The 72089-nt window shown below is 38.2% G+C and overlaps 3 protein-coding genes, 3 long non-coding RNA genes and 1 pseudogene across 6 annotated transcripts in view; 6 read left to right on the top strand and 1 right to left on the bottom strand.

Annotated features, from left to right (window-relative positions):
* The first annotated feature begins 15464 nt into the window (after positions 1-15464).
* On the top strand, positions 15465-18331 carry LOC148740585 (uncharacterized). The gene is made up of 3 exons (XR_015996084.1): positions 15465-15536; positions 16627-16698; positions 18181-18331. It is a non-coding gene; the product is annotated as an uncharacterized LOC148740585 (long non-coding RNA).
* A 3972-nt stretch (positions 18332-22303) lies between these two features.
* Positions 22304-26464, top strand: LOC148740586 (G protein-coupled receptor GRL101-like). Its single transcript, XM_088750127.1, has 7 exons — positions 22304-23249; positions 23633-23717; positions 23885-23932; positions 24274-24333; positions 24651-24719; positions 25053-25121; positions 25243-26464. Exons 1-7 carry the CDS (start codon positions 22308-22310, stop codon positions 25308-25310), a joined length of 1341 nt encoding a protein of 446 aa, XP_088606253.1. The 5' UTR covers positions 22304-22307; the 3' UTR covers positions 25311-26464.
* A 5858-nt stretch (positions 26465-32322) lies between these two features.
* LOC148740587 (uncharacterized) lies at positions 32323-40244 on the top strand. The gene is made up of 3 exons (XR_015996405.1): positions 32323-32435; positions 38443-38507; positions 40042-40244. It is a non-coding gene; the product is annotated as an uncharacterized LOC148740587 (long non-coding RNA).
* An 18015-nt stretch (positions 40245-58259) lies between these two features.
* LOC148740588 (uncharacterized) lies at positions 58260-61023 on the bottom strand (annotated as a pseudogene).
* A 3312-nt stretch (positions 61024-64335) lies between these two features.
* On the top strand, positions 64336-64767 carry LOC148740589 (uncharacterized). The gene has a single exon (XM_088749696.1). The coding sequence runs from the start codon at positions 64336-64338 to the stop codon at positions 64765-64767; it is 432 nt and encodes a 143-aa protein (XP_088605822.1).
* Positions 64768-65751: 984 nt separating this feature from the next.
* LOC148740590 (uncharacterized) lies at positions 65752-67984 on the top strand. Its single transcript, XR_015996494.1, has 3 exons — positions 65752-65886; positions 67404-67475; positions 67912-67984. It is a non-coding gene; the product is annotated as an uncharacterized LOC148740590 (long non-coding RNA).
* An 842-nt stretch (positions 67985-68826) lies between these two features.
* The window catches only part of LOC111343670 (uncharacterized), a 22509-nt gene continuing 19246 nt past the window's right edge, over positions 68827-72089 (top strand). Inside the window, exons 1-4 of the mRNA XM_088751276.1 lie at positions 68827-68892; positions 69667-69738; positions 70794-70865; positions 71617-71688. Coding sequence (XP_088607402.1) covers positions 69668-69738; positions 70794-70865; positions 71617-71688 — 215 coding nt within the window. The 5' untranslated portion in view covers positions 68827-68892; position 69667. The remainder of the gene's footprint in view (positions 68893-69666; positions 69739-70793; positions 70866-71616; positions 71689-72089) is intronic.

The following is a 72089-nucleotide window of genomic DNA, read 5'->3' on the forward strand; positions in this document are numbered from 1 at the left end:
GCACAGCTAATGGCCAACAGAGTGCAGCAATCAGCAGGGATTTCAAAATGATGCAGCCCCCCAATTTTCAAAACACAAATTAAATAAATAATGAAAAGGTTATGCAAGTAAATTAAATATTTGAATCAGTTACCCCAGTTAATCAGACACGATTATTGTGGTTTCTCTTTGCAGTACATTGTTGTAATAAACTGAGATGAGATTTTCTACATCATAGGTAAGAAATGGTCACATTACTTATTTGCTGTTTCATTTTAGGCATGTTTACTAACATTGTAGCACGATGGCCGGGCAGCACCCATGACAGCTTCATATTTAGGGATTCAAGAATTGGACAACAACTTAATAACCAACACCAGTCCCTGGAAGATGGTTTACTGTTAGGTGACAGTGGTTACCCTTGTAAGCCTTACCTGATGACCCCTTACCTGAATCCAGTCACAGACAAGCAGCAAGAGTTCAACAGTGCCCACAAAAGAACAAGAGTGGCAATAGAACAAGCCTTTGGCTGGTGGAAGCGAAGGTTCCATCTACTTCATTCTGAGATCAGAATGAAGCCAGAGAAAGTATCTATCATCATTGGAGCATGTGCAGTTTTACATAACATTGCAATTCTAAGAAATGAACCTTTGGATGGCCATGCTGAGGCTGATGATCAGCCTAATCTTGTTTGCTTCCATGGTCCACAGGATGGCAAGGTCATCCGAGACCACATCTGCAACACCTTTTTCTGACAAATTTTAATTTTTGTATTTCTGCCTAATGCAATCAGTTTTGCTTGTAATTTAACTCCCCATAAAATATAAAAATTCACAGATAAATTGAAGGGGTTTCTGGATGAAAAAAAAAAACATTAAAATAATTTTGACTCAAGAATCTGTTTTGTTGCATCAAAATACATTTTAAACACGAAGGTGCGCTATAAAAGGAGCCATACGTCCCACTGGACCATTTGTTAATCAACCGTCGTGTAATGTAGAACTCTTAGGGTCAATTCAGCTTGAGCTACAGCTACTCCAATGCAGTGAACAATGGGCGCATTCCTCAAAATTGTTTTACGTCTTCATCACAATACAGGAATTTTTGAGATTTGTATTTCCTTTCTCCAATGGAAACTGTCTTTATTTGTGGCGGTAAATTTGACATTGAAGTAGGTGGTTTGCACGTTACCTCATGCCACCATGCTGGTGGAAGTAAACAATAGACATCTCATTAGCTCCTTTTGTTCGTCTACCAGCATTTAAATTTGACCCACACACGTCAACGGTGTGTGACAAATGAGCCTAGGTCTTCCCAGGGAAGACTTCCTTATATAGCGCGCCTTCGTGTTTAAGAACAGAATACATTGTTTACTTTTCATTATAAATTATAGAAGAAGAACATTTGCCCAAAATAATTCTTTTGGAGGACTTTTTACAATATTCCTCATTTAAAATGAATCAGTGTCAGCAACTACAAAATTTGCATTTAATGCAGTTCCGAAGGTCTTGTTGGCATTCACCTGTTGCTCCAAAAGATTAATTTGCAATTTTAATTTCTGTTTTTTAAGAATCAAAGTTTCCTTCTGAGTACACAGGCATTCATACTGCTTTTTCAGAACATCGTCATTACTGATTCTTGCAGGCTTCTTCCGTTCATCAGCCTTGGCTAGTGAAGAATGCAAATCTTCACTGATGCTCAAACAGTCTTCTTCAGTCCCAATCTTTGCAGACTCTGATGGTAAATGAGCATCTTCTCCTATGAAATATTTCAAGCACAATTAAGGTTTCACTCAGGCTCAAAGGGTGTGAATTTAGTTTTATGCATCACATAATGAAACAACAGAAGGAGCATCTCTCCCACAAGGAATCTTAAGCTTTAACATGTACAAAAATAAATTATTCAAATTCGTACAATGAATTTGTGTACGTCTAGTAGACTTAACTCAGTGAAATCATTTACGAAAATGCTTACAAAATCTGAAAGTCATGTACCAAAAGTTAGGCTTCATATAGACAGATAAAGTGGAACCAGAGTGAATTGCCAGTGAGAACCGTACCACAGTTTAGTGACCGAAAAAGTAGGACATAATAACAGGAACAGTAACAAATTATTTCATCAATCACAAACCTAAACAAAGTAGCGTCAAGACGAAATGATAAAAACTAGTTATTTATAAATAGCCGTTCGTAAATAATTGAAGAACACTCCTTAGTAAAAGATTAATAAAGAAAAAATAGGAGCACTTTGTCTTTAACAAAACAAATTTTAACCAAATTATAAACTGTATCCAAGACATTCTTCGAAATCAAAGGTTTTTGTCTCACTCCTCAGATCGCTTTGCAAAGTGACGGAGCTATGCAATTTTTGATAAATGAATTAATCAAGAGAATTACTAATAGTCCGTCATGGAACGTTCGTCTAGAGTCAGCTTAAACAGGGTTTAATCGAATGCAACCCTGTAAATACCGCAAAAGCAGCAAACCGGTTTGGAATTCTCCGTGGCAGCCTCCGTTTCGTGAAGTACACTCATGAAATGCGATGGGATAATAAACTAAATGAGGTAAAACTTGATTAATAGAGTTATGGATGTAGGTTAAAAAAAAAAGAACGTGCAAACTTATCTTTTCCTCCTTTGTGTCCGAACATTTTGTACGCTCAAAGACGGGAAGGCGAGTGATGAGCTGAAAACCCCGCCGAAACAACATGGCCGGTTGACCGTCTACAATTTTAAATATTTTTGGTAACCTAGAAACAATTGTTTACAAACCTGTCTCAGAGCCAATCAAACCGCTGAACGCCGGCGTGTCCTCAAGCAACTAAATTATCTCTCTGCTGGCAGCACTCGGCGACTTTGGAGGCCGACCACCCCCAGTTACCTTGATCTCCCTCTTGAATTCTGCAAATTCTTTCTTGGCGATGCTATGGAGATTTTTCCACTTGTCTTTTACCTCCGTAACCGTTCGCTTCGCTGTTCCGACAGCATTTACCGCTTGGGTTATTTCTTCCCAGAGCATTTGCTTCTTTTTGTTGGTCACAGCATTCGTTAACTTGGATTAGATTAAGTCCGGGTTTTTTTTTTTGATATTATCGGTGATGATTTCAATCTCATAAACTGAAAAATTCTGTTTTCTTTCTCTATCTTTCGTTTGGTTTCCATTTCCATGTGCACTCTCACTTTCCGCCATTTTTTCCCTCCAATTTTTTTTTTTGTTCGCGCGTAACCGCGTAGCTCCTAATAACCGGTTTCACTGGTTTAATCTCAGCTTAATCGCGGGATAGTTAATCGAGGGATAAATCTGCTTTCAGGAACGTTATTTTAAACCTAGATTAGCTATCCTTGGGATAAGAAATTTAATCGTCGATTAACCTCTAATCGAGGGATAATTTAATCGGCTTTCGAACAACCGGGGCCAGGACTTTAATAGGGTCTGCCGGTCACGCAATCCTTACTGAGCATTTCGAGACTATGGAGGGCAGTTCACCGCGGCGAATACACAAACAAACATAATCAGTGCTCGAATCAAAGTGTAAATATGGTAAAAATATTTATTTTACAGTTTGTATCCGTCCTCGGCCGCTTCGAACTGTACGAAGTTACATTTTGGCTTGTTTTGTTTCGAAAATAACAGCTAAAAACTTAAATCTCAGCTAGCCTGAGCAGCAGAAACGATAAATGTTGGTAAAAATCAATATTTTACTCAGATTGGTAACGATATTTCGCTCCCAAAGCGGCCTGTTGTCTTTTTTCTAAGTGCGCATTGATGATTTTTCACCTCCAATTGCGTGACAAGGAATGGCGCGTTTTGACCTCTGAGTCACTTTTGTTTGGGGTCCTAAAATCTCGTAGTTTGAGTAGCCCAAAAAGTTTTATCGGCGATATTTGAAGAAGACACCTTGTTCTTTCGCTGGATAAACTTGATATAACCCCATGCCATGTACCGAGGTGCGATTTTACCCTCTCAATTTTGAAATATTGGAAAAAACCAAAAATTCCCTAAAAAATTTAGATTGGAATCGAACAAAGAACACTTCTGACTATTTGTAAACATGCGTTCTTTTCATTAGGAACATATTTGGTTACATTTACTGTTTTGTTTATTTTCAAGCGACGTTCAAAGAATGGTTGTCTAAACCTCGTGAAGCTGACGTGAGAGCCACAAAACCGATTTTGCCGCCGATCGCGAAAAATAAAAATGCAATTTAACTCAAAGTATTTTTTCTAGGAATAGTTCACACAGACCTATATTCTGGCAAAGCTTGGAAATTTTCGATTTTTTCATATTGCACACCTCCGGGCGATGTTTACGGACGGCCGCTCTTTAGAGCGAATGTTTGAATTGACCGAGTGAAAATCGAAAACTGTGGCACCTGATCGAAAAGTTGAAAACCTTCATATATTGCCCGGAGACACCTTATAGTGAACTTAGAAACGTGGTAAGTTTTTTTTCCCAGACTTGTTTGTTTATAATCAGAGAATGTTTAGAAATACATTTGATAATAAAAATTAACGGTAAAAAACTACGACGTTTCGAAGTCTGCATGACCTCATTATCAAGTAAAATGTTAAAACTGATGTAAAATTGTAGCTCAGAGATTATATACAAATAAAATGTGATAACTTCATTAGAATAATGAGCGTTCATTGTTATTGGTGTTTAGCATGTCAGATCGTGCAGTATATGTTTAAATAAATACTTTTGCACGTATTGAGTCAGACTGCGTGTTTAACTTTGGTTTTTGTTCGCGAATGAATAACATTTCGTGAATTAGGCAGTCCATTTTCCCGCGGCATTTCTTGAGAACGGAAAACATTTCCTCTAGGCTAGTGGACGCTACACTGTGGGCTTCTTTCAGATGCTTGCCAATGACAGAGGCTTTATGTTCTTCTATGCGTTGATGAAGATGGCGTGTGGTATAACCGATATAATCCGCATCGCACGAATCACATTTAAAAGTGTAAACAACGCATTGGTGGTTAATTAAAGCGGGCTTCTCTTCTTGTATCTTGAGCTTTCCCTCGATCTTACGACTCGTGAAAACTGGTTGTAGGTCAGTTCCGATTTTCCGGCCAAGATCTTTCAGCTGATGTCTTACTGTGTCGGCCGATTTTTGGTCTTTAAATGGTAAAGTTATTCTGACAGGTTTTTGTGTAGCCGCGTCAAGTTCAGTTGGGGTTTCGTGACGGCTTTGGATCGTAGAACTCGTGTACCAGGCGATAGCTGAGTTGATGAGTTTCACTGGGTACTTAAGCTTAGTAAACATCCGCTTGAGATGCTGGCATTCCTTCGTAAAAGATTCTTTCGTTGATGACAGGCAGTAAGCTCGGTTCAGCATTGTATTCAGCAGAGATCTTTTGTAACGCTGATCGACATGGCTCTGGTAATGTAAGAGCAGTCCTGTATCAGTTGGTTTATGATATACGCTTGTTGTCAGGTGGCAACCGTTTTTCTCAATCATCATACCGAGGAACGGTATGATGATTGAGAAAAACGGTTGCCACCTGACAACAAGCGTATATCATAAACCAACTGATACAGGACTGCTCTTACATTACCAGAGCCATGTCGATCAGCGTTACAAAAGATCTCTGCTGAATACAATGCTGAACCGAGCTTACTGCCTGTCATCAACGAAAGAATCTTTTACGAAGGAATGCCAGCATCTCAAGCGGATGTTTACTAAGCTTAAGTACCCAGTGAAACTCATCAACTCAGCTATCGCCTGGTACACGAGTTCTACGATCCAAAGCCGTCACGAAACCCCAACTGAACTTGACGCGGCTACACAAAAACCTGTCAGAATAACTTTACCATTTAAAGACCAAAAATCGGCCGACACAGTAAGACATCAGCTGAAAGATCTTGGCCGGAAAATCGGAACTGACCTACAACCAGTTTTCACGAGTCGTAAGATCGAGGGAAAGCTCAAGATACAAGAAGAGAAGCCCGCTTTAATTAACCACCAATGCGTTGTTTACACTTTTAAATGTGATTCGTGCGATGCGGATTATATCGGTTATACCACACGCCATCTTCATCAACGCATAGAAGAACATAAAGCCTCTGTCATTGGCAAGCATCTGAAAGAAGCCCACAGTGTAGCGTCCACTAGCCTAGAGGAAATGTTTTCCGTTCTCAAGAAATGCCGCGGGAAAATGGACTGCCTAATTCACGAAATGTTATTCATTCGCGAACAAAAACCAAAGTTAAACACGCAGTCTGACTCAATACGTGCAAAAGTATTTATTTAAACATATACTGCACGATCTGACATGCTAAACACCAATAACAATGAACGCTCATTATTCTAATGAAGTTATCACATTTTATTTGTATATAATCTCTGAGCTACAATTTTACATCAGTTTTAACATTTTACTTGATAATGAGGTCATGCAGACTTCGAAACGTCGTAGTTTTTTACCGTTAATTTTTGTTTGTTTATCCTAGAAAATTCACGAAAACTGATGAAACGAGCGTCGGTAGTCGTAGAACGGCGGATATCAGTGCCCTTAGTAGAGGCAAATGAACTTTGCTCACGAAAAGTGCAAAAGAAAGCAAGCTCGTACCGATTTGACAAATTTTTATAGGAGGGATTGAGGTATGGCTTAGTCTTAAACGGGACCATTTCATTTAATTTCGACCTCAGGGAACGCTTTTAAAAATCGCCAATATTTCAAAATCCAACTATCGCATTTCGTAACAAATTTTCAGTCATTATTTTCCCCCATGCGGTATAACTCAGAATCAGTTCAGGTTAAGCTCATCATAAGTGAAAATAGTGTTGTTTTCGAGGATATAAAAATTAGCTTGGGGCTTTTCATTTCCGCGCGGAAAAACCAGGCTGAACTTTGTGAAAATCGCAACATCGTCATTTACGTCACGACATAGTCTGATTAGGCACCTGTGGTATACTAGGACAGCGGTTACGTATGTAAAAGTATGCATCCGGGAAAGTGTGAGCGCGGGAAGATTACATTGAAACGTGTACTGTGTGTACTGTTGTTGTTCGCCTTTGTGGCTGCCTTTTGTGGCTTACTTTTCGCGGTTAGACACTACTGCACCCCGTGGTTAAATCCGGAATTTCAAGCCCATTCTAGAGGTTAGCACCGTTTTCGATCAGGAAATCAATACAGTAAGCTAGCATTGCATAGCTAACCACGGCAGATGGGTTTTTATCTCTGCTTTCGTTTTAAATACTCTTCCATTTCCCATGGCGGAATTGTTTACAATAACACATTCCGTAATGTAACGGAGGGCATCTGTTTTTCTTTGCTTATTCGACCACCTTCAAGTTTTAAGAAAATCTCAAGGTAAACTTGAGCTTCATTGTGGACTTGATAGAGGACAATTCAATCATCTATAACGGCAGGTCAAATGTTCTTTGCCGAAGATGCTGAAGACGGGAAGCAATTTGATACTACTATAAATTCAACATACTCAAACGTTTGTCACGCGCAAGGTCGAAATATTTTCAATCATAAAAACACACTTTATTGTTCCCTTCTTGCGGATTTTCGGCCACGAGAATAACACTTTTAAAAAACGTGTTCATTAGATAACATAGAATATTTTACCTTTGAAGAATGTCTACTGAAAAGCAGAGAAACAACTGTAAGAGGACTCACCCCAACTCCGTTGAAAACCCCTATGGTAACTATTTTTAACGGAAAATCATTAGATTCAATTGCGAGTAGAAGACGCTGTGGCACAGTTTTTCTCGGCGATTATCAAACAGATAACATCGTTAGGTGGAGGGATACTGAAAGTATTACTCTAGCAGGAAAAAATGTTGCGTCAATCAATTCAAAGCTTCAACGCTGCCTTCCCTCAGGAATTTTAACTTTTGAAGGTTGGTTCCAGCCCCCCCCCCCCCCCCCCCCGAGCCAAAATCATGTTCAAATGCCTGGCCAGGTGCTAGATCTTAGTGGTTCTTAATGAGGTTAACTGCCTCCCGGTTAGCTCAATGGATAGAGCGCTGGACTGTAGTGCGGGAGGTCGAGGGTTCGAGCCCCGGCCGGACCAACACTTAAGGTCTTGAAATAAATGAGAAGAATTTGCTACCTTTCTATAACATCAAGAAATGGTTAGATATTCTAGTCTTCTCGGATAGGGACGAATAAATGGAGGTCCCGTCTCCTGCAGGGTTGGGGCAGGAGACGTTAATTTCCCACACACGAGATTACTGTGTGATGGATGTCCTCCCCTGGGGTGGGATGGGTGGGTTAGGACAGCAGGTCCACATCAGCTATTACAGCTGCCAAATTAATCAACCTGCTAAAACAAATAAATGAACTTCAACTTCAACTTGTTCGTCATAACACGGAAAAAATTAGCCGCTAGGTGTAAAAACTGACAAATTTTAACTGTGAGTCCTCAAAATAATGTAATCGTAAAAAATTTAGCATCAGCTGTATAAAATGGCCAAAAAATGTAACCGTTAGCCGCGAAAGCCATATTTTTATTGAAACCCTCATTTTATTGTCACATCTTTTGTAAAAGACACGATCAGCAATTGATTTGACTATTCAAGCTCCAAAACCTAGACCTTGTAGACCCTATATTCTGAGCCATCCGCTTTAAGTACCTCCATATTAAAATATAAACCACCAATATTTCTCTGGAAAGACTTGATACTTCCGGTTCAAGCTTCCTATCCCACCCGGGTAAGGTTCAAAGGACGACAGCCAAAACCCTGTGGGTTGTCCCGGATGTTGAAGCTGTGACTAATTGGTGTTTAACGTCACTGACACCGATTCAACATTTTTTGAATGTCAAAGTCTAAAAAAGGAATGTCAGCTAGTGCGCTAAGCAAAACTAATTCGACTGAGTTAACGACCACACCTATAGGAAAAAAAAACTTGTGATCATGTGTGGCTCTTTCTCTACAATGAATTTCTAGCAGAAAAACGCAAGCACGAAGTAAAAAAGTTGCAGGGACATGTATTTTCAAACTTAAAAGCTCAGTGAGAAAATCAACTAGGGACGAAAATACCTCGAGCTTGAAGTTTATAACAACTTATTATTAAAAACTGGATCATTGGATAATGCAATTCAAGACTTTTCATTGGCTTAGCTATTATGGTATATGAGCCAATATACCATAAACTACGATATGGTAAGCGTAGGCGTAAGCTTAAATTTAAAAGGGAGCTAAAAATTTAATAAAATTTAATAATTTAATGCAGCGTTTTTAATAAAAAAATTATTCCACTCGCGTTTGTTGGATATGAGATGATTATAGCCAACGAGGCGCGTAGCGCCTCGTTGGCTATCTATCATCTCATATCCAACGCGCGCTCGTGGAATAATTGTTAATTATATGGCAGATCAGTGTAGAGGTAAATCCAAGCGTTCTGATTAGTTCTTACTTGGTCTGGACCTTGCCATACGGACTATTTCCACGGAAGCGGTCATAAGCCGTATATTTTTGTTCGGGAAAGCCGAACAATTAAAATTAAAGAGGTTTTCCCGAACGCCATGATAAAATACTCAGTAACATCGCTTGTTTGAGCTGTATTGGAAAATATTGACCCTCGGTCGTTTTTCTACGAACCTCGGTGCGCTTGCTCCGTACTACCACAATCTTGGGCCAATGATCGTCAGTATGGCCCGCGCAATTGTTTAGTGAGAAATTATGCTCTGCGGCAACTGCTTACTTGTCTTCCTTTGCACAGCCTCTGTAATTAAGAAGGCTGACACATAACATCTCTGTAAGCAAACCACAAATTAAAAAAAAAAAAACCGGAACAACGTACCGCGCCATTTTGGCAGTTTGACTAGACCGGTGCTTTGCAAAATTTTGGAAATCTTCCTCAAAATGTTAATTTTAACCTGCAAAAAGGGTTAGCTGGAAAAATGTTTTTCAAAATGCATTATTAATTATTAATTCTGAGATAAGGCCTTCGGATTTTTCCTTAAGCATGGCGGGATAACTCTTCTAGAATGCACGGCATTTTTGTGACCCTCTCCTTCATCCAACACCTTGAAACAGTAATGCCCTGAACAGGTGATCTAGTCTGATTGCTGGTAGGTATGTTAAGAAATAGTGCTCATCTAAAATTAAATCTATTTCGGCCTCAACATCAGTAATGCTGACAGTCTTTAAGTGTTCAGAAATGACTTACGGCAGGACATAAGCTGAAATAGTATTAGCTTTAGTACCAAAAGAATTACTTTTTTCTCGACTTGGTTGTTTTAATTTTCGAACAGTTTTCAGCCCAACCAACAATTTCCATGAGTTTTGTAACTAAAACTCTCAATTTGGGAAGAACGTTCTTAATTCAGCCAAGATTCTTTGCTTGTAGTTGTGATTTCAAATGGCACGCTGTTTATTATACATTTATCCTCGGGTCTAGTGCACCCAATCTATTTCATCCTGTTTCCAGCGCTGTACCTGGTGTTCTTCTCTTAATTCAATCATTTGTATTTTGCCTCTGTTTCGCCTTTACCCTGACTTTCCCTAATCTTTTTCTATAGCTATTTGTTGTTTTGTGTTCTGCTTATTGGCTCTTTTAGGCAATGTCATTATTACATTCAACTCTGCATGGGATCCACGCTGCGAAGTTAACAAGTTTCGCAGCATTGACTACCTGATAACAAAAATTATCATCTGACAATTTTGTTAAAAAGTGTTATTCATGGATGTTCGTGGCCGTAAAATTACAAGATGGAAACAAGATTGAAATAATTTCAGCCTTGCGTGACAAATGCTTGAGTATGTCACATCTCCACATAGATTGCTTCCCGTCTTCAACGTCCTCGTCAAAGAACATTTGACCTGCCATTATAGATGATTGAGTTGTACTCTTTTAAGTCCCCAATGAATGTCAGGTTTACCCTGGAACTTTCTTAAAACTTAAAGGTGTTCGAATACGCAAAGAAAAACAGACGCCCTACGTTAGCTTACAGAATGTGTTAATGTCAACAATGTCGCCTTAGGAAGTGGATGAGAATTTGAAACGAAAGCAGGGATAAAAACCAATCTGTCGTTGTTAGCTATGCAAGGCTTGCTTACTGTATTAATTTCCTGATCGACTGAACACGGTGCTAACTTCTAAAACGTGCTTGAAATTCCGGATTTAACTACGGGGTGCCTAATCAAATTATGTCGTGACGTAAATGACGATTTTGCGATTTTCACAAAGTTCAGCCTGGTTTTTCCGCGCGGAAATGAAAAGCCCCAAGCTAATTTTTATATCCTCGAAAACAACACTGATTTTACTTATGATGAGCTTAACCTGAACTGATTCTGAGTTATACTGCATGGGGAAAATGATAATTGCAAATTTGCTACGAAATGCGATATTTGGATTTTGAAGTATTGGTGATTTTTAAAAGCGTTCCCTGAGGTCGAAATTGAATGAAATGATCCCGTTTAAGACCTAAGCCATACCTCAATCCCTCTTATACAAATTTGTCAAATTATACGGGCTTGCTTTCTTTTGCGCTTTTCATGAGAAAAGTTCACTTCCTCTACTCGGGGCACTGATTTCCGCCCTTTTCACGGCTACCGACGCTCGTTTTAGTTTTCGTGAATTTTCTAGGATAAAGAAGCAAGTCTAGGGAAAAAAAAACCTTGCCACGTTTCTAAGTTCACTATAAAGCATGACTGACTGAAATATGAGGATAGTAATTTATCGGTCGATGTGCCACCTCTCGCGAGGTCTTGAAAAAAAGTCACTCTTAAGTATCCTCTTAGATAAATAATCATCTTCACCCACCCTTCCTCCCTCTTTCTCTTACCCAAGTGATATTCCCCAGTTTTCGTTATTTGCTGAATATCAGCCAATATGTCTTTATGTTAAATGAGTGTCGTCGACCAAAAGGCAAGTAACATAGGGTCAGATTTGTTTGTAAAGTAGTGTTCTGGAATGATCATATATCGATCATGTCAGAATTATAGCAAAAGCGTTTGTTTTACACGGACATAACAGGAATAAACGGTAAACTCGACAGGAAAAAAGGTTCGCTACACCAACAATACACAAGAGTTAACACTTTTAACTGAATTAAAGGAAATATCTTCTCGTAGGGTGTTGTATAATAACCAGATAAAGGAGCTACCACCCAGAGTATTCAATAACAACGCCAAGTTGGTCAACCTGTAAGTAACTGATATTCATTCCTCTGTTGATAGTGCTAAGCGTTTTATCTCATTATTTACCAGATATGATCAAGAAAGTCCTCAAGCTTTCGCGGGTGTAGTCAGCCATAAAGAAAGGATCGGGTCGTAGATGGACAGTATTAGACAGAAGATAATAACAGACCTTAGTTTATCATTACTTTGTGCGTCAGTATCTCAATCAAATGCGAATAGGATTTATGAATTCCCACGCTTTAGTAGCACTAAGTTTTAAAAATTATATGTATTTATGCGGCAACAAGATCGAGAATTAATCTAGAGTAAAATCCTTTTCCGCTTAGTTTCTTAGTTTCTGTAAGTAATGAAATTTTCTGATTACAAAGATCATGTTTGCATTCTTTTCATTTACTTAAGTCAGTCAAATTTTCTTCAAGCTTAATTCATGGTGACGAAAACATGGAAATTGCGGGTTGAAAATTTACAAATATACGGATGTAACAAAGCAAGGAAATAGCATTAAAGATGGTAACAAAGACCATCCCATGAGAAGGACCACGCACAAACCAAGTCCTCAGCAAAACTTGATATTGCAAAGGACTTATAATTAATCTATAAAATGATTTAAAGAACCTTCAAGCGTTCCCACAGCTTAAGACGGGCCTTGAACTTCTCGTTTCTTTGTACGTCAGTATCTCAATCAAACGTGAACAGGATTTATAAATTTGCACGTATTAATTGAGTAATATCAAGTTGTGAAACTTACAGGAATTTAGGCGGCAACAAGATCGAGAATTTACAAGGCGATGTATTTTCCCAGTTAGTCAAGCTGCAGTGGCTGTAAGTGAAAAGTCGTCTGTACAAATGATTTAAATGAACTTTTCCCAGCATTACCCCCCTCCTCCCTCTTTCCTCTTACCCAAGTGATATTCCCCTGTTTTAGAGCCCTATATCCACTAAGATTAGTCCTCGTTTGCCTTCCATTCAAGAAAACAGAGAATTTAATGGATGTTACAGAAGGCAAATATGATCTGTTTGTTTTCCATAACTTTATCTCAGCCAAATTTTCTTCAGGCTAAGTTCATGGCGAGGAAAACAGGGTCGGGGATGGTTTTTAAAATAACTGTCGTTTGTGATTTTGAGTCAACCTACAGCCTCTCTGATCACAAAACTTCACTTTCGTGACAGCATTGTAAAACTCTTAAATATACGCTTGGTGCTCTGACTGTAACATTGTTTATTGTTAAGACAAGGATAAACATAGCTATTGACAACAGTTAGACTATATCATCACATGCTCCGAGGAGACTCGCAGCAACCTCAAGTGGAAAATAAATATACACTGAAAACTGACTGTTAGCGCAAATCAAACTTGCATAGTGGCAGTAAAGAACTGAAGAGGGTAACTTTCCCACTTTAAATCGTAGTCCAAGTTATACAGAATATTCTAAAGGTTACGTTTATCCTGACTCGCCATCGAGATGTGCTCAAAGTCTCATGATCTACTGAATATGAGTGAATATGTCTTTATGTTGAATGAGTGTCGTCTCACCACAAGGCGAGTAACATAGGGTCACGTTCGTTTGTAAAGTAGCATTGTGGAATGATCATACATGTTCATCGGTCATATCAGAATTATCGCAAAAGCGTTTGTTTCACCTGGACATAACACCAATAAATTGTAAACTCGACAGAAAAAAAGGTTCGCAACAGCAAAAATACACAATAGTTAACGGTTTTAACTAAAATCAAGGAAATATCTTCACGTAGGAGTTTAGGTAACAACCAGATAAAGGAGCTACCACCTGGAGTATTCGATAACAACCCCAAGTTGACCACACTGTAAGTAGTTGATATTCATTCCCTTGTTGATATTGCTAAGAGTTTTTTCTAATTATTTACTAGATATGATCAAGAAGGTCCTCAAGCTTAGTGGGTGTAGTCAGCCATAAAGAAAGTGAAAGGGGGCGGGACGGGTCGTAGATGGACAGTATTAGAAGATAATAACAGACCTTAGTTTATTGAAGTATCCTCTTAATTGAATCAATAATCATCTTCTTATATACGTCGGGGGTCTTCCTTTTGTTAACCCCATTGTCTCTTGCCTTGATAACTTTGCTTTGGTTGTATAAGTGTGGATGGTATGAAAGGAGAGGTGGAGAGAAGCAAAGACACACTTTTTACAAGATAAGAAGAAATAAGTAAGGTAACTGAATGGGAAAAAGTCCAAAGGGAAAGTCGTGAACGGGACACGACGTGAGGCGCCCACCCAGGAGACTTGAGGGTTTAAAATTTATAAATATACGGATATAAAGAAGCAAATAGATAAAATTAAAGATGGTGACATAGACAATCCTATGAGATGGACCACGAACAAACCAAGTCCACAACAACAATTGATATCAAAAAGTACATATAATTAATTTGTAAAATGGTTTTAAGAACCTTCAAGCGTTCCCACAGCTTAAGACGGGCCTTGAACTTCGCGTTTCTTTGTACGTTAGTATCTCAATCAAACGCGAACAGGATTTATGAATTTCCACATATTAGTAATACTAAGTTTTAAAACTGACAGGAATTTATACGGCAACAAGATCGAGAATTTAGAACGCAATGTATTTTCCCAATTAGTCAAGCTGGAGTGGCTGTAAGTGAAAAGTCGTCTGTACAAATGATTTGAATAAACTTTTGCAACACTTACTCCCAGCACTATCCCCCCTCCTTCCTCTTCCATGAGTGATTTTCCCCAATTTTGGAACCTTATATGCGCTAAAATTAGTCTTCGTCTGAATTTCACTCGAGAAAAGAAAGAGTTTTATGGATGTTACAGAAGGCAAATAAAATTTGTTTATTCATAAAGTCACACCAGAGAACACCCAAAAGAAAACATCCCACGCAGCAAATGATTGACACTGGAAAGCTGGTTTACTTACTTAGAACAAACCTTACATCTAGAGTAAAATCCTTTTCCGCTTAGTTTCTTAGTTTCTGTAAGTAATGAAAGTTTCTGATTACAAAGATCATGTTTGCATTCTTTTCATTTACTTAAGTCAGTCAAATTTTCTTCAAGCTTAATTCATGGTGAGAAAAACATGGAAATTGAGGGTTGAAAATTTACAAATATACGGATGTAACAAAGCAAGGAAATAGCATTAAAGATGGTAACAAAGACCATCCCATGAGAAGGACCACGAACAAACCAAGTCCTCAGCAAAACTTGATATTGCAAAGGACTTATAATTAATTTATAAAATGATTTAAAGAACCTTCAAGCGTTCCCACAGCTTAAGACGGGCCTTGAACTTCTCGTTTCTTTGTACGTCAGTATCTCAATCAAACGTGAACAGGATTTATGAATTTGCACGTATTAATTTAGTAATATCAAGTTGTGAAACTTACAGGAATTTATACGGCAATTCGATCGAGAATTTACAAGGCGATGTATTTTCCAAATTAGTCAAGCTGGAGTGGCTGTAAGTGAAAAGTCGTTTGTACAAATTATTTAGATAATCTTTTGCAACACTCTTACTCCCAACGCTTCCCCCCCCCCCCCCTCCCTATTTCACAAGTGATATTCCCTAGTTTTGGAACCTTATATCCACTAAGATTAGTCTTTGTTTGAATTTCATTCAAGAAAAGAGAGAGTTTTATGGATGTCACCGAAGGCAAATATAATTTGTTTATTCAAAAGAAAACACATCACGTAGCAAATGATTGACACCGGAAAGCTAGTTTACTTACTTAGAACAAGTCCAGGGTGAAATAATTTTCCGCTTAGTTTCTTAGTTTCTGTAAGCAATAAAAGTTAAAGATTACAAAGATCATCTTTTCATTCTTTTCATTGACTTAAGTCGGCAAAATTTTTCTCAAGCTTCATTCATGGCGAGGACAACAGGGTCGAGGATGGGTTTTAAGCTAATTGTGGTATATTTGATTTATCGGTCAAGCTACAACCGCTCTTAGTGCAAAACTTCACTTTCGTGGCAACATTTTACAACTCTTCAATATACGCATGGTGCTCTGACAGTGGCATAGTTTTTTACAATACGTGCTCGAAAAAGGATAAAATTCGCTATTGACAAGACTTACATTAAATCATCACGAGCTCCGAGGAGACTCGCAGCAACATCGAGTCAAAAATGAATTTACGCTGAAAACTGACTGTTTGGGTGAATCAAGCTTGCATTAGTGGCAGTGAAGAATTAAAGAGGGCAACTTTTCTTTAAACAGTGGTTGTATAGAATATTTTAAAGGTTACTTTTTTACTGGCTCGTGATCGAGATGTGCTCAAAGTTCCGTTATTTGTTGAATATGAGTGAATATGTCTTCATGTTTGATAAGTATGGTCACCGACACTAAGGCGAGTGACATAGAGTTGGGTTCGCTTGTAAATTAGCATCTTGGAGTGATCACATATCGGTCATATCAATGTTATTGCAAAAGCGGTTCTTTTATTTGGACATGACTCGAATAAACTGTTAATCCAAGAGAAAAAAAAAGGTTTGCGACAATACATAAGAGTTAAAAGTTTCAACTGAAATCAAGGAAATATCTTTTTGGTAGGGAGTTGGGTAACAATGAGATAAAGGAGCTACCACCTGGAGTCTTCAATAGCAACTCTGAGTTGACCAGACTGTAAGTAATTGATGTTCATGTCTCTGTTGATTGTGCTAAGAGTTTTATCTTATTATTTATCAGATGTGATCAAGAAGGTCCTCAAGCTTACAAGGTGTATTTAGCCATAAAGAAAGTGAAAGGGGTGGGACGGTTTGTAAATGGACAGTATTGGACAGAAGAGAGTAACATACCTTCATTAAAGCAAATTAACTTTGTTTTATTTGTATAAGCATAGCCCGTATGAAAAGGAGAGGTGGAGAGAAGCGACAAAGAGATTGATAAATGAAGACCTACTATTTACAGAATAAGAAGAAATAAGTAGATTAACTAAAGGGAAAGAAGCCCATCAGGAAAAGGTCTGAACGGGACACTAACACCTATGGGATGCTCCCGTGGGAATCGTGGTTTTAAAAACTACACTGATTTTCAGATATAAAGAAGCTAAGAAATAAAATTAACGTTGTTGACGTGGACAATCCCATGATATGGGCCACGAACAAACTAGGTCCACATCAAACACTGTTATCAAAAAGGGACTTAGACTTAGACTTAGACAAAAAATGATTTAAAAGAACCCGCAAGACCTCCCTCTTAAGGTGGCTGAACACAGTCTTTGATACCTTTGTTTCTTTCACCATTTTCTCTAAAACCCTTGATCTCTCAGTCGCCAAAACTGGCAGCAAGCAAGTTAACAACACAAACTTGGTTTTTATTTATAGTTAAGCTGAAGTATGTGCCTTTGCCGTGGCGACATGAATAGATATCAACAGGCCTGAATTAAAATCGGTTTTGTTTCTTTGTAGAAAATCTAGTCATTAGATTCTCTTTATAATTTGCATGCAACGAGCTTGTAACGATACTCACAAGTTAACACCATTTTGCTAACAATTTAACAGAGAAATCTTTAATTATCCCTTGTTGAAGGTTCACTCGATTTTCTATAATTTCCTTTGTTTAAATCATTTTTTTTTCAATACTCCAGTTACTTATTTCCTAAAGTATTTTTGTGCCAAATTTCGTGAGATTCTAATGAGTGGTTCTTAAGAAATAGGCATATTTCCGAGAAAGCAATTTTCCATTCAATCGCAATTTTTTACTTACTACGCATGCGCTGTATTTAACTGGGTTCTTTCGGTAAAGACGAAAAAGCTGAAAATTGCTGGGTTCTTTGCACCGCTAACCCTGATTAAGATATCTTTGTAATAAAAGGTTAAAGCCTTCAATACGCTGCGCCAACTATAGAGAAAAATATTACACAGATAGTGCGGGTACATGTTGAGTAAATAAAATGACCGCTCTATAGACGGCATGTTTGTTTTTTGCAATCCCTGTGCGCGCGCTGAATTGTATCAGCAAAAGCGCGCGCACCTTAAGGCCTCGCAATCCGCATTTCTCTTTGCGCCAGTATCTTAGGTAAACGTGAAGAGGATTTATTTATTTACGTGAAGAGGATTTATATATTTCCACGTATTGGGATTACAAAGATTTTAAAACTTACAGGTGGTTATACGGCAACAAGATCAAGAATTTCCGAGGCGATTTATTTTCCCAACCATTCAAGCTAGAGTGGCTGTAAGTGAAATTCGTCTTCTCATATTGTTATTAGTATTGTCAACACAGTTTGTCATCAAGTAGTGCATGTTCCATTTCAACGAGCGGATTTTCAACCCTTACAAACCTGTGTTACACACAGACCCATAAAGGTCTCCTATAATCAATGATTATGAAGGACATAATGGCTACATCTTACAAAATACGAAAAGTGGTCCAAGATTGTGTGCCTCAAAAGGCTAGCCTCTTATGAAAGTGCCTCATGTTGGAAAATTAAAATAAGGGTCGGTTCAATGCCGAATAAATTACTTTCGAACTCAATGCTTGTTAGTTCCTAAATTCTGCGCTAGAGAGAGCCTATCAGTCCGATGAGATTTTCCAGCCAATTCAAAGTGATTAAAGTCAAGTAAGTAAGTTCAAATTGACTAAAGTAATTATAACAATTTTTAACTTCTCAACTCCTACACAGAAAACTTAACAACAACAACCTAAAAGAGATACAAGAGGGTCTGTTCGATGGTTTACGACAATTGACAAACCTGTGAGTTAATTAAAGGAAAACATCAATGTACAAAATGAAAATAGTTAAGATCCTTTGTGGAACAATTCGGATCTATGCAAACTGAAGATGGAAAAATTAATGTGTTTTTTAGAAAAAAGGAAAATGCAAAAATATTGCTGTAAGAGATCATGTACCGTGTAATGTGCTAATTGGATGAATGGGCAAAATAACGCGAAACAAAAATGTCTCCAATTACTAAACAATTAATAACTGCAGTGTGGCACTCTACGAAAAAAGAAAGCTGGTTTGCATTCGAGCTACCGCAGACTTATCAAAAATGATCAGAGATTAACTTCAATAAAGTGTCGGGCGGAATTGAGTATCTGAAATCGAGGTGGAAAACTCGCCATAAATGAACGATGTAACGAAAATTAACTGAGATACTTTAACTTTTAATCAGATGGCTTGAAGAAAACAGTATTGGAACGCTACCCAAAAAAGTGTTCAAAGATTTGACTAATTTGCGTGAGCTGTGAGTACATGCTTAATGAAATACTACGTCTTTACATTGTATTTACTTTTGATCAATTTTCTGCTCCTCCTAAGATAGGAAAAGAAACGTGATCATATCCCATTTAAGCCGTAATCCTATGAAGAGTATGCAGTGAATAAACTGGTCACTGATCGAAATAGAGGAACATTTGGAAGGAAGCGTGACCGCACGATAAGAGTGTTGGACTCGATAGCGCTGGTCCTGCTTGAATCCCGTCCTGACCATTACGTGGAGCTGTTTTTAGGTAGTCCTGGGTTCCACTGCTAGATCTTGATTTCCCTTTCCTTCGATCAATTACAATAAATAACATTTTACGTTGAATAATTTGTTTCAGAATGCTTGAAAAAGCTCGTGAAAACAAACCGGATAGGCTTGGTGTACTTTTTCTATAAAAAAGTGATAGTTACATTGCATACAACAAAGGTCTAATTCAATGTATCGCTAGAGTTTTTAAAAGAAGAGAGAAGAAAACTCTTTTCCCCGTACTGTTTCACTGATTATGCAAATAAAATTCCACTCGACTTTGCTTTGTTTTTAAAAGTTCTAATGCAATTACTTGTTAAACCTTTCAGAGATCTGTCTAATAACAAAATTGAGAATCTGCCACAGGATATCTTTAGCAATCTATCGCAACTCAAAAAACTGTAAGTCGCCAAACAAGATTTCTTTCATCTTACCACTTGTCATCATAGTCTAACTTTTATATCCGCTGTACAACGCAAACTGCGGGTTTTTCCGATACATCACAAGTATCATTTGTCAGCGTCTTGCTAACCTTTCTATTTTTGTAGTATTTTATCCAACAACCAAATTGAAGAATTACCGCCATCGATATTTGCTAACCTAAACCAGCTCAGGACATTGTGAGTAGTGATGGGTAGTTTGAATTATTGATTGATTTTTAATTTTTTTTTTTAGTCGATTGATCGATTAATTGATTTATATTACAAAAATACTTTCGTTCGAATGGAGTCTGATTGCACGTTGAGATTTGGCTTTAACGCTCTTATAAAAGCATTTCGTACACTAAGCAGTGAAATTTGTTTCTGCATTTCTTAAGCACTTCGAAACGCTTTAGCAGGTCCTGAGCCATTGTCCTGTGCATGTTCTTATAGTGTTTGGCACTGACGGAGGATTGTTTTTTATGTCCTTTTACACGATTGTGTAAATGTCTTAAGAAATCTCCTTTGATCCTGATTGATTTATGATTTGAAAAATGAAACACTCGAAGAAAATTTGAAAAAAAGAGTTGCTGCATGTAAATAATGGAAACAAAAATTTGTTCGGCTAGACTTTTCCAGAATTGCTTTCGAATTGGACAATTTTTGAGCTCTGCGAGGTCAAAGATAGAGCAATTTAATCGTCAAGGATTGCTCTCCTTTTGATTTCATTTGTGACCAATTTTAAAACTTGTGCCATTCTCTCAGTCGGTCGGATACAAAAAAAAAACCAACCGCGTCTTCGTCAGTAGCTTTTTCCCGCGCTTGCAATTGAAGTCGTTTGCTTGTCACAGTATTGACATTGACTGTACGATGAATTTGTTGCGATTACTCTGGCAGTGGTTTTCGGGCATTTACTAGAAAGGCACTCAATATTTACCACTCACATAACATTCGACTTTTAAATGATCAAAAAGAAGAAGAAAAAACCTGCCATGAACGGGTATATAATTGGCAATTTAACAGAAAAATGGAGAAGAACAAGTTACAGAAGCTCCATCCCAAACAATTTCGGGGACTGGCGAAGCTGCTTAACGTGTAAGTAGTTCTTGTATGTCTAAGTAGTTTAGGCATTTAGTTTCTAGGTTTTGAATATGTTGTTACGCTGATTTTTATGCCTCAGTCTGAGAGACGGATTTGTTCCTTATCGCAATTGCCTGCAACATACGCTGGGACCGGTCTCGTTTTCCAATTTATGGAAATTTGAGGCCCTGTGTTATGACTTCTCTATGTTTCTCCGGAATTTCTGTAATAAATGCCTGCGGAGGGTCTGTGGAGATAACTGGAGAACCTGCTTGAAGATAACAATGATGATAGTAGGGGATAGGCCGGTTTAGAATTAATAGCCGGGATTTGGAAATTAATTGTAAAGTTAATGCAATGACGATGCTTCACTACAAATGACCAAAAACTGTAAAAAACCAATGTAATTACATTGAAAATTGTTTTAAATTATTTTCCCTCTTATGAAAGAAGTGAAAACATTTTGCATTTTCTCACTAGCTATTTATCGGGAAACAAACTCAGTTATTTGCCGACAGGAATTTTCAAAGATCTGAGAAAGCTTTTGATAATGTAAGTTGACAATGTATATTATGGTATTTTTGCATTCCTAATATTCGCACTTAACTTTTAGTTTTAAATCCACACATCAATGCTGAAAAATGGTATCATTGCTGTTGCGCTGATGGATTGTTTTATCTTTATTTCTGTCAGAGAAATCTTTGATAATAAATTGACCGAAGTTTCCATCGACAATTTCAAAGAAATTAAACAGTTGGAAATTCTGTGAGTGTTAACTTAACAAATTAAAATGACAATCGAGATGTAAAAAGTGGTTCAAGACTATAGACTTCCATCCTATTTATTGAATTCACCTCAATCTCATTTTCAGATATATGCATTACAACCAGATGAGGGAGATTCCAAATGGATTTTTCAGTGAAGTGCTGAAGGATATACTGCGAGTGTAGGGTTTTCATATGATTAAAACTTCAATTTACAGTCTATGAGAAAAGCTAATTGTTATGAGTAGGCAGCGTCTGGGGTACTTTAATTTAAGTGATTGTAAACAGAGCGCTCTGGACAAATGATTTTGTCCTTTCTTTCCTCAACCTTATATAACTTTGGTCGACTTTCTCAACTCTTTTAACTGTTTATTCCAGGAAATAAATTTTGATAGGCCCGTCTCGCACTCTAATTATACCCAGCCTTGCGACATACATTGTTGCTTTAGGCTATAAGCTTATAATTATTACAATGACATGTGTTTTACGACTGCAGGAGTTTTGACTCGAATCTGATGTGCTGTCATATCCGCAAGGAGGACGCTGACTGTGCTTTCATATACAACGATGACTTCGCTAATTGTGAGAGCATGATCAAGAGCCCAACCCCGAGGAAGAGCATCTGGGCAATCGGCTCTCTTTCCCTGGCTGGGTCTGTGTTTGTCATTACATGGCGTTTAATCTTTAAGGATACAAACACGGTGCAGTCAATCATGTTATTGCACTTGGCAGTCTCCGATGGTTTGATGGGAGCTTACTTAATCACACTTGGTGTCAAAGATTTGTCGTGGAGAGGAGAGTATTACTTATATGACTTTCAGTGGCGGTCTGGCTTGGCTTGCCAGATAACTGGGGCTACTTCTTTGCTATCCAGTGAGGTCTCTCTGATGCTGATGGCTTTGATATCTGCAGACCGACTCAAGAACATTGTGTTCCCGTTCAGAGGTGGAACACTTTCTCGTAAGATGACTCACATCCTTTGTGCCATCATATGGCTCCTCGGCTTCCTCCTGGCATTCTTTCCAATGTTTGGCCTGAGATACTTCGAGGATTTAGAAACTTATCACAACTACTACGGAAAAAGCGTTGTTTGCCTTCCCTTGCAGCTCTCTCCTGAAAAAACGGCAGGCTGGGAGTACTCTGTATCTGTTTTTGTTGGCCTCAATTTCTTCCTCTTCTTATTCATTACAGCTGCATACCTCGCCATATTCATAAGCAGAGTGCAGGTCAAAAACCAATCGGCCAACACAAGGAGGGAGACAGGTCTGGCCAAAAGAGTGTCCTTTATCATCTTTACTGATTGTCTCTGCTGGATGCCAATCATCGTGTTTGGTCTGAGGTCGGTCTTGGAAAAGATGTACAAAACCCCAGGAGATCTGGCTGTGTGGATTGCCGTCTTTGCTTTGCCCATCAATTCAGCGATAAACCCGATACTGTACACGTTAGCAACACCAAAGGTATAGGGTAACTTTATTTTTATCATGTTTGAACTCTAAAACAGGGAAGGCCCGGTGGTTTAGCGGTCAACACGCTGCACGGATTCTAAAACACACTGTGTTTCCCCTGCCCATCAATTCAGCGATAAACCCGCTTCTGTACACGTTAGCAGCACTAAAGGTAAAGAATAACATTTCTTTATCATCTTTGACATCTAAATAATTTGAGGGGGAACCCGGTGGTTTAGTGGGTAATACACCGGGCTCTTTAATACGCTGTATATGGGTTTCCTGGGCTAGACGGTTACTTTTCATGTTTAGGTACTTTTCACCTTCTAACAGTTGGTAAGGGGAAATGGTCAGTCGATGAATGTCGTTATAGGCTAGTTTTTTTTCCTCTCCAGGTACAAGAGTATCTGGAAGGCAAAGTATCAAAGCTGAGAAGCTTCTTACGCAGCACTTTTCACTGCAGTGAAATGCAAGATGGTGGTAATGCTTCTTTTTCCATTCTTTGTATTACATAAGTTTATAGAATAAAATCGTGAACTTTTCTCTTATTAGCGAAGCTTTCTTTCTGAGGCTAGCGCCATTTTTTAAATAGATATCATTTTGCAACAGTATTAATCTATTGATTTACACATGCCTTATTTTATAAGGACAACAACAAGATCCACAAGGGATTGAGGACAACGGGCCACAAGAAGGTAACAGCATTTTACTGAGTTCTTTATGCCACTGCATCTTCCTCAAGTAACATTTCCATGTACATTTTTATTTTCATGATGTTGTCCTCCAATTCGCTTTTTATCTTTGTTTCCCAACCACAAAAAGGTGTTTAACCTTTAGTTTGTTCGATTAGTGTCCCAAACGAAGTAGATATTAATCAAAGGTCTCTTGGCTAAAAACACCCGTCTTTTTTCGGTAGGGAAATGCATCAAGGTTCATCAGGACAGAACCTCAGTAGCATTTCGAAATATCTTTTTTAAGTTTTCGTTCGTTTCAATAACTTTTTGCCTGTCTTCCTCCTTTATCTTTGTTTCCTCAGATGAACAACAAGGAGAGGCCGTAGAAATGCAGGTTCTTGGATTGCAACAGCCACAACAAGGTGTTTAACCTTTAACCAACGTGTTTAACCAAACGAAGTAGACGTCAATTGAAGGTCTCTTGACTTAAACGCCTGACTGTTTTTTTTTAAATTTTTTGGAAAAAAAAAAACAACACAAAGAACTTTGGCGGAGAATTGTACCAAAGCTCATCAAGATAGAACTTCAAGAGCATTTTGACATAATTTTTTTAAGTTGTCGTTCGCTACAACTACTTTTGCATCTAATTACCATTATGTACATCACTGGTCTCGAAATCGTCTGTCTTCTCAGTACATGATTTAACTATTTCGCTCTTGTTTTCTGTCCATTGATCAAGACGAACAAGTCAACCAAGAGCAGCATGGCGATTATCAAGTTGGAATTGAAGAACGATTTCACCAGGAAAGTACGTAATGATCTCACTATATCAGTATGAGAGCGATCTTCGCCGCAATAACAAACACTACTTAAGCAGTAGTGAAAATAAGGCCTGAAAAAATTCAGGCCACTACCGCACCCCACATGTATGAATTTCATATATTCACAAACGTTGATCTCATCATAATTATTACAATTATTAATATAATTTTTTTATTTACAATGTTTATATCAATATCAAGATCATTGAATACATTCAAACAATTGTCTTACAGTTTCAAAAATCGTTTCTGTCGTGCTTTGTTCTTACATCAAGAGGCTTATTCACTCATTTATTTTTCTGTGTTTATTTTTCATTTAGTTTTCTGTGTTCAGCAAGGAGCTGAGATGATGGAAATTCAGGCTTTGGCAATGCCACCTCAGGAACAAGGTTCTTCATAACTCCTCTATTTCTCTTAGTTGAACAATAACATAAAGTTAAATATGAACGATTCATTCTGGTAGTGTTATTGTGGTCTCTTCTAATTTTTTTCCCTTTCAACATCTTTTAGAAGAAGATCACGAAGGAGAAGAAGATGATATTGAAGAAGATGAACTGGAATATGATACTTTATTGTAATCATTGGTCGATGAAAGGATATAAAGCTAACAAAAGCCAAATCCTAAACTTTTTAGATCTATTCCTACTTATGTTTCATTGTGATTACAATAGTCACGAGACTTCGATATCACGAGCCAGGATAATACGTCTAGCTCATAGAACTGTTAATTCTAGTAACCTGCTCGCCGTATAACTCACTGAAATTGCTAGGTAAGGTTATCTGAATATCAGGACTAAAATTTTAGGAATAGATGTATCCCTGACATCTAACAAGATATTTCTCGTTGTAGTACACCATTGAACAACAAAGAGCAGTATGTTGGATTATCAACGAATGGTGAAATGCAGAAAGAAGAATTTTACTAATAATATTTTGGTCGAACACAATAAAGCAAGGATAGCTTCTTACTTTTCCTGGTGAGATCACGGGAAACTTTTTTTCAAGGCTTATCATTTCATAAAAATGTGATCTTGTTGGACACCACTGGCCTACTGATTCAATCGGTTGTTCTCCATGTTTAAAACCAAGAGATATGTCCTTTGTTTGCCAGAAAATGATAATAGAGGATAGAAATATTAATTAGAAAGAACAGTCGAAATGGTATTCACATCTGCTAGTAAATCTTAGCAAGCCTCGCAATACTTTATATCTCTGACGGGTAAATACGATGATCTTGAGCAGACCTCTAGCATGAGTCAGGGCTACCCTGGAGAATCCTTATTTAAGCCATGTATAGGGGGCAGACCATAGCATTACGGGAAAGAAAATAAACCACCCACTAAGTGTATCTTCTACGTGGTTAAAACCGCTGGGAACTGATTATGAAGAACATGTATAGCCTCCGTTTATTTACTCCAAATGATATTATTGATCTTGTGATTTATTTAATCAATTACTAATAATAATGCAGCCAAAAATTTTAGGTAGGATATTTCAATTGGCAAGGTTGGAAAATAGAAAGAAAGTAGCGGTGCAGCTGATACAGCGAAGTAACCTAACTACTTTGCAATAAGATTATTCACATTACCCATTGTCTTTACGTCTAGATGACTTTTCTGTCTTATTTAGGAGTTAAGATTAACATATGTCTGTTTAAGTTAGTTTGCATTTAAGAGCAGGTCGTAGTTAGTAGTATAGTTACTGAGGAATAGCAAAAACCAAAATCAGTTGAAGCTATTAAAAATCAATATCAATGATACATGAAGTGTTTTTTCGTGTTTTACCCAACGAGATAAAAAGCGAAAGGGAGAAAAATATCATTTATGATGTAGGTGGATCTGGATTGTAAATCAAAAGCTCTTTTCTTGCCTATCGAAATTGTTCCCTGCATTCGTTCAAACCGTGCAGGCTTAAGGAAAAGAATAAATAACATGGCTGGCCTGTCAAACCCTGATCACAATTTTTATGAAAAATTCACTTAAGTTGTCAATGCCACCTCGACCATACGATGCCAGCAACGCCACCCCACCTCCTCCCCCCCGCCTCCCCAAACGTACTAAACGATCTTAAATTTTTTCCCTTGACGTCTATTTTTTGTAACAATCCTAAAAAAATAATGATAAAACGATGAATGATGAAAAAAAAAAATTAGTGAGCTAACTTTTCTTGGTTAGCTCACTAAACGTCTCTTGGTGAGGGAAATAACGTAACGGAAGTTGAGGGAGATCCAGCTTTCTAAAGAGTGAAAAGCTAGGAGGTTTTATAGGATTTGAAGTTTAATTTACATAACACATTGCGATCTAAATCTAAATTTCATTTATTGTTATCAACAAAATCTGGCTAAAAACGAGGCTTAACATATATTCCTGATGTAATTGAATTTATTTAAATAGATATGACTGAATATGATATATTTGGACTCAAATTATGACTTTGTAAAGGCGCCAACATGGCTGCCACGTTTATTGGAGCTCTTCGCCTAGTTACCATTTTTGGTGTTCTTTTTGTTTTGAAAGCTGCCCAAGACTCCTACAATTATCCCTCTAGGGGAGCTGAAAGTCCTTGGCTTCTCAAACATATATATTTTATCCAAGTCCACTACTCCCAAGTTTAGAGTTCGCCGGCTGGTGGTGTTGTGGGGCGTCCATGGTCTAACCTTGCTTGCAGTACCGGAGAAATATATCACGCTAGGTATCACTATAGATATAGAGGTCGAGTCACAACCGGGTCCAGAGACAGACAGGAGTTTCGGAGGAGTTAATAAGAACTACCCGATGTTAACGCGAACCATAGTTAGTAGAAGGGACTTGTAATTCTTCCTCGTTTTCCAAAGTTTTCAATATGGCATCAAAATCTTCGCCGAAGAAAAATAAGTCGTTCATGTCCTCCATGTTGTTTTGGTTCTGTGCAGGGTCATTGGTCACGTGACGTTCAAGCGAAGCTCAGGGAACAGATAATAGGCCGGCTCTTTGAAGTTTGCCGCGTTTCCTAACCAGTCCCCTCTACTAACTATGCGCGAACTAAGCCAGCGTCTTTGAAATGCTCCGAACTCTTGTCTCTCCGAAACAAAGCTTTCAAGCCATCTCCGGCCGCTCTATCTCAGTGCAAGTCACTCGGCATTCCGAAGTACCGAAGGCAACATGGTGGTCGAATTTCACGATTCACTTCAACCAAGAAATTCCCGGTGATGCAAGGCCGCCGTTTCGTCAAGGCTGAAGGTCGGAAAGTGGATCGGAGTAACTCAATTAACATTCCGCTCGTCAACACAACTGACAAAACATCCACCTCTAAATCAAAGGGTTTCGCTGTCCCAAAATGTCTGTTTACGAACATTTGTGGTTTGTCGAAAACAAAAAGTCGTGTACGAGCACCTGTGGCGCTTGAGGCTGACCTGAGATCTCAGGATATTGATGTGTGTATTGTCAGTGAAACTCATCTTTCCACTAATATGCCGGACGCCGTGGTGAATATCCCAAATTACAATGTGTTCAGGCGGGACAGAGGTTGGGCAGACTTGGACAAAAGGAAAAAAAGGGGTGTTGCGGTCTATGTGAGAGACAGTCTTAAAGTCTTAGGTGTCTATCGGTCCAATTTATGAGGTTATTGCTTTAACAGTGCTGTTGCCGTCCGATCACATTATGCTAATTTGCGTAATATTATGTAATATCTTTTGTGGACCTTGTTTTGAACAAACACCCAGAGGCGGCTATTGTCTGTGGTGGCGATGTAAATCGGTTGGACATGCAAGAATTTAAGGCTTTGTCTGGCTGGGATTTTATGGTTGATTATCCCACGCGGGGTAACACGTGCTTGGATAACTGTATGACCAACCGAGGGGATGTGTTTGGTCAAGCATATCCCATACATATGCTTATTAAGACAGACCATGAAGGCTTTGTTTTACCGGCGGGATTAAAACTTGAACCTGTGCGCCGCAAAGTTCTTGTGCGGGTCTCTAGGGAACATCGGAAACAGTCATTTTATATGGCACTCCCTACACTGGACTGGAGTGACGTCCTCAACGCGGTGGACATAAGCAAGGCAGTCGAGGTGCTTGAGGAAAAGATTCGTGCAGTGCTGAATAAGTTTATGCCGCAAAAATCTGTACGCATGTCATCGCGTGACCCAGTTTAGATGTCCCTATTTGTCAAGTGTATGCTGAGGACTAAGTCCCGTATATCTTTAAACAACAAGGAACGTCTGTGTTTATTTAATAAGCGCATTTCTGAGCTGATAACCGGGAACAGAAGAAAACTGGCTGCCATTGGTAGCGGTGAGTGGTGGAAGGGCGTGGACGCCCTATCGCAGTCGCAGGTCATCGTTGATAAATTTGGACAAGAACTCTCTAGTTCGTCTGAACGACTACTTCGCCAACCTGTGCTATGATGACACTTACGTTAGACCTATTGATACGGATATCCCGGACAGTGAAGCCCCCGAAAGTATCTGAGCGGTGTGTTTGGAATACCTTAGTTCATGTAAAGAAAACGGCAAGGGACCAGACGACCTCCCGTACTGGATCTGGAAAGACTGTGCTGAGCTACTCACACCAATCGTCACTCACGTTTGGAATCTGTCGCTGTCTACTCATACATGGCCAGACTCCTGGAAGAGGGCAAATGTTAATCCTCTCCCCAAAGTGAACATGCCTATATAGGACTCAGACTACGGTGGTATTAATGTTACTCCCGTTATTGCGCGGTTGTTCGAGAAGGTCGTGTATCGTACACAAGCACACTCAGTCATTGAAAACAACCTGAGCCACACCCAATTTGCATATAGACAGGCGGGTAGTTGCACAAATACCTTGCTCGCTATCCGGCACCAGACATACTAGTATTTAGATAGTAGTGACTGTAGCGCAGTGCGAATTTTTACCATGGACTTCAGTAAGGCTTTCGATTTTGTGAACCATGCTATTTTGTCTGCCAAACTGAAACAGCTACCTCTAAATCCGTACATTATCAATTGGTATCATAGTTTCCTCTATGCAAGACAACAACGTGTTGTTAGTTGTAATTTTTTAGGACAGTGGAAATCTGTCAATAGAGGAACCACACAAGGTAGTGTAAGCGGACCGTATCTTTTTAATATATTTTTTAATGATTTGGAGATTTTTTTTAATGGTTGCCCTATACTTTTTAAATATGCGATGATTCCACTATTCTTTCGCCTATCACTAGGAATAGTGACCCGTCTGCCGACTTAGTAGAACAGTTCTTATGTACAGTTCAAATGTAAAGAGCTGGTTGTTAGAAAGAAAAATCATAATGTACTATACGCTCCAATTGATAATATTCCCCAATGTAATAGCTTCGTTTTACTAGGAGTAACTTTACAGAGTGACGGAAAATTTGATGAGCACGTAAGAACTAAGCTTGTCAAAGCAAACAAGTGTTTACACGTGCTACGAATATTGAGAAATGAACATTACTCTCAGGCAGAGATTGATCATCTTTTTATATCCATTGTTTTGCCTAATTTTAGCTATGCACTTTCAGTCTATGGGGCATCTGAGTCCGATCTTACGGTTGTACAAAATTTTTAGACCGATGTCATAAACGCCGTTTAATCTCATTTCCAGTTTTTATCAAGAACCTTTGAAACAAACAAGACCGAAACATTTTGAAGAAACTAAAATCAACGGATTGCCACCCCCTGAAAGACATTATTCCTGTCCAGAAGACATATGTACACAATCTTAGGAAAAAAGACTGCGCACGACCGGAAATTAATACACAGCGCTTTATGAGCACCTTTGTAGATAGGTTGATATTTAAGCTCCATTTATTTTAATGACACTTTTTAATTCATAATATGTATGTAGATTTCTGTTGCAGTTTTTCCGAATTCATTGTAACACAAGATATGTACTTTTATCTTATGTTGGAATAAAGACTTTATTATTATTATTATTATTATTTTTATTATTATTATTATAATTATTATTATTATTATTATTATTATTATTATTCAAGTTACCGATGTCGGGTTTAGAACAATTTTGGCCAAATAAAACACGCAGCAAGATGATAAAACGATGAAGTTTTTTTAACCAGTATCAAAAGAACACTAATAAGTGTAGAGGTAATTACTGAAAACGTCCTTCTTATAGGTGTCAGTATACATTGACTGAGTTGACAGCGTTTTGTTTTATTAAAGACTAAACTAATTATAACCTAGCCCGCCTGATCGCGGAAAACCAATACGTTTTCTATTTAGTTGTGTGTGTTATTACTTGTTGTTGTGTGTGTTATTACTTGAAAATTTCGCTCTTAAACACCTTCAAGTCGTTATTTTGCCTCGCTTTGTCTGAGCTTTGTATTGGGATCGTATCTGAGCCAAAATATTTTGGATTCCATATTCTGCATTTGATGAACTCGGTTCACCTAAAGTCTTGTGCGCTGATGAACACATGAATTTATTCACTACATATTTGACAAAAATTACACTACTTGGCATATTATATTTGTATCTTTGATATGAACAAGACATTACAGATAGGGAAAGAAGATAGACTCGACTACCAGCCGCTGTTCGGGAACCGCAGCCCGCGCTCCTCCCCGAAGAGACCGGACTCGAGAGAGCGGCGGAAATCGAGCCTCAATGAAAACTTATCCAATAGCAAAAATCTATACTGTTCACCGTATTTAATGAAGTTGAGAGACACACACCTGAAGAATGGTTAACCGAATATTGACTCTCGTTGAGCTATGATAATTCCTCCCCTCTGATAATTCATATCGGAGCGGGGAGGGGAGGGGGGAGGGGGGGTTGCGAAATTCTGGTTTCACCACCATTGTAGCCTTGGGGCACATTCTGTGATCTCCTGTCAAACCACTTTCTAAAACTCGCCCTCTTCAAAGAGAGGGGTTGACTTATTCGAGCGCTTGCAGCTCGTTACATTTTGTAAGACATAAGAGTAATTTTTTTTTCTTTTTTTTTTAAAGTTGATTATGTGTTGGTGACTCACGTCGATGATATTTATCAAAGTGCAAAATTGGTTGAAGGTATAATTGCTGATATTTTATGGACAGATGTTGGAGAATGTCATCCATAGTGACTTGAAATGAGTGGAAAGCCTCTTCATAACAATATTCATTTTAAGTTAATGATCTGGAACAGCTGTATGCAGGCGAACTTTCTGTATATGAATTGGTTGCTGTTTAAAGACCGTTCGATCCGTAAATTGAAGTGAAGGTCCGGAGCAGCGAAAATACATTTTAGGTATTTATTTCTTTTTGATGTTTGAAATGTCGATACAATATAAGATAAAATTTAGCGTCAATGAATGAAATGAGGGAAAGGCAGTCTTTCAATTCTAAAAGAAAAACTGGTATTTGTGAATACTCGGTATTCAAATATTCAAATATTCAAGGCAAATATGAATTACTACATATGCAGTCTTCATTTAAGGGCTGTAAATAAATTCAGCGTTACCCAGGTCTGGCGTCATATGTGGCACTTATCGTTACAAAAGGGAAGAAAAGATAGTTTAAAAGTGATCATTGATTTTTTTCCTACACCACTTTTTAAAACTGGAATGATGATAAAAATGACAACATTTTCAGGTTTTTATATTCAGTAAATTGTTTGCCGCGAAACGTTCTTTGTGGCGCACACACAGGCAGAAGTACATATACAAGGGAGAATAAAAGAACCTCAGGAGAAATTACATCATTGGAGAACATGTAATTGTAAAGGTAGGAGAGAAGTCATTTCTACAATAATTCCTTTACAACTCTTCTTTTACGGCATAAGGACAATTTCATGGTATTATGGTTATATAGATTGTTCTTATCGTCAAATCTAGTGAAATATGACACAGGAACTTGCCTTTAAAACTTTAGTAAAGCAAAGCAGTGCTATAAAAAAAGAAAATGTTCTTCGTTTTAATTTGATATAGCTGCGCTTTGTCGTCTTTAACTGCTATGTGAAGGAAACAGCTACGGCATCTGTGGTCTATAATGAGATTCCGGTAACATACAAGGCACTTAACCTGGCGGAAAAAATGCATAATCCATCGTTTAATGTTACTCAATCAAATTCTTTAAAAGCTGACTCAACATTTAAGAGGCACTGTCAGTAAAAATCAGATATGATCATCAAAATCGCGGACAGAGCCAAAAATCGATTTCGCTCATACTTTCTGTACTGATAGACCCTTGTACCAAAGTAACCAAAACAGGGTTAGTTTTTTCTAATCTTTACTTTTTCGAGAGTAATTGAATAAAAACGGTCGAGTGCGGATCGAGCCAAATTTCGATATTCGAAATAGCGAAATTCTGACCTTTCATGGCTTGCCAGCGTAAGTCGAAAATTATCTGTGAATTTTACCTTGCACTAACATTATAGTTAGGGCCTTGAACAATTCATTGATGAAATGAAAAGCAGATATGTTCTCTTTATAAATATTTTATGAATTTTCTTCTCGATGACACCCTACGGCTGTTTTTCAATAGCTCTACGGTACTCTAAAACAACTGCCAAAACGCTTGTTGGTACGCAAAGAAGAACCCAATAACCATATTGCAGATACAGTTTAAGGAGAGACGTTCTCAGATATACTTTCAATTTTTTGGGATAATTTTTGGTTTTGCAGTAACCCTTGTTTGAAGTTTGCTTATTTTCGAGCTTTGCTGCAGTCGCCATATTGAAGTTTCAACTAACTTGACCATCAAGAAACAATTGATCGCATGTCGAAAAGTACATTTGAAGTTAAAACATGATAAGTTCACTGAAGATAAGACTTGGTTACTGTTTCTTATCGAGAAAATTAATTAAATTGGTGGTTGACTCAAGCAGACTTTTGCTTGTTGTCATTTTGTTTACACAAGATATTTGGTGACTACTGTACCAAAAAGTTGCGTTTTGTTGATACATTCGCTTTCGGTTGCAAATCTACTTTCTGGGAATTTAAGTTATTAGTTTTACTTTTCAGAATGTACAATCTACGAAAACTCCGGCTTTTCCATGACAAACACTGATCAAATAATAAATAATTTAAACTATGTAGCGTGTTAAACAACCTGTGTCTATAATGTATCCGTCGGCAGACTGTCGGTACGCATGTTTGATGACAGAGCTAAAGATATTTAATTGAACATTATAACAGCTATAGTAGTTGGGGATTTCTTCAGTATTACATATTTTGTGTATAAATCGGGTTAGAAGGGACGGTTAATTAATGATGAATTATGCATCATACTAGTTATAGTAGTTGGAGATTTCTTACTACGCATTTTTGGGTTGGAAGGGATGGGTCAAAAATCATAAATTGTGAAGATTACGATTTTCATTCTTTTTATTACATGCTATAACATGTTTTTTAGTATTAAGCACGTGCACGTCCTTACGAGCTTTTTCGTAAGCTCTTTTGTGTTGAACGTGAATAAATAAACTTACTTACTTACTTACTTACGTTTGTCCAAAGATCATTATCACTGGCATGAGGAGGTTCGCTGATTAAAACCTTATTAATATTTTAAAAAGCAGGATATGTCCAAGTTTTATTCATTTAGTAATGTCTGCAAGGTTTATCTGAACGTAATCGTACGTATCCTACTCCAGTGACAGTTCTTTTCGTCTGCTTGCGTGACACTGTGAAGTGTGAATTCTTTAGCTGTCAATTTCAATTTTCTCTGCGAACTTTTCAGAAAATGTCTCAATGACATTGCGTCATTAAAACAATAAACCTTTCTCAAGCATGGCTTGTACGTTTTCATTGATGGTCGGGAAAATGTGGACCTGATCCAAGATGGAAAAATCAATCTTGTCAGGGACTCCCCCTCGTATCTTGCAACAGGAATATTACTTGCCATAAAAAAACAGTTGAAGATTATTGGATGTGACACGGAAATTGAGCTTATTTTAGCAAGGAGTACTCTCTGATGTTTTCGTAGTACCACGCTTTGCTTGTTCAAGCGTCAGTAGTGTTACAAAAATTCCCAGAAACTGTAGAACAAATGATGGCCATGTTCTTGCCATGGCAAGGGCAATCTAATTGAAATTCCAAAGGAATAAATAAGCGAGGTTCTGAAAAAGATATTTGCGCGCGTGTCAAAAAAAACAAAAACAAAAACAAAAACAAAATTAAGGTGATCTGCTAAATAATACTTCCATAATATCTCTTCCTTATTTTCTGATGAAGAGTAGCTTTAATTTTGTTGATGAAAAAGTCTCCGTGAGAATCTAATCTATCTTACACTGAGGGTGTTTTCAGGTTACCGTATTGCACGGTAATTTACTGTCAGTAAACGACCACCAAGGAGTGAATATCTTTTACGCCATAATCTACGTTAATATCAAGTGATAAAAGAACAGCAGTATTGAAACTTATTCAAACAGTGTTGAAACTTTAGGTACTGGAAAGAACTGGAAACCAGTGCAAGCCATGATGTTTGATGAGAAGAGTCTATTTATTCACATTTCTGTTTGTTTTGATAGAATTTTGTGCCCCAAAGGGGCCATTACCCCCACGCGGGATGGTTGAACGGTTTGGACAGAGTTTTGTACCCGGCCGTGTCTACTTTCACCCGTGTTCGGATCTTGTAGATGGGAAGTTGGAACACGGATGAAGTGTATTTCACGGCGAGAAGACGGAAAATCATCGTCATCCGTGAAAAATACGATTAGGCCTTTCCCGATTGCGCTCGTAAAATCCTTAAAAAAGTGCTGGCAAAATTGGCTAAAAAGTGCTCAAAAAGTGCTCAAAACCTCAAAATAGAGCTCAAAAAGTGCTAAAACAGTTACCTCTACGCTTTTCGTAAATATATCAATTTTTGCCCTCTTTTGCAAGCATTCTTTGATGGATTGCTGTTCTGATTTATTTCTCTCAATATCAGCCAGGCCCTTCTCATGTTTCTTTGATTTTCGTGTGTCTTTCAATAGAACCTTTCTTATCACTGAAAACTTCGCCACAGGCGTCACATCTAAGCTTTTCTTTTACCACGGCAAAGCGTTAGCTTAGGTACTCTTTGAGACGATCCCGTGTACTCACATTGGTGGTTTTGACGCTTCCTCTTTGCTTGTTCTTCCCTTTGTTGATCGGAACTTTTCGCTTTCGTGCTATCGAAGCACTTTCTGGAGCACTAAGGGATGTTCCAGCATTTACTGTTATTGTAATTTTATCAATCACTTCTTCGCCTTCCGTGCTATTGTTTTGCGACCGATTTAGTGCTTCCATTTGTGCTCTTAAAAACTAAAGCCGGTTACGAATTGTAAATGAATTCAGCACTACTAGTGTACATCAGATGATTTAGAAATTTGAGATGACACATACATGATAAATACATCAGCCAATCAGAAACTTCTGTTTTCACGCTCAGTAGGGATCTTCGGGCCCGGACCCGCAGTGGGAGGATCTCACGCCCCCCAGTGAGACTGGACTTAAGACGGGACCACCCTACTGAGGACATTTTTTGTTGCGTTACTATTATGGTATATAAAAAAAACGTGCTTTTCGCTTGAAGTTATTTTAGTAGTCTGAACAAAATATTTTAGTAGTCGGAACAAAACATTTTAGTAGTCTGAACAGAACAAGGGATAAGTCCACGTGCCTTTCCATGACAACGGTCTTTTATTCTTGACCAGTACGTCATTAGTTGAGATTTATGACCTGGAACACGATTCTCGTGTTCCAGGTCATAGAATCAAAACGAATTTGGCTGGTTTATATAAGCTATTCAAACGTTATTAGTTTAAGTATATCAAGCAGTTGAATATTATTCAAACGCTAATAGTATCAAGCAATTAATTCTCCCTACAAGAGCTATAATTTATTTACAGTTTCTAACCTAACGTGACCTCACTAATGTCAGATCAGGAGCCACGCCTCCAAGAATGTTCGAAAATGGAAAAGACACGGTGAAATTGACGTTTAAGTGTGGGCTTTTATGGTACACCGTAAAAGTAAGAAAATAAATGGGTTTAGATGGAAAGGAAGTTGATTTATGGCGATTTATTTTTGTTCAAATTCAAACTGCCAAAAATCCCAACTACGTGTCCACGTCTATGATTAATTGGCAATACGTTGCTCATTAACGTGATATTCTTGTTCCTTCCCGAGAGATAGGTAGCCTACCTGAGCAGGTCAAGCAAAAAGCAAATCTTTACTTAAGAATGTCACTATGTTAAAAAAAAAGTTGGGTTCATTCTTTGCACGCAATTAATATGTGGGTCTTTTTAAAATTACTTCTCCCAACATTAATAAGAGTCGTATATAAGAACGATCCTTCGCAGTAAAGCACTATTTGAGCAATAGTGGAAATCAGACCTGAAAAAAAATTTCAGGCCTGTACGGGATTCGAACCACTGACCTCTGCGATACTAGTGCAGCGCTCTACCAATTGAGCTAACAAGCCAACTGGGAGCAGGCCATCAAATTAATTCGATATAAACCCGTAGATGATAAATCGAACAACAACAAACATATGAAACATATGAGTGAACTGCGGTTATGAGACGTATATAAGAACGATCCTTCGCAGTAAAGCACTATTTGAGCAATAGTGGAAATCAGACCTGAAAAAAATTTCAGGCCTGTACGGGATTCGAATCCCGTACAGGCCTGAAATTTTTTTCAGGTCTGATTTCCACTATTGCTCAAATAGTGCTTTACTGCGAAGGATCGTTCTTATATACGTCTCATAACCGCAGTTCACTCATATGTTTCATATGTTTGTTGTTATTAATAAGAGTGCTGTCACCGCTTCGATGATGCTTGTTATTCAATTGCGTGACAGATCAGTCAAGTGATCGAACCGCGTTGAACTGTCCTCGATTGTTGCAATGTATCAGATCTTTTCATGTCTACCAGCGCAACACCGAGAAGTGTTATGATAGGAAACGTCACCAACATGAAGCCGACTTAATTAGCAAAGGTCGCTTGTGAAAAGCAGAAAGCAGAATTTAGCACGAAACAAACTAACATGTCATGACGAGCCAAACACTTAAAGATGGGATGAAGAAGTGAGTCACAGCAGATGTTGTAAACGTTTCTCGACCCATTTCTGTTACGTGTACCTCTACATTTTGCTCTGGTGCATATTTAACATATTCCATTCATTTTGCTTCGCTTAATAATTTAGAGGAACTTCACATTGGAAACTTTTAACTGCCATGTGAAGTGTTAATTACTTCAAAATGGCGGATACTGAAGATTGGCTTACTTCAGGAATGTCTTGTTGTACAGATACAAAAGATCTCAGGGAAATGAAACGGTAGAAAGTTGAAGCTATCCTTGAACATGGCTCAGAAGATTTCCTGGTCGATTTCATTGCGTGCTGCGGGCATTTTTGGCACGTTTGTTTGAAGTACCAACGAATCTATTTCAGAGCAGTTGTAGGTGCACTTGAAAAAAAAAATCATATTTTAGTTTTAAGGAAAGGTTATGAGTTAGTTGTGCTGCCAATCAATTGCTGAAGCATCAGACGAATGGGACTAGTGTGAAACTAATTTAAAACTTACGATGAACTGACTCGACAGCGCCACGAATTATGACAAGTTCAAAGGTTTTGTTCAAGAAAATATCGTAAACCGTTTCAAGTAGATTTCTCCTATACAAGCGAGAATTTTAACAAACGGACATTGCTGTCATATGTATGGGACTAGAGCCTACCAATGGACAAAGTATGAGCGAAATTGAATTTTGAGCTGTGTCCGCGATTTCTTTGATTTTTACTGACATTTACTCTTAAAACTTTCCCTCAGCTCATCAGCTGAAAACAAGAAGATGGTGTCCGGAAGGACCTTCTGGGGTTTCATCATTGCTTTCTGTAAGCACTGTTGTCTTTCTTTTTTAATAGAGTATCAAGTTAAGAGACTAAATATCTAATTTAAGCCGATTCGAGAGGAGTGAAAACCATTATTTTTTTACAGACCTCAGTAAGGTTTTTGGTCTAGCGAGAATACCGCACATGTCGCTTAAATATCCCGGCCTGCGTAGGATACACTCAGCTCGTGATTAGGCGAGTGACACACTCGAGGAAGAGACAACTGGCGGTGAAGCCCTGAGGGGGATACGAAAATTGATTACGATTGAAAATTGAGGCGTAGCCAGGATGAGACATATTAAAATACATCGTATTTTAATATGTCTGCCTATATTTATGAAAGCCGTAGAGTTCGCCTGAGGCTTACCTGTACTCCAATTATAATGTGTAGTAGAATAAACATCTGCCCCTCTCACTGAAAGACTAATAACCTGCATCAAATTTTGCCTGCAGCCACAACTTAAATGTTTTTTCTTCCACAGAAATACCCTTATGGTTCCTCAGCCATGCTTTCTTCTATTCCCCTCTGTCTTCAACCTTTCGTTTCCGCCCTTAGTTAATGCATTTACCGCCATGCCCGGATTCTCCGCTAGACGCTATTTTGAATTTCTGAATGCAACTTGAAAAAGTCAGGATGACTTTTTCAAGTTTCGATCGGCTACACGAGCATGCGCAGACCGTGACCGTGTCCCTTTAATTTGCATGTGAATGAAAACTTATTATCATATGAAAGGATGAGCACTAGGACTCCTTTTGAAAATGAGGCCAAGGGTAATTCGGAAATTTATATTTCATGTTTTATCCGTGGAAGGCTGTAGACCGACAGCCGAAAGCTTATGTTTTCCAAAACTTTTGGCCAGAGAACGTTTTCACTGTATTTTGAAAATTGATTAGTTGTTACCAGGTAAATAAATAATAATAATAAAAAAAAACCAAAGAAGCAACGGAGTTGACTTCCGCTTCCCTCTCGAGTCCTATCTTCGTTCCTCTGCGATCCCCGAGAGGGGGCGACCTTTACACGTGAGCTCCAAACCCTGCACGTGACATATATTACAAAATTCAATTTATGGAGAGCCTTGATCAACAAAACAAAGACATTAATGCTTTTCTTCGCCAAATTTTCAACTTAATTGTACTGAATAAACGATCACAAAAAAATCAAGCCTCATTTATCGTTCATAGAAGAAACAAGTCCTTTTACTTGTTGTTGTTTGCAATGTTCGATATTGGCGATACAGTCTCCTTGGTCGTTCAGCTTTTGCTTTATATCAAAGCTATTGTTATTTCTCCCCTGTGTGATGTCATTTCCTTATCTTTACCTCACTTGTTTTGATAGACATTACCAATCTCCACGGTGTCTTACGTGTATAACTTTGAATCAAAACGTAATATCGTGAGTTCCTTTAAACTTATCTGAGCTCAAACTCCCATTCGAGATGCTACCTTTATATAGCTTTGATAGAATTGACATATTTCAAGACCTGGGCGAGGAACTTTCCTTCTTTTTCCTCTCTTTTTCTATTAATTTTACAAACAGTTGCGCTGATGTCGGAAGTAAGCCTCAAGAGCGTTGTCCCAAGGTTTCCATCGAGCCAACTTTTGCAAGCTCCAAAAGGACAGTATGTGGAACTCACTTTCACCTTAGAGACTTTACATCCAACACCATGCATTGATGACATGTACTACGAGGTTCGTGATGGACACAACAAGTCTGCCAATCTTCTTGGGAGATTTTGTGGAAGGAACTTTTCTAGTATTGTGAGATCCAGTGGAGAGAACTTGTTGTTAAATTCGTCGTATAACGTTTCCCTTTTCTGGCTAACTGGTGAATACAAGATGAGTAAATCTACAAGCAACAAAACGGCTAATATAACCGGCAAGTATTGTCTTAATGAAATTACCTAAGAATGTGATGTATTTTACAAAAGACAAGCTAAATGAGATGAAGAAGAGATACTATACTTAACCTATTTCAAGTCCTTTTGGAATTTTTCTGTATTAATTTTTTGTCTCTCTTAGTCGAGCCAAACTTGGATAACGTGCTCAAGACTCAGTACGTTCTTTTCAACCATTCCTCGCCTGTATGGTGCCCAGCACAAGGTGCACCGGCACCATTTATTGTTTGGAAAAAGAATGGCATTGTGGTACAGAACTGTACAAGTGTGATGTTTCAGCTGAACATTATTGAAGAAAACAATGACAATTACAGCTGTGAAGTGAACAGACACGATGGTTTTGACAAGAAAGAAATCCATCTTGTCATGGAACGTGAGTTTTTAACATTTTGACATTAACTCACGCTTTCAATTTCTTATTTATAACTTTCAATGACTCGAGAGTAAATTATTTGGCAACTAAAGCTATCTGTATGAGTCTTCTTGATTATACCCAAGTCTATAACATCTACAAGAAGGAACTTACGCTTAGACCCACGCATTCATAAGCTCTACTTCCAACCACATTTACTAATTAACACATGGAGAAGCCTCGACTTTGCTCTGTTCTGTTGTAAAGCACGAAGGAAGCAGCTAGAGCATGAAAGAAGAAGAAGGGAGAAACACGAGGCGTAGTCCAGTGTTTCTCCCCACTTCTTCCGTGCTCCAGCCGCTTAGTAAGTGCTTTACAACAGAACAGAGCACAGTCAAGGCCTCTATATTTGTTTTATATTAAAGAATCCGTTACGCATTAAAGAATCCCCACACATTACAATTTTGAAAACAAACTTTAGTTTCCAAAGCCAACAACATTATCGTCAGCATGTTCAGAACTCTCATAAAGCAGGACGCAATAAGCCAATCATAATACTTTTTGGAATGGTTCAAGTACAGTCGAACCTCGATTATCCGGACTCGAAAATATGAATACTAATGAGATAGATATGTAAACAAATGGTATACAGCAAAGAAAACATCATTTTAATCGTAAAATCTGCACAGCCTGTATGTATTTACAAATAAAAACTTTCAGGTCAGGTATTTACAAATGTCTAAAATGTTCGAGCATATTTGTTTGCTTCAAAGACTTGTAGCTTGATCGCATCGCGAAGTCCATCATTCGCCTCAGGTGCATTCACTGCACAGGGTCGTTATCGTTCTGTGATTCCATCCACGACAAGCATTTTTTGAAACACTGCGCTGCCTCTTTAGTCGATACTAGCTTCTCGTCCTCGCCCTCATCATCCTCATCGCTACATACACTTTTACTTTCCGTCGAATCTCCGACAACGGTGGCTGAAATCTCTTCATCAGACATTTGCGTTGAAGTCGGGAGCTCGTTTTCCAGATTAAGCCAGTCTCCCACATCGCGAGCATTAGGCATTTCCTCATTGTCAAGTTGCTGTACATGTTCTAACATTTCGATCATGGACTCAGCGATATTATCCTCTCTGAACTCGGGCTGTGAATTTTTGAACAAGACTAAAAGAGTCAAAGAAGTCAAACCATCAAAGTTGGCAATCTGCAATGGTTAAAAAAGCTGAAATAGTGCGGCAGGTAAAATTCAACCTTTTGCTAGAAGCTTTCTGTCTTAATACGGAATCTGAAAGTGAAATGTTCAGTAAAATCTAACCGAATTGTGGCTCATTAAAACGCCAATTTGGAAATCAAATTGTTCAAGGCGTGTGTTTTATAAATAAGCGACAGCCGAATTCACAGGAACAAGAAGATCCTCGAGATAGCAGCTCTAAAACTCGGCTGTTGTGACTGATGTGGCACTTCCACTCAACCTATCGGAAAGGAAATCAGAGCAAGCTCTTAGTTCGGTTCACTCGGGGGGGGGGGGGGGGAAGGGGAGAGGGCTGACGTAATTTCTGAGGCTTGCTTCATTGTGATGTCCTGAGGTCGCCCTGATGAGCCAGCCGCGAGGGACCCCAGCATGGTCGCAGTCGCTCTGGCAGACACCGTCATGATTTGCATGAATTTTAACAGTTATGCCAGTTTGGATATATTTTCAAGTTTCATCATTTCTGCTTTGTTCTGCTTTGTTCTGCTTTGTTTTTTGAACACAAAATTATATAAACTATAGGTGTGTGAGCCGCCTTTGATTGTTGTTACCGCAATTAGTAAGTTTACAATCTGAGTGTGAAAACCTTCAAAACTCGGACTGTCCATCTTCAAGTTCTTTTTGAGGATTTTCTTCTCTGCACACGTTAAAGTGATGTAAATCATGGCACTTGGTATGTTTACAAATCTTTCTTTGGTTCTTCTTTTGCTATTTGCCTGCTCGCCAGTGCCGACTTTAAATTAACGAAAAAGATTCCATACACAGTACAAATTGGCAAATGGTGCGACAGCTTTAGCTCAGCTCCGTGCTCTGCACTCTGATAGGGCACGCCCTTTCAACTAATGTTTTATAAAATGCATTATGAAACATGACAATGGGATTATCATTTTTCCTTTTTTTAAGGCTGTCCGGATACTTGCCAATGTACAACTACCTATAGGTTTATGGATATGGTTACACGCATTGACTGCGAAGACAGACAGCTACAGTCCGTTCCAAATAAATTACCGCTCTCCACCGCGAAATTGTAAGCATTTTAACTCTGATCGTGTAGTTTGATCCTACGACTGAGAGTAGTCCTAAAGGGATCCGAAACACGGGCGGGATTCATCATCAGAGTAGAGAGGAGTTGTTTAACTTGTTAGTCGCTTGTAATAGGTGTTATTCCTAACAACTAATTGGCCAGTTTTGCGTCTTTTGTTGGCTGAAAATTCTAGAGTCCTTTAGATTGGTCGGCTCGATCTGTCCATAGATCCATGTAGTAAAATAAGCTAGCAAACATACAGAGCTAATAATCTTTCCAAAATGGTTTTTTCCCATAATTCTAAGTAAATAAGTGTAATCTATCGAAATTCACCATTTCAGTGGATAAAAACATTACTTCTAGCGAGAATTTTGGAAAACATCCAGCTCGGATCAAAGTAAACAAATCAGCAAGCAAACTTTGGAAGTGCTTTACTCTGCTTTGATTTTCGAACAAGTTGGCAAGACATTTTTTTCTAATTCGGGTTCATAGCATTGAACCGATCGTTTTTGAAAATTGGCCCAGAGTAAGATCAAAAGTTGAAGTAAAAAATCGTGTGGCCGAAACTTTTTTAGAAATAAGACGTCAATCATCAATCTACCACACAGTGCCTTAGCACAATATTTGCTGATTGACTTCCCAAAGACTGTTTGCCGAAGCGAAAAAACGTAAGCGCGTACAAATCAACTGAAGAAAAATCAGTAGTTTTCTCTTTGTGCTCAATTATTATCTCTTCATTTCCGGAAAATAAAAAAAACAGGTAACTTGTCAAATTCTATAGGTTGTAAACTTTAAGATGATATATAGAGTTATTTTGACAGTTATCTAGTTTCCTGCAGGTAATCTGGCATGTGGAATTACTGTTTGTACGGGTTTAGAATATACAAAGTGGATGTGGAGGAAATAGTTGAAATGTTTACTTAGGGGAGCTAAATTAAAATCAAATGAATTATGATCCAAGATACAGACTACAGAAAGAGCACAAGATGAGATTTAAACTTAACTTTGTTTACCGTGAATTTTTTCCTTGTAGGGAATTGAATAGGAATCATCTTCAAGTGTTACCACCCAAGGCCTTCAGCGACCTTATTGGATTACAATTTCTGTCAGTAACTAAGACTGAATCAGCCTTTATAGTAAACCTTAATCATAAATACTTCAAATAGTATGTCACCAACAGACACGAACTCATTTTAATCACCACAGAATAATTAAGGCAATTTATCTGTACAATAACGCGACATGATTTTAGGTGTTTTTTAATAAGAGGGTGCAGTCATTCAAATATCACCGTTGTTTTTAATTTCCAATGAAGAGATAGCATTCTACTTTCTACGGTTTTAAAAGTTTAGAAATTGATTTCACCGTACCTAAGATGTTTGTCGCTTGGCTCAAATGTTTGTACCATATTAAAGTTGATTATTGCACAAACAATAGTGAGTATATTTCGAGCTGATAAATGGCAAATGAAGAGGCTTGTCTATTTATGTTAAACCATATGAATGCTTATGGTAAAATCGTTAATGAATCTACTTTGAGAAAACGAATTACTGATCTACTGTATAAACGGTCAAGCTATTCGCACAAATAAATGTACATTTTCAGCTGATGAACAGCATTAGGTGTCAGTAACTTTCAAAAATATCAATTTCTGCGACATTTAAAGTAATATAGATCAAACTAACTCACTAGCACCAAAACTCAACCTAAATTAACAGTATATCCCTCTCGTAGAGACCTGCGTGGCAACCAGATAAATGAACTACCATCTGGAGTCTTTAAAAACAACACCCAGTTAGCCGGAATGTAAGTGGAATGTAACCAGTTCGTGATAAATATTATGTTTAGATTAACTTATCTCGTCATTTCAATTCTACAAGATGAGCGAAACGGTTCTCGGGTAAAAAAAAAGTGTGGAGAGGGTGGTTCTAAATAACTTTAAAACGAGCGAGTTAAACAGAAAAACCAATAGGGAAAAGCAACGTTAAAAGCACAATTCTAATGCATTGCATATCCTCTTCACAGGAGCTTAGGAGAGAATCTGTTAAAGGAGGTACCACACGGAATCTTCAATATGAACACCAAGTTAGCCCATTTGTAAGCATTCAGTCCATAAATTTTATGTTTGATTATTACCATAAATGTCATTGAGATATTTTTGTCTTACTAAAGACAATTGAGATCTTCGTTGCCTAGGACCATGAGAGGTTTCCCTATCCAGCTATAGTTAATGGGGGTTCCACTGTTATAAATGAAAGCATAAAGTTCTTTAAGTGGAATGGACTTTGATAGCTGCAAATTGATAAGTGGGTGGAATGGTTTGTCGTGTGGGTCTCTAGGAAAGGGAGATGCTGAAAAAAGGGGGAACTACATTAATCTTACAGATGGTTGGACTCCAACAACATCAAGAAGTTACGTGGTGATATATTCTCTCCATTGGCTAAGCTGCAGTTGTTGTAAGTGAGCAAACTTATTATTATTAATTACGTAAATTATTGTTTGTATCACAACACGTCTTTACATAGATTCCATAGCATGCATATAAATTAGTACGCAGGTAAGAAGGTAGAAATTCATCCACCTCTCCCTCTTTCTCTTATTACATCCTTCAATGTACGCATGGTGCTCTTACAGTGGCGTAGTTTATTATTAAAACATGCTAGACAAGGGTAAACATAGCCATTGACAAGAGTTAGTTTATATCATCAGATGCTCCGAGGCGAAAAAACATAGCCATTGACAAGAGTTAGTTTATATCATCAGATGCTCTAGAGGCGAAATTGCTCGACAAATCATGAACTGATACAAATTACTGAATCAATCCGTAACTCAATTGACAACATTGAGTTTGGCTGTGGCATTTTCATTAATCTAAAAAAGGCATTTGACACAGTTAATCATTCCATTCTTTTATCAAAACTGAATCATTACGGAGTGAGAGGGAAAGCCTATCACTGGTTTCAATCGTATCTGTCCAATAGAGAACAATTTGTATGTATAAATAGCCATATCATACATCTGATTCTCTGTCAATCACTTGCGAAGTACCTCAGGGATCCATTCTTGGACCCCTGTTATTTTTGCTATCTATTAATGATTTACCGAACACCTCGAAACTGCTTAGTTTTCACTTATTTGTTGATGACACTAATATATATTGTTCACGTAAAAACCTGAATGATCTTGAACTAATCCTGAATCAAGAGCTCCATGCGGTGGCTGACTGGATGAAATCGAATAGACTAACTCTCAGTATTTTGAAAACTAATTTTGTTCTTTTCCATTCTAAGAGACTTAACCATACAAATCATTAAATTTTAAAATTGATGGTGTGAATGTCCAAGAGGTTTCCACGGTCAAATACTTAGGTGTCACTTTTGACTCAAATTTGACTTGGAAAAATCATGTCAATGTACTCTGCCTAAAACTACAGAAAACTGTAGGCATATTTTCCAAATTAAGGTACTATGTTGATGTTGATATACTTATTATGCTTTATTGTTCCCTTTATTGTACCCTTTCTTACTTACGGTATTCAAGTTTGGGGTCTCACAGACCCAACTATCTAAAACCAGTAACTGCTTTGCCAAAATGAGTCGTCAGAGTAATGAAATGTTCTGACCCTAGATCTCATTCTGAGCCATTACTGAAGTCTCTCAGACTTCTAAAATTCTCTGATATAATTCATCTTGAAATTCTCTATTTTGTTTATCAGTGGTACCGTAAACTAAGCCCTTCTTGTTTTGTTGATTATTTTAACCCAGTATCCTCTATTCTTTCATGTAATACACGTCAATCACAGATTGATAATCTGTTTGTTAAATCTGTTCAAACCACTCAGTACGGCATTCGTTCTCTCTGTTAGACTGGTCAAAAACTTTGGAATTCTTTATCTATTCATGTTAAGAAAATCAAGCCGTTTTTCCAGTTCTCGTCAATAAATGCGCAAGAATTCTGTGACTGATGGTTATAATATATATATATATATATATCTTATTAAGCAAGCGCAAGGGCCGTACTGGGAGAATATCGGCCCGAGGTCTTGACAGTACGGACCGAGCGCAGCGAGGTCCGTACAAAAAAGACCGAGGGCCGATATTCTTCCAGTACGGTCCCGAGCAAGCTCGGTTAATAAGAGATTTATTATACGACTGGAGTTCAAAAGGACACAAGTGCGGTATCATTCGGGACCATTCGGGACAGCGCCCAGTCCAATACTGAGAGAATATTGACCGGAAATATAGCATTTTGTTTGGTTGATTTTAGTTATTGGCCCTCTGACTGCCCGAGTCGTGTAATAAATACTATTACTGATTCCTAATGTTTTACGATTATATTATCTTTAACTACTATTTACCTAATGCCGTAATACTTTTTATCTAAAAACAAATATTTTGTATCTATATTCCTTGTACTCATATTATTGTTTGGGTCACTTACTCGGTTAGTTCCACGAACTATTTAGGTGTCCCAAACTTTGCACCATGTACCTAAAATTGAAAATTTCTTTTCCTTCACAATCTCTTGATTTTTTATATCTAAAACACTTATTTGTATTCATTATTATTCTGTGTGAGTTTAAATAAAAATTGACTTGACTTGTTAAGACTAGGATAAACACATCTGTTGACAAGACTTAGTTTATATCATAAGCAACCTTGAGTGGAAAATAAATATACACTGAAAAATGACTGTTAGCGCGAATCAAACTTGCATAGTGGCAGTAAAGACCTGAAGAGGGTAACTTCCCTTCTTTAAATCGTAGTTCAAGGTATATAGAATGTTGTAAAGGTTACGTTTATCCTGACTCTCCATTGAGATGTGCACAATGTCTCATTATCTACTGAATATGAGTGAATGTGTCTTTGTGTTGAATGAGTATCGTCGACCACAAAGCGATTAACATAGGGTCAGGATCGTTTCTAAATTATTATTGCGGATTGATCAAATGTCGATCATATCAGAATTATGACAAATGCATTTGTTTGACCTGGACATAACACGAATACACTGTAAATTGTTCGCTACAGCAAAAATACACAAGAGTTAACATTTTTAACTGACTTTAAGGAAATATCTTCTCGTAGGAATTTGAGTAACAACCAGATAAAGGAGCTACCACCTGGAGTATTCTATAACAACTCCGAGTTGGTCGGACTGTAAGTAATTGATATTGATTTCATTCCTTTGTTGATGGTGCTAAGAGTTTTATCTATTTATTTACTAGATATGATGAAGAAGGTCCTGAAGCTTAGTGGGTGTCGTCAGCCATAAGGAAAGAGAAAGGGGGCGGGTCGGGTCGGGTCGTAGGTGGACAGTATTGAACAAAAGATAATAACAGACCTTAGTTGGCATCCTCTCGATTAAATAAGTAATCATCTTCTTAGATATGTCGGGGTTCTTCCTTTTGTTAACTTCATTCTCTATTGCCTTGAGAAGTTTTCTTTAGTTGTATGAGTGGGGGTGGTCTGAACAGAGAGGTGGAAAGAAGCGAAGACTTACTTTTTACAAGATAGGACGAAATAAGTAGGGTAACTGTATGGGAAAAAATCCAAAGGGAAAGGTGCGAACGGGACACCATGTTAGTCGTCCACCCAGTAGAATTGAGGGTTTAAAATTGACAAATATACCGATATAAAGAAGTATAGAAATAAAAGTAAAGATGGTGACATAGACGATCCCATGAAATAGACCACGAACAAACCAAGTACACAACAAAAATTGATATTAAAAAGGACATATAATGAATTTATAAAATGATTTAAAGAACCTTCAAGCGTTCCCTCAGCTTAAGACGGCCTTGCACTTCACGTTTCTTTATACGTCAGTATCTCAATCATACACGAACACGATTTATAAATTTCCACGTATTAGTAATACTTTGTTTTAAAACTTATAGGTCTTTATACGGCAACAAGATTAGGACATTACGAGGCGATGTATTTTCCCGATTAGTCAAGCTGGAGTGGCTGTAAGTGAAAAGTGGTCTGTACAAATGATTTAAACAAACTTTTGCAACACCTATACCCAGCACTTTCCACCCGCTATCCCTCTCACCTCCCTCTTTTCCTTACCTAAGTGATATTCCCCAATTTTCGAGCCTCACATCCACTAAGAGTAGTCTTCGTTTGAATTTCATTCATGAAAAGAGAGAGTTTTATGGATGTTACAGAAGGCAAATATGATTTGTTTGTTTGTAAAGTCGTACTAGAGAACACCCAACAAAAAACATTCCAAGCAGGAACTGATTGACACTAGAAAACTTGTTTACTTACTTAGAACAACTCTTAAATCCAGCGTAAAATCCTTTTCTGCTTAGTTTCTTAGTTTCTGTAAGTAATTATAGTTTAAGATTAAGACCATAAGTATCGGTCCGGCCCCGGCCGGACCGATACTCATGGTCTTAAAATAAGCGAGGAAAATTTGCTACCTTTCTATAATCAAGAAATTGATAGATATTCTAGTCTTCTCGGATAACGACGAACAAATCGTAGGTCCCGTCTCCTTTAAGGTTAGGGGTAGGATAATTTCCCACGCAAGAGATTACTGTGTTGTGGATGTCCTCCCCTGGGGTAGGATGGGTGGGAATTGACCCTGAAAAGCCCCCATGGGAGTGGTCAACTAACGTATACATGTATGTATGTATGTATGTATGTATGTATGTATGTATCATGTTTCCATTCTTTTCATTTACTTAATCTCAGCCAAATTTTCTTCAACCTTTATTCATGGCGAGGAAAACAGGGTCGGGGTTGGTTTTTAAGCTGTGGTATTTGATTTATTGGTCAAGCTACAGCCGCTCTGAGTGCAAAACTTCACTTTCGTGAGAGCATTTTACATCTCTTCAATATACACACGGTCTTGACAGTACGGACCTCAGTTGACAGTACGGACCTCGCTGCGCTCCGTCCGTACAAAAAAGACCGAGGGCCGATATTCTTCCAGTACGGTCCCGAGCAAGCCTGGTCAATAAGAGATTTATTATACGACTGGAGTTCAAAAGGACACAAGTGCGGTATCATTCGGGACCATTCGGGACCATTCGGGACCATTCGGGACCATTCGGGACAGCGCCCAGTCCAATACTGAGAGAATATTGACTGGAAATATAGCATTTTGATTGGTTGATTTTAGTTATTGGCCCTCTGACTGCCTGAGTCGTGTAATAAATACTGTTACTGATTCCTAATGTTTTACGATTATATTATCTTTAACTACTACTTAACTAATGCCGTAATACTTTTTATCTAAAAACAAATATTTTGTATCTATATTCCTGGTACTCATATTATTGTTTGGGTCACTTACTCGGTTAGTTCCACGAACTATTTAGGTGTCCCAAACTTTGCACAATGTATCTAAAATTGAAAATTTCTTTTCCTTCACAATCTCTTGATTTTTTATATCTAAAACACTTATTTGTTTTCATTATTATTCTGTGTGAGTTTAAATAAAAATTGACTTGACTTGTTAAGACTAGGATAAACACATCTGTTGACAAGACTTAGTTTATATCATAAGCAAACTCGAGTGGAAAATAAATATACACTGAAAAATGACTGTTAGCGCGAATCAAACTTGCATAGTGGCAGTAAAGACCTGAAGAGGGTAACTTCCCTTCTTTAAATCGTAGTTCAAGTTATATAGAATGTTGTAAAGGTTACGTTTATCCTGACTCTCCATCGAGATGTGCTCAATGTCTCATTATCTATTGAATATGAGTGAATATGTCTTTGTGTTGAATGGGTATCGTCGACCACAAAGCGATTAACATAGGGTCAGGATCGTTTCTAAATTATTATTGCGGATTGATCAAATGTCGATCATATCAGAATTGTGACAAATGCATTTGTTTGACCTGGAGATAACACGAATACACTGTAAATTGTTCGCTACAGCAAAAATACACAAGAGTTAACATTTTTAACTGACTTTAAGGAAATATCTTCTCGTAGGATTTTGGGTAACAACCAGATAAAGGAGCTACCACCTGGAGTATTCTATAACAACTCCGAGTTGGTCGGACTGTAAGTAATTGATATTGATTTCATTCCTTTGTTGATGGTGCTAAGAGTTTTATCTATTTATTTACTAGATATGATGAAGAAGGTCCTGAAGCTTAGTGGGTGTGGTCAGCCATAAAGAAAGAGAAAGGGGGCGGGTCGAGTCGGGTCGTAGATGGACAGTATTGAACAAAAGATAATAACAGACCTTAGTTGGCATCCTCTCGATTAAATAAGTAATTATCTTCTTAGATATGTCGGAGTTCTTCCTTTTGTTAACTTCATTCTCTATTGCCTTGAGAAGTTTTCTTTAGTTGTATAAGTGTGGCTGGTCTGAACAGAGAGGTAGAAAGAAGCGAAGACTTACTTTTTACAAGATAGGACGAAATAAGTAGGGTAACTGTATGGGAAAAAATCCAAAGGGAAAGGTGCGAACGGGACACCATGTTAGTCGTCCACCCAGTAGAATTGAGGGTTTAAAATTGACAAATATACCGATATAAAGAAGTATAGAAATAAAAGTAAAGATGGTGACATAGACGATCCCATGAGATAGACCACGAACAAACCAAGTACACAACAAAAATTGATATTAAAAAGGACATATAATGAATTTATAAAATGATTTAAAGAACCTTCAAGCGTTCCCTCAGCTTAAGACGGCCTTGCACTTCACGTTTCTTTATACGTCAGTATCTCAATCAAACGCGAACACGATTTATAAATTTCCACGTATTAGTAATACTTTGTTTTAAAACTTATAGGTCTTTGTACGGCAACAAGATTAAGGAATTACGAGGCGATGTATTTTCCCAATTAGTCAAGCTGGAGTGGCTGTAAGTGAAAAGTGGTCTATACAAATGATTTAAACAAACTTTTGCAACACCTATACCCAGCACTTTCCACCCGCTATCCCTCTCACCTCCCTCTTTTCCTTACCCAAGTGATATTCCCCAATTTTCGAGCCTCATATCCACTAAGACTAGTCTTCGTTTGAATTTCATTCATGAAAAGAGAGAGTTTTATGGATGGTACAGAAGGCAAATATGATTTGTTTGTTTATAAAGTCGTACCAGAGAACACTCAACAGAAAACATTCCAAGTAGGAACTGATTGACACTAGAAAACTTGTTTACTTACTTAGAACAACTCTTGAATCCAGTGTAAAATCCTTTTCTGCTTAGTTTCTTAGTTTCTGTAAGTAATTATAGTTTAAGATTAAGACCATAAGTACCGCTCCGGTCCCGGCCAGACCGATACTTATGGTCTTAAAATAAGCGAGGAGAATTTCTTTAATCAAGAAATTGATAGATATTCTAGTCTTCTCGGATAACGACGAATAAACCGTAGGCCCCGTCTCCTGCAAAGCTAGGGTAGGAGACGTTAATTTCCCACGCAAGAGATTACTGTGTTGTGAATGTCCTCCCCTGGTGTAGGATGGGTGGGAATTGGCCCTGAAAAGCCCCCATGGGAGTTGTCAACTAACGTATGCATGTATGTATGTATCATGTTTCCATTCTTTTCATTTACTTAATCTCAGCCAAATTTTCTTCAACCTTTATTCATGGCGAGGAAAACAGGGTCGGGGTTGGTTTTTAAGCTGTGGTATTTGATTTATTGGTCAAGCTACAGCCGCTCTGAGTGCAAAACTTCACTTTCGTGAGAGCATTTTACAACTCTTCAATATACACACGGTGCACTGACAGTGGCGTGGTTTGTTATAATACATGCTAGACAAAGATAAGCATAGCTATTGACCAGAGTTAGTTTATATCATCACGTGACCTGAGGAGACTCGCAGCAACCTCAAGTCGAAAATGAAGTTTATGCTGAAAACAGACTGTTGGCGTAAATCAAACTTGCATTAGTAGCATTAAAGGACTGAAGAGGGTAACCTCCCCTCTTTATATATTAGTTTAAGTTATAGAGAATATTGTGAAGGTTGCCTCTATCCTGACCCACGATCGAGATGTGCTCCAAGTTTCGTTGTTTGCCGATTTTGAACGGATATGTTGTCATGTTTAATGAGTGTCATCGTCCACAGAGCGAGTAACATAGAGTTAGGTTTACTTGTAAATTAGCATTGTGGAAGGACACTTGAATATAAAAACGAAAGCGTTTGTTTGACCTAGACGTGATACGAATAAAATGTAAATCCGATAGAAAAAAGATTCGCTACAACAATAATACACAATAGTTAACACTTTAACTGAAATTAAGGAGATATCTTCTTGTAGAGATTTGGAAGACAATCAGATAAAGGTGCTACCACCTGGAGTCTTCAATTACAACTCCGAGTTGGTCGGACTGTAAGTAACTGATATTCATTCCTTTGTTGATATTGCTAGGAGTTTTATCGAATTATTTACTAAATATGATTAAGTAGATCCTTAAGCTTAGGGGGTGTAGTCAGCCAAAAAGAAAGTGAAAGAGGTAGGATGGTTCTAGATGGACAGTATTGAACAGAAGAGAATAACATACCTTAGTTTATTAAAGCATCTTCTCAATTAAATAAATAATTATCTTCTTAGATATGTCGGGGGTCTTCCTTTTGTTAACCCCACTCTCTCTTACCTTGATAACTTTGCTTTGGTTGTACAAACGTGGCTGGTATGAAAGGAGAGGTAGAGAGAAGCTAAGACGTACTATAGGAAGAAATAAGTAGAATAACTGTATGGGAAAAAATACAAAGGGAAGGGCGCGAACGGGACATCATGTGAGGCGCCCACCCAAGGAAATTGAGGTTTTAAAACTTACAAATATACGAATATAAAGAAGCAAAGAAATGAATTCAAGATGGTGACATACACATCCCATGAGATGGACCACGAACAAACCTAGTCCAAAACAAAAACTGATATTAAAAAGAACTTAAACTTATCTTATAAAATGATTTCAGGAACCCTCAAGCGTTCCCTCAGCTTAAGATGGGCCTCGCACTTCGCGTTTCTTTTTGTACGCGAGTATCTCAATCAAAGGCGAACAGGATTTATGAATTTCCACGTATTAGTGATATTAAGTTTTAAAACTTACAGGTTTTTATGCGGCAAGAATTTACATGGCGATGCATTTTCCCAATTATTCAAGCTGCTGTGGCTGTAAGTAAAAAGTCGTCTGTACAAATGATTTAAATAAACTTTTACAACATTCACTCCCAGCGCATCCCCCCTCCCTCGTTCTCTTACCCAAGTGACACTCTGCCATTTCCGAACCTTATATCCACTAAGATTAGTCTTTGTTTGAATTTCATTGAAGAAAACAGAGAGTTTCATGGATGTTACAGAAGGCAAATATGATTCCTCTGTTCATAAAGTCGAACCAGTGAACACTGAAAAGGAAACATCCCACACAGCAACTGATTGACACTTGAAAACTGGTTTACTTACTTAGAACAAACCTTAAATCCAGTGTAAAATAATTTTCCGCTTAGTTCCTTACAGAACAAGCAGACTGAAGAACTACTGTCTGAAGTCTTAAAGAACAACGTAGAGTTGACTCGAATGTAAGTAATCAATTGGAGCCTTTAAGATTACATCGATTTTGTAAACATTCTCGCCATCTATTAAATTTCAAGAAACTTTACTTTAACCTTAGTTTATCGGTAGTAACAGATGGTGGGTGGTTGTTTTAAAGAAAAGTGGTAAAGCTACCGCTGCCGTAAGTGCCGAGAAATTCACTTTCATGACCACATTGTAAAAACAGACGCATAGTGCTCTCACAAAGACATAGTTTAGCAATAAAACTTAAAAGACAACGATGAACATTAACAAGAGCTAGTTTTTGTTTTTTTTTCGTTCTTAGCAGGGGGACTTGTAAGTGGGGGTTGGGCTTTAATTTTGTCGACTTTTAAGGGATAGGGTGAGGTAAAATACCTAGTAGGAGACAACCTTGTCCTATTGTAAATTAACCTGCCTTGGCAAATTGTTGTATAAATAAATAAGTAATAAATAAATAAATAATAAATATATCAACACGTACTTCTGTGAGACTGAAAGAAATATCGAGTCCAGAAGAAACGGATGGTGTGGCTGTGTATGACTTTTGATTGTATCTGTACCACAGTCAAAAGCGAACAGGAGTTAAACATTTCCACGCTTTGGTGATACAAAGTTTTCAAAACCTACAGGCAGTTAAACGACAACATGATGAAGATATTTCCAAGCGATGTATTTTCCCCATTAGTAAAGCTGCAGTGGCTGTAAGTGGAAGCTCGTCGATTTATATAAACTATTGCAAGTGTCACAACACTCAGTCCTAGTCCTTCCCCAAGCTTCACCCCTTTATTCACCTTTCAGAACCCTTTGATATCTGCGTGGCATAGAAAGTTATGACCACACTACAAAACTTTATGACGTCAAATAACAAATCTAGATGGAAAGTACAAAAGTAGCAACGGGCAAAACTGGTTTATCACATCACGTGTCTTAAGTCAGGAATACTGATAGCAACTACAACAGACGACTGAATGAACATAAATGAGGGACAAGAAGCAAAACAGTAAAGGTTATAGGAAAAATAACATTGCTAGACGAATTCCCCTTGTAAGGAAGTATTGACTGAGACTCCGTTAGATGTTTAACCTACAGCACATGCTATTTTCAGAACTTACTGACTCTAGACAACTGGTTTAATTACTCAAAACAAACCCTAGATCTAGGGTAAACTACTTTTCACAAGCTCGTATATGACAATCAAATTGAAGAACTAACAGCTGGAGTCTTTAATCACAACGTAGATTTCACTCATCTGTTAGAAATAAAAGTTTAAGATTACAAAGATCATGTTTTCATTCCTTTCATTAACTTTATGTCAGCTAAATTTTCTTTAGGCTTAAATCATGGCGAGGAAAACAGGGTTGCGGATGATGTTTAAACTAACTGTCGTATTTGATTTATGAGTGAAGCTACAGCCGCTCTAATTACAAACCTTCACTTTCGTATCAGACAGCATTAATTGTACAACTCTTAAATATAGGCATGGTGCTCTAATAGTGGCACTGTTTATTGTTAAGACACGGAGAAATATAGCTACTGACAAGAGTTAATTTATTCCATCACGTGCTCCGAGGAGACTCGTACCAACTTCAAGTGGAAAATAAATGTACGTTGAAAACCGATCGTTGGCGTGAATAGAACTTGCATAAAGGCAGTATTAAAGAACTGAAGAGGCTAACTTTCCCTCTTTAAATCGTACTTCAAGTTACTATATTGTAAAGGTTACATTTATCCTGATTCGCCATCGAGATGTGCTCAAAGTCTCATTACTTGCTGAATATGAGCGAATATGTCTTTATGTTACATGATTGTCGTCGACCACAAGGCGAGTTACATGGGGTCAAGTTCGTTTGATCACAGGCGTCCCAAGCTCAGGTCTCGAGCAAAAAGGAAGGATTATTTAATGAAAGCGTCCCGTGTTGTGTGACGCGGTGTTAAGTTACGCGAGCAACCGTTCAGAATTTGAATGCGTCATAAGGAATAGTATGGGGGAAAAAAATATGGTTCCTTTAAAACACTAAATGTACCGAAATATGAGTATTTTCCAGGTTAGATCAATAGAACTTACTCATTCCTTGTGTTTTCGTCGTGTTTTTTGGCGATTTCTGCTGTTTTGGGTTTGCTTTGCAATGATGGCAAAACAAGCCCAAAACAGCAGAAATCGCCAAAAAATACGACGGAAATACAAGGAATGATTAAGTCTTACTAAACTAAAGTGTAAAATATTCATATTTCGGAGTATTTAGTGTTTAAAATGGAACGTATTTTTTCCCCCATACTTTTCCTTATAACGCATTCAAATTCTCAACGATTGCTCGCGTAACTTAACACCGCGTCACACAACGTGGGACGGTTTCACAAAAAAATCCTTCGCTTTTGCTCGAGACGTGAGCTTGGGACGCCTGTGGTGGTATAATTTGTAAAGTAGCATTGTGGAATGATCACATATCGATCATATCAGAATTACAGCAAAAGTGTTTGTTTCTCCCGGACATCAGAAACACGAATAAACTGTAAATTCGACAGAAAAAAAGGTTAGCTACAGCAAAAATACACAAGAGTTAACAGTTTTAACTGAAATCGAGGTAAAATCTTCTCGCAGGGATTTGAGTAACAACCAGATAAAGGAGCTACCACCTGGAGTATTCAATAACAACTCCGAGTTGATAGGACTGTAAGTAACTGATATTCATTCCTTTGTTGATATTGCTAAGAGTTTTATCTTATTATTTACTAAATATGATAAGTAGGTCCTTAAGCTTATTTTGTAAATAATTTGTAAAGTAGCATTGTGGAATGATCATATATCGATCATATCAGAATGACAGCAAAGGCGCTTGTTTCACCCAGACATCAGTAACACTGATAAACTGTTAATTCGACAGAAAAAAAGGTTCGCTACAGCAAAAATACACTAGAGTTAACAGTTTTAACTGAAATCGAGTACATATCTTCTCGCAGGGATTTGGGTAACAACCAGATAAAGGAGCTACCACCTGGAGTATTCAGTAACAACTCCGATTTGATCGGACTGTAAGTAACTGATATTCATTCCTCTCTTGATGGTGCTAAGAGTTTTATCCTGGTTTTTACTAAATATGATCAAGAAGGTCCTCGAGCTTAGTAGGTGTAGTATAAGTGTAAAGAACTGAAGAGGGTTACCTCCCCTATGTACCCCTATGTACCCCAGTATAGTTGAGCTTTCAAAAATCCTAAAGTCCAAAAGATTTTTCAGAAAAAACTTTTAAAGGTCATGAGGTTTTTCTCCAACACAGTTGACCCTGTCATTAATGACTGCTCCCTAATTTCTGGTTTTTGATAGGCCTTAGCTAGTAAATTTTAACCTAAGGACCATAAGGAGGTTCTAAATGATAGGAGTCACAAGTTTTGCTTTCTATAAAATGAACATTATATAATACCTTACATTTTTATAATAATAGGAAGATACTGTATATAGATCTTAGAGGCTCATTTATTTCTATAATTTTCTACTTGTGGCTTGAATGTGTAAATTATGATACTATTGCAAAAACACAGGCAAAGTGGGTAGCCTTTTATTGTAAGAAACCATTTAGCACTAACAGTTTTGAGTACCAGTGATATTTGTCAACCATTACATTTAGGATAACAAAAAATGTCATCAAAGCACATTCTCAAAAAATATGTCTGATTTACTGCCATTTTTATTAATTTCAAACTATACCAAAAGGCAGTCATGTGAAATTGTTCCAAGTTAAGGAAACAAACTGATTTTTTTATTCCTGAGACAAGCTGCCAGGTGAGGTCTCATAAATGGAACATCAAAACTGATATGACTTGGGTCAATTCCAAAGACTAGACAAGCAGCAAAGGCAGTAGCAAAAACACCACAATCACTACCGTTACTTTGCTGCTGAACTGAAGTAGGGACTAGGAACAATTATCTACCTCCCAGTAAATCATTAGTTTGTTGCTCAATTTCCTGACTAATAGCATCACTGTGAAAGCTGTAATAAAGTTTCACATGTCCCGGATGGCACCCGATAGAGCTCACACATACCCAGTGGCTATTACCAGTGTGAAGAATTTTTACAAATTCCCCAGACACAATGTCAAAGTTACGGACAGGTCCAAGAGTTGGTCGCTGGAACCCTTCAATGTTCAGATTTTCATTATGCAACAGAATTTGAGCTTGTTGTATGATGTCACAATCTAGCCATTCATGTAGGTTGCATATCAGATCAAAATGATCTTGTGTTAGAGTTGCAAGAGCTCCTGTCTTGTTTTGATTTCCCTGAACAGTTGTAACAACAGTAACATCATCATCATCAGAAGAAGAAGAACAAGTGGCAGGTGTTGAAGTGGTAGGAGGGGCTATATTGGTCTTTATTGTTGTGCGACATATGTAGCACCTCCAGGTTGTCTTGTGATTGGCTGGCATCCTCTTTAGCCTTAGGCATTGCAAGTGAAAGAACTTGCCATTAGTACAGTTCAAGCCATGACATTCTAGAAGTCTGTCTGCAGTAGTGGCTTTCACTTTGCAGATACAAATAGTATCGCACAAAGAAGCTTGAGAAGACACAGCTGAGATGGACACTGAGTTTCGCCTTAAATGCAGTTTGCTTCCTTGAATATCTCTTGAATTGCTGTAATCTTGAGCAGTGAGGACAGTACCACTTTTTAGGGATTGTGACATTGGTAAGAGACAGGCATGATGGGTGAAACTTGCCATATGGGCAATCCTCATTACTGCATGAAATTGTTTCCCCATCAGGCACTGTTCTTCAAAAACATATGCTACCATCATCAGGCCCCTTCACTTCAACCATGCACCTTCTTGTGTACCAGCGACCTAAAACTTCAGGAAGTACACAAATTCTCCAGAAGGCGTCGAGTTTTGGAAGTACTCTATCCCAATGCTGGACATCAGGTAAAATTCTTTCCATTACCAAGTGGGCATTGCCCTTGTTGTCTATAGCATAAACAATAAAGTCATTATGGTTCCTTTCTTGCAGAGTGAATAGCTGCTGTTGAACTTGAAAATAATAATTATGTGACCTCTCAAGTTTGAAACCTCCACCATCTGTAGTAACTAGACAGGAGTTCCTTAGAGCAGCATAATCCTCAAAATTAGCATCTTGGATACAGAGAGGGCATTTCACTTCCCCACACCCTAATCCACAGCAATCACAACAAGTGAGGAAATCTGGAGTGGCATGTAGAAATGGGTATTCCCGAGTGATAAACAACCCACACTTCTTCACCTGAAAGTTTGTATAACTCTTTTTCATTACTGTTTCATAGGCCTCAATGGCATCATCCTCATGTTTGCAGCCATGTTTGACTGCGGTGGTGTTCAGTTTGTACAGACTGGGATAGCAAATCGTTTTAATAAGGCTCTGCGAAGGAAGTGATAGGTTTGTATGAAAAACAGCACCACTAATGGAAGCGCCAATTCTTCCAGCAAGATGCTTAAAAAAGCCCGTACATTTTGACTGAGACCTGGTGGTTTCCTCGACCAGCTTGATTTGCTCAGCCGAAATGTCTAGCTGTACTTGAATGCATTTCGACAACAGTTCCGAATACCCACGGGTCAAATCATCCGTATGAAACAGCTCTGAAACTACCGGAACTGAGCGGCTTTGGTCGATAAATTGCTTAGCAAAAGGATCGATTAAACTTAAAGCTACTGCTTTAATTTTGCACTGGTTGAGTTTGGCATAGAGCTGATCCATTTCCTCTTTCGAGGGCGCCGATGCGCGCTGCACGCACAGAGGCGCTGATGCGCCGGCCGATGCAGTCTCAGAACTAGAAGTTGCTGTATGGCTCGAGGCTTGCGGCTGTTGTAGATCCTCGATTTTCTGGTCGAGCTTTTCTTTGAGCTTCTTAGCCGATGAAAAATCGATGTCTTTAGCCCTCGCATACGGCACTTCATTGACATATGTCGGCAAAATCCATGAGCATTTTACCTGAGTGCAAGCGAGCTTGCCATGAATTCGAGTAGTTGCCTCTAAATAAAATAAAACACTCGCGATATGTGAGCATGACTCAGCCAGTCCAGCTTTGCATCCCAAGCAATGGGCTGACATAATAGTCCCATCGTTTTCGGAAATTACCCAAATGTTCACTAAAGGGTCATTCATACGCTGTGAATGCGGAACTCGTGCTCTCACGACACACTTGCCGGCGATTACTGTGCCTACAACTGAGGTTACAAATCCCGATGCCATTTGATTGAACGCCTCCAGACTCTTGAACGCCTTGAACTGCTTGTTCGTGTAGAAGCTGGTCTCAAGAACGAGGTAACTCAGCAAGTCCGACACTTCCACAGGAGGCAAGCATTATGGACCGAACTTCTCGGCTGGTATGCTTGCGGGGTCAACCCCGATGACCGAGATCTTTTGCAAATATCTTTCCTTTACCCAACTATCTAAGCTTTCGGCATACTCAGAGAGCACTGGGATACCTTTAGATGAATGCCCGGTACTTTTATCGCTTTTTTCTTTCTGAATATTCATGTAGTTGGCGAAATAATACGGCGATAATAGAGAGGGCTTCACTATAGAAATCGACTAATTATTTGTAAATATGACACCCGAGGGACACCAACATGGCGGACACTAACTTCTGCAAAGCTTGTGACGTCACCTGAAACCCAAGGATAGCTTCTTAAAAAGGTTGATATTATTGGCCAGTTTCAAACTTGAAGGTAATCCATTCCACAGCTGTGCACATAAGTGAAAGATTTTTTCATAAAATTTCAATTAAATTTAGGCGGGCACAAATTAATGCCGGTTCCTCTTAGATTGTACATAGTTTTCCCAAAACTGAAAATATCTCTGATATACTTGGGACCGTCGTTATGCAAACATTTGTATAACATAAGGGATTGTTGTTTCCTTCTCTGGTCCGAACGTTTCAATATTCAAGATTCGCAGCAATTCATCATAAAGGGTAGACTTAAAATAACTTAGCAGTGATCTAAGAATATAATAGCTGGCATCTTCTAGCCGATTCGCTTGCACTCTCCCCAATCCAAGAAAGAGGGGGCACCAGTATTCAAAATGAGGGAGAATGAAAGTTTTATAGAGCTTTAACATTACATTGCCCAGGACAAAACGCCTTATTCTCCTGAGTGCGCCACTTTTAACGTATACCTTTTGAAGCTGTTTAGTAATGTGATCCTTGAAGGATAGCCTGCTATCAAGTTCAACGCCAAGTATTTTGATAGATGGCAGTGTCTCTATGACAGAGCTATGTATGGCCAGGTCGTAATTGTACTTACAGGGACCAATAGGTACTGCTTGCGTCTTTGTGTTGTTGATCACCAGATGATTCTGTTGAAACCACGATGATAACCGCTCAAGACCATTATTCACTACAAATTCGAGAATCATGGGCAAGACGTCAGAGGCATACATAGTTGTGTCGTCGGCGTATAACCTCAGAGATACATCTGGTAATGGCGTAATTCAAGTCATTTATATAAATATCAATCAGCAGCGGTCCGAGGAAGGACCCTTGAGGGACGCCCACCATTACTTCTAAGTAGCTAGAACAAACACCGGACAACTTAACTCGCTGGCTTTGACCCAACAAATAGGAAGAAGTCAAGTTTAATGCAGACGGAGAGAAGCCATACCATTTTAATTTAGCCAATAGGAGATTATGGTTAATAGAATCAAATGCTTTGGACAGGTCCACCGCCACGGCTATGACAGCCTCCGTGTTGGCAACGCTTCGCCTCCAGTCTTCAGTCATCTTCAAGAGTGCGGTGTAACAAGAATGTTTCTTCAAGAACCCAGATAGATTCGGAGAAAGACGTTCATGGAAAGCACCGTACAGCTGGTTAAACATAACCTTCTCGTACACTTTGGAAATGGCGGTAAGAATGGAAACAGGACGACAATTTTCTTTGCGTGTATCCTCATCCTTTTTAAATACCGGTGTCAAGCTCCCTCCCACTCTTCCATTCGGTTGGCCATGATTGGTTCATAATCAGATAGTGAATCAGCTGTGTTATCTCCTCTGCTAGGATGGGAGCAGCGAGCCTTAAGAGACGAGGTGAAATTCTATCTACGCCAACAGCCTTCCGGGCATTTAGATTGTCTAAGATTTCACGTACATAGCCGCAGCTCACAGGCTGGAAGACAAACAGATCTAGCATTTTAGACTTTTTCATCTTAAAACCACAGGCGGCAGTTGTAGCATCGAGGTTGGTTTGGATGCTTTCATTTATTCCATTTCCCGAAACAAAGGACGTGTTTTCATGATTTAGGACGACATTATCATTTCCGGAACTTGCATTTTGATGGGTGTCAATAGGATGATAATCGCCAGAACTTACACTAGGGCGTCGTCTTCTATTTGAATAATTGGAATTCCATTACTTCCTGGCCCACCATCACCATTATTTTGTGCTTTAGAGGCTGTATATGCATCATAAGTTTTCAATGGGGCCTTTCCTAACTTAAGAAAGAATCCAAATATACCTTTGCGCCCATTTCCCTTGATATAAGTTTTCTTGACAATCTGCTATCCATCCCTCTCGTACTTCGAACTCGCTGCGGATTAATCGTGAATAGTTTTCGTGTTTAGCCACAAGATTTTCAAAGGCTAACTGTAGTTTACTTGGACCATCTCTTACCTCTTGCTCTGGTCTTTGCGCTTCTGTTGACTTTGCTAAGGACTTTCCACATCGGGTGAGCGTTCCTTTGGCAGTCGTCTGATCAGTTTTCGCAGTTTTCAGGGCTTCCTCGGCACGTGCTCTTGCGCAATTCTTCGTTACAACCCAGAAATCGAATGAAATGTTTCCTTACTCAGAACTGGTCAGCTCAGAAGACCACCACAAACGGTATAATATTATCCAAGCTTCAATAGTTATTCGATCTATAGGAAACACATTTGCAATTCGAAATCAGAAAAACGCAAATAAAGCCTTAATCTCATAAGTAAAATTCAAAAAACGTGATTGGAAACTTACTTCTGTAGCAGGTCGTAAAAAACGGTTTCTCTCTTCAGGTTAGCAGATTCGGGTAAGTGAACAGATTATAAAACGCGACTTCTCTCTCTTACTGATTCTTCTGAAAACTGGTTTAAAACATGATAAGCGAACACGCTTAAATCACGGTACAGAATGAATTTCAATCACGAGTCTTAGCTTGTGACTAAATTATATCTGTCATCAAAGGCAACGCCTATTTGCTAAACGAAACATTCAAGGCACCTGTGAAGTAAAATTCGTCGCCTCTTAGTCTAGGGTTGCATCCCTAAAGCAGCCGACAATTCCACGTCTGGAATTACAAGCAGCCGTTCTCGCCTCCCATCTCGCAAAAGCAGGAGTGAAAGAGTGTACGATCCAATTTGGCGATGTCAAATTCTTCAAGTCCTTCCCGCAGTTTCAAGCCATTTGTCTCGGCAAGGGTCAGATAGATCCAGAATATTTCGGACCCAAGTCAATATAAGCACATTCCTGGTGAAGAAAAGGTAGGGGATGATTTGTCGCGAGGATTGCATGTGAAGCAGCTAACGGGGAGATGGATGAACGGCCTAGAATTTCTGAAACTTCCTGAGGAACAATGGCCAGTCCAAACAGCTACACCGCAACGAGAAGGAGATATGCAGCATGGCCACGTCCATGCCGTCAGAGCAGCCTCGCCTGCAAATGTCGGAAATGTTATCAATGTGAAGGATTTCTGAAGTTGGCAAAAGCTGATACGAGTTACCGCGTGAATAAGACGATTAGCCGAGAAGATACGCCTCAGGAGAAACGCAGCCAGTAGACAAGAAGGACCTCTCATACCCGAAAAGTTAAGGAAGGCTGAGATGTCATGGATCAGAAATTCCCAAAAGTATTTGAAGAGTCGAATGACTGGAATGAAGAATTTAAGACCCTGAGCCCGTTTATTGACGACAAGGGGATTATTAGGGTCAAAGGAAGAATTGACAAAGCCCTTGTGTCATATGAAGAAAAGCACCCAGTGCTGCTTCCCAATAAGCACAAGATATCCCTGCTGATCACACGCCATATGCACAGCCATAGTCATCCCGGAGTAGCAACGACGACTTCAAAAGTCAGACGAAAATACTGGATCCTGAAAGCGAACAAGCTCAGTAAGAGAGTGAAATTTAAATGTGTTACTTGTCGAGAAATGGCACACAAGGCAGAGACGCAGTTAATGGCAGACCTTCCGGCTCTCCGCTTAGCGCCGCAAACGCCGCCCTTCTACTGGAGCTGTCCATCTGCGGGAATTAGGAGTTGACCTCTCGACAATGGAATTTATCCTGGTGCTAAGAAGATTTTTCTCCATCCATGGATACTCGGTAGTGCTGTTGAGCGACAGTGGGTCACAGATGGTTGGCGCAGGGCGGGAACTGCATGAAATGGTCAAAGGTTTGATCCTGAAAAACTCTGTGATTTCTGTGCGAGAAGCATCAACTGGTTGTTCACTGCTCCAGCTGCTCCCCATCAGAACGGATGTGCTGAAGCTCTCGTTGAAAGTTGTAAGCGAGCCTAAAAGAAGGCAACTGGGGAACATATTTTGCTTCCGTTCGAGCTGTACACATGTCTTTTAGAAGTCGGACACCTCATAAATCAACGCCCTATCGGCCGTGTTCCTAACGACCCGGATGATGTAAGAGAGAGAAGTCGCTTTTTATAATCTGTTCGCTTAGCCGAATCTGCTAATCTAAAGAGAGAAACCTGTTTTTACGACATGCCACAGAAATAAGTTTCCAATCACAACTTTTTAATTTTACTTGAGATTAAGACTTTGTTTGCGTTTTTCTGATTTCGAATTACGAATGTATTTCCTATAGATCGAATAATTATTAAAGCTTGAAAAACACACCGAATGCAAATATGGCGTCCAATTTGAGTTGCCATTGTTCTGGACTGACTAGCCTCGTCTTCACGTGGAAACACAAAAGGATTATTACATGTGTGAGAGGCTAGTCAGTCCAGAACAATGGCAATTCAAATTGGACGCCATATTTGCATTCGGTGTATATTATACGGTGTGTGGAGATATTCTGAGCTGACCAGTACCGAGTAAGGAAACATATATCTTTATATTAAATGGGTGTCGTCGACCACAAGGCAAGTAACATAAGGTCAGGTTCGCTTAATTTGTATAGTAGCATTGTGAAATGATCATATATCGATCATATCAGAAATACAGCAAAATTGTTTTTTTCACCTGGACATAACACGAATGCACTTAAAATTCGACAGGAAAAAAGGTTAGCTACGGGAAAGGTACACAAGAGTTAACACTTTTAACTGAAATTAAGGTAATATCTTCCCGTAGGAATTTGGGTAACAACCAGATAAAGGAGTTACCACCTGGAGTATTCTATAACACCTCCAAGTTGGTAGTACTGTAAGTAACTAATATTCATTAATCTGTTAATAGTGCTAAGCGTTTTATTTTATTATTTACTAAATATAATTAAGAAGGTCCTCAAGCTTAGTGGGTGTAGTCGGCCATAAAGAAAGTGAAAGAAGTGGGATGGTTCGTAGATGGACAGTATTGGACAGAAGAGTTTAACATACCTTAGATCACTAAAGCACCTTCTCAATCAAATAAATAATCATCTTTTCAAATTTGTAGGGGGTCTTCCTTTTATTAACCCCGCTCTCTATTCCCTTGATAAATTTCCTTTAGTCGTATAAGCGTGGCTGGTATGAAAGGAGAGGTGGAGGGAAGCAAAGACATACCATTTGCAGGATGAGAAGAAATAAGTAGAATAACTGTATGGGAAAAAATCCACAGGGGAAAGACGCGAACGGGACACCATGTGAGGCGCCCACCCAAAGAGGTTGAGGTTTTAAAAATACGAATAAAAAGAAGCAAGGAAATAGAATTTAAGATGGTGACATACACAATCCCATGAGATGGACCACGAACAAACCAAGTCCACAACGAGAATTGATATTAAAAAGAACTTAAACTTATTTTATAAAATGATTTTAAGAACCCTCAAGCATTCCCTCAGCTTAATGCATACCTCGCACTTCATGTCTCTTTTTACGTCAGTGGAGACCTTAATATCGAGAGATGGCCATATTAACGCAAACGGCAAACCGCGGTTTGCCGTTGGCGGTTTCACGTTAGCTGTCTGCCGATATTCGGGATTTAAGATTTGCGGGAGGTAGCACTGATGAATTATGGGAAATTAGTACAAAAACAAGATGGCTGTTGCCCGAAGGTGGGTTGTGGATTAATTTGTTCGTCGGATTTTATTGATTAATTAATGAAAGCAGAACACGTTGATCCTCTTTAAATTAAGCGAGACAATAAAGATCTGCTGGACATAGAGTAGTTCTGAAGGCTCGTCGTCGAGTGATGAAGATCTCGATTTCTTATTTCTTGAAGCAGCTTTTCCTGGCCGTATGAATGGAGCCAGATAGGAAACAAAATGAACACCCATGCATTCATATATCATCAGAAATTGGCTTTTGTTTAACCTCAAAGTAATCCGACTGACAAAACAGTTTTAATAACAAGTAGCCAGTCGCCATATTTGTTTTTATTCATTCTTTCACTTCTATTTTAGCTGAGAAATCGTCTTCAAAATTACGTTTCTATGAAAAATATGATTCACACGCGAAAGAGTTCTAATAGTAGTGTTTCTCTCAAACGTGGGATTGTGATGTTTTAGGGTGCAAAAAACTTTGCGGCTAATCACTTACCTCTAGAGCGTGGTCTAGCCGTACAAACGTGAACCTGAGACTGCAAACCTGGCGGTAAGGCACTGGTCACGTGACTTCTTGACGCTAGCAGTTCGCAGGAAATACCTAAAAACCTCGATTTTAAGGTCCCTAGTATCTCAATGAAACTCGAACAGGATTTATAAATTTCCACGTATTAGTAATACTAAGTTCTTAACCCTACAGGTTTTTATACGGCAACGAGATCAAGAATTTACAAGGCGATGTATTTTCCCAATTAGTCAAGCTGCAGTGGCTGTAAGTGAAAAGTCGTCTATGGAAATGATCTATATAAACATTTGCAACATTTACTTCCAGCACTTCCCAACCCTATCTCTCTCTCCTCCCTCTTTCCCTTACTCAAGTGATATTCCTCAATTTCCGAGCTTTATATCCCCTAAGATTAGTCATGTCATTCAAGAAAACAGAGGGTTTCGTGAATGTTACAGAAGGTAAATATAATTTGTTTGTTCACAAAGTCGAACCAGAGAACACTCAAAAGAAAATATCCCACGCAGCAACTGATTGACTCTGGAAAACTGCTCTACTTACTTAGAACTAACCTTAAATCCAGTGTAAAATCCTTTTCCTGCTCAGTTTCTTACAGAATAATCAGATTGTTCAATGAAAAAGTAAGCGAACTGGAGTTAAACATTTCCACGTTTTTGTAATACAAAGTTTTCAAAACCTACAGGCGGTTAAACGGCAACATGATTAAGAAATTTCCAAGCGATGTATTTTCCCAAATAGTCGAGCTGAAATGGCTGTAAGTAGAAGCTCGTCGATTTATATAAGCTATTGCAAGGGTCACGATACTAAGTCCCAGTCCTTCCCCTCCCTCACCTCTTTTTCGCCTTTCAGAACCCTTTGATATCTGCGTGGCACAGAAACTTATGACCATGCTACAAACTTTATGACATAAAATAACAAATCTTGAAAGCAAGTACAAAAGTAGCAAAGGGCAAAACTGGTTTAACACATCACATGTCTTAAGTCAGGAATACTGATAGTAACTACAACGGACGACTGAATGAACACAAACAAGTGCAAGAATCAAAACAGTAAGGATGATGAAGAAAAATAACATTGCTAAACAAATTCCCCTTGCAAGGAGGTATTGACTAAGACTCTGCTTGATGTTTAACCTACAGCACATGCTATTTTCAAAACCTACTGACTCTAGAAAACTGGTTTAATCATTCAATTACAATTAATCACACATTATTTGGAAGTTAACCCATTGACACCTACGTGTAACATTTTTATATAAAAGGATTTAAAAAAATAACAAATCTTGAAGGCAAGTACAAAAGTAGTAACGGGCAAATCTGGTTTATCACATCACGTGCCTCAGGTCAGCAATACTGATAGTGACTATAACAGACGACTGAATGAACACAAACGAGTGACAAGAATTAAAACAGTAAAGGTGATGAGAAAAATAACATTGCTAGGAAAATTCCCCTTACAAATAAGTATTGACTGAGACTCCGTTCGATATTTAACCTATAGCATATGCTATTTTGAAAACTTACCGACTCTAGAAAACTGGTTTAATTATTCAAAAATAGATCTTAAATCTAGGGTAAAATACTTTTTACAGGCTCATATACGATAATCAGATTGAAGAACTAACACCTGGAGTCTTCAATCACAACGTAAATTTGACTCATCTGTAAGTAATAAAAGTTTAAGAGCACAAAGCTCATGTTTTCATTCTCTTCATTTACTAAATGTTAGCCAAATTTTCATCAAGCTTAATTCATGGCGAGGAAAACAGGGTCGTGGATGGTGTTTAAATCAATTGTCGTAATTGATTTATTGGTCAAGCTAGAGCCTCTTTAAGTGCAAAACTTCACTTTTGTGACAACATTTTGCATCTCTTCAGTATACGCATGGTGCTCTGGCAGTGGCTTAGTTTAATGAGAAAACGTGCAAGACAAGGATAAATATAGATATTGACAAGAGTTTATATCATCACGCGATCCGAGGAGACTCGCAGCAACCTCGAGTTGAAAATGAATTTTAAGCTGGGAAAACTGACTGTTGGCGTGAATCAAATTTGCATAATGGCGGTAAAGAACCGAAGAGGGTACCTCCCCCTCTTTTAATCGTAGTTGTATAGAATATTCTAAAGGTTACTTTTATCCTGGCACGTGTTCGAGGTGTGCTCAAAGTCCCTTTATTCGTTGAATACGAGCGACTATCTCTTCAAGTTTAATAAGGGTCATCGACACTAAGGCAAGTAATAGAGTTAGGTTTGCTTATAAATTAGCACCTTGGAATGATTATATATCAGTCATATCAATATTATTGTAAAAGCGGCTGTTTTACTTCAACATGATTCGGATACTTGAACTGTAAATCCGACAGAGAAAAAAGGTTTGCACAGCGACAATACATAAGAGTTAAAACTTTCAACTGAAATCAAGAAAATATCTTCTCGTAGGATGTTAGGTAACAACCAAATAAAGGAGCTACAACCTGGAGTCTTTAATAACAACTCCGAGTTGATCGAACTGTAAGTAACTGATACTCATGCCTCTATTAATAGTGCTAAGTGTTTAAACACTTGGATTAAAATCTCATTATTTATTAAGATATGATCAAGGAGGTCCTCAAGCTTAATTAGTGGGTGCATTCAGTTGGGACGGTTTGTAGATGGACAAAGTTGAACATAAGAGAGTAACCTATCCTCATTACAGCATCCTCTCATTCTCATAAATGATCACATTTCGATATACGTCGGCGGTCTTCGTTTTGTAAACTCCAATCCCTATTCCCTTGATAACTTTTCATTTGTTTTATTTGTACAAGAGTAGCTGGCATGAAAAGGAAAGATAGAGGGAAGCGCAAAGGGATTGTCTTTTCCTTCAAATCTTTACCAGGAAATAAATGAAGAAATACTTTATACAGGATAAGAAGAAATAAATAGAATAACTTTAAGAAAAAAATTCAAAAGGGTAAGGCGCGAACAGGACACCATACGAGGCACCCACCCAAGGGAATTGAGGTTTTAAAAATTTAAAGCTATACAGATATCTAAGGAAGCAAAGAAATAAAATTTACGATGGTGGCATGGACAACTGCCGTGAGATGGATCACGGACAAAACAGGTCCACCTGAAAAACTGATATTAAAGAGGACTTAAACTAACCGGTATTTTATAAAATTATTTAAAAGAACCCTCAAGCTTACCCTTTCAGGAGGGGACTCACAAGTGCCACAAAACACATTTTTATTCAGATACTGCATACTCCATTACAGTCCACATAATAGCACATAAACTGATAACAAACGCCCACAATCAATGACCAAGGACACAATGACTTATCTAACAAAAAGCAGGAGGTGGTCTAAAAGATTAGGTCCCTTTGAAGCCAAGCCTCGTATGACTGTTTTAAGTTAAAACTTAAACAAGGGTCGTACTAATGCCGAATGAACTTCTTTCGAAATCAATAATTGGTAGTTCATACATTTTTGAGCTTCAGAAAGCCTATCTGTCCAAATGATGTATTTTCCGGGAAATTCAAACTAAGTTATTGTAAAACTCTTTTAACTCTTCTGTTCATACAGACAACTTAACGACAACAACCTGACAGAGATGCAAGAGGGCTTGTTTGCTGGTTTAAGAGCATTGAAAAAGCTGTGAGTTTTGAAAAGAAACCTTTAAACATATAACATGGGAAAAATCAAAATTATTTATATGAGAAATCGGAACTCTGCAAATTGTCATAAGATAAAACTAATATGTCACTCTGAAAAAAAAAATGGAAACATGTATAAATACTGAAGTAAGAGATCATATACCATGAGATGTACTAATTTGATGAATGAGCAAAATAATGCGCATAATGGATGCTCCAGTTCCTAAACAGCAAATAACAGCAGTGTGGCACACTACGATTCAAAATAGGAAAACGAGTATTCAAGCGACCAGCCTCAGACGTATCGAAAACTATCAGAAATCAAATTCAACAAAAAGTCAGGATGTTGACCGGTATTGTGTATCTTAAATTGTTAAAAACTAGATCATTGGATAATGCAATGCAAGACTTTTTATTGGCTTAGCCATTATGGTATATCAGCCAATATACCATAATCTACAAATATGGTAAGCGTACGTGTCAGCTTAAAATTAAAAGAGAGCTAAAAATTTAATAAAATTTAATAATTTAATTTAACGTTTTTAATAAAACAATTATTCCACTCGCACTTGTTGGATATGAGATGATTATAGCCACCTCGGCGCTACGCGCCTCGTTGGCTATCTATCATCTCATATCCAACGCGCGCTCGTGGAATAATTGTTAATTAGTTTGAAAGACTCACCTTTGATAGCTAGATAATGTGATGGAAATTTACCCAGTATTGTCATTTTATTCTAACTTTTAATCAGATGGCTGCAAGACAACAGAATTGAAAGGCTACATAATTACGTTTTTGAAGACTTGACTAATTTGGATGAGCTGTGAGTATGATAAAAAATATAATGTGTTTGCACAAAATGTCTAACTCTTTTTCAAGTTTCTTCTCCTTGAAAAAAAAAAAAAAAGTGCGAGCTATTTTCAGCCATGGCAATTTCAAGACGATTATTCATATTATAATATAACTTGATCGTTATCAATAAAGATTTGGAAATGCAAAGACTGGCAAAAACCAACGATAAAAACTGACGTTTCGGTGTCATCATGACGCCATTGTCAAGGAGAAATAAAAATGACAAAGCTAAATTAGCATAAATATGTTAGGAGCTAATTAAACAAATACTTTTGCGCGAATTGAATCGCTTTGCACGATCAGAGTGGGTTTTAGGTCTCTGATGAAAAGCATTTCGTTCACCAAACAATCGAACTTGTTACTACACTTTTT

This window comes from Stylophora pistillata, chromosome 2 (assembly GCF_964205215.1).
Source record: "Stylophora pistillata chromosome 2, jaStyPist1.2, whole genome shotgun sequence".
NCBI lineage: Eukaryota > Metazoa > Cnidaria > Anthozoa > Scleractinia > Pocilloporidae > Stylophora > Stylophora pistillata.

Excerpts from the sequence above, each read along its gene's own strand:
- LOC148740586 (XM_088750127.1), top strand. The coding sequence starts at position 22,308 with ATGTGCTGTCATATCCGCAAGGAGGACGCTGACTGTGCTTTCATATAC. Across the intron at positions 23,250-23,632 it reads ACACGTTAGCAACACCAAAG|GTACAAGAGTATCTGGAAGG; the intron begins GTATAGGGTAAC and ends TTTCCTCTCCAG. Across the intron at positions 25,122-25,242 it reads AATGCCACCTCAGGAACAAG|AAGAAGATCACGAAGGAGAA; the intron begins GTTCTTCATAAC and ends AACATCTTTTAG.
- LOC148740589 (XM_088749696.1), top strand. The coding sequence starts at position 64,336 with ATGGATCAGAAATTCCCAAAAGTATTTGAAGAGTCGAATGACTGGAAT.